Here is a 72,089-nt window from a genome sequence, read left to right on the forward strand (position 1 = left end):
AGCTGGGCATGTTTAGCCTGGAGAAGAGGAGGTTAAGGGGTGATATGATAGCCATGTTCAAATATATAAAAGGATGTCACATAGAGGAGGGAGAAAGGTTGTTTTCTGCTGCTCCAGAGAAGCGGACACGGAGCAATGGATCCAAACTACAAGAAAGAAGATTCCACCTAAACATTAGGAAGAACTTCCTGACAGTAAGAGCTGTTTGACAGTGGAATTTGCTGCCAAGGAGTGTGGTGGAGTCTCCTACTTTGGAGGTCTTTAAGCAGAGGCTTGACAACCATATGTCAGGAGTGCTCTGATGGTGTTTCCTGCTTGGCGGGGGGTTGGACTCGATGGCCCTTGTGGTCTCTTCCAACTCTATGATTCTATGATTCTATTCTATGATACCTTGCCAAGGCCTAAAAACCACCAAAGTTGTGACAAAATGCTACGGGGAAGGCGAAACCTGCCAATGCAGGGAAAATTCCTTCCCGGTTCTGAATACAGCAACCATCTTAAGACCTCAGCAGTGCCTGCTGACCTGGAAGGCAAAATATTAGCCTGTGAGGAAAGAATCATCAAATTGAAGATTGCTGACCTAGAATGAAATTATGGAGGCAAGAAATTATTAATTTGAGGGAGGGTGGGTGGGTGATCCTGGAAGGAAGAACAGCAAAAGAGGCTTGAGCAACAGAGTCATCCTCTTTTCTTTTGGCCTTAGGCCCACCCCTGGCCGGCCATTGTCCTTCCTGGCCAAGGGTGGGTCAAAGGCCGGCTCAAGCAGGTGGGTGGCACCTGCCCAGGTGAGCCCTGCTCGGTGCCACAAACCCCGCCCACCTGTGGGGAAGGAAGGGTGAATATTGTTGCCTTTTCTTGATCTTCACAGGCTTCATTTGCCCTTTGTGACAAATGACGCCCCCCCCCCTCCAGGAGTTCAGGGGCGCTCTCCCTTCAGAGATATCCTCCAATCCACGTAGAAAATTGACAAGGTGGCAAAACTAGGATACTCATCTCCGTGGACAGTTATGGTGCAGGGCATTGTGTTCTAGATTGCTCCAGTTTGGTATGTGATTCCTTGCATAATCCAGTCTGGAGTTGGATTCTATATGTGGCTCATTGCTCCCCCATAACAGCAACCCTTGTGGTTAATTTAATTTAAAAAATACCCGCTTACAAGACATTTGTACTGACAGTAAACACAGAACAAAAGTAATATATTTAAGCATTTAATGTGCCTTGTTTTTATCAACGTAGGTGAGAGATTGTGTGTGTACAACTGCTGTACAACTACTGTTTACCGTATTTTTCGCCCTATAGGACGCACCTTCCCATAAGGCGCACCTAGTTTTTTTTTTGGGGGGGGAAATAAAGGGGGGAAATTATTTTTCCCCCAGGCGCGGGGCTGGGGTGGGGGAGGCCCGAGCTTCCCCCGACCCCAGCCCCGAAACAGGCAGCTTTCTGCAAGCCGTGGGAGCCCAGCGCTGGCTCCCGCTGCTTGCAGAGAGGTCCGCGAAGCCTGGACGCACTGATCTCAGCGCGCGCAGGCTTCGGCATGCAGGCAACTCTCCGCAAGCAGCGGGAGCGAGTTTGCCTTTGCCTGCCCTAAATTAAGGATAGCTATTGTGATGCTGGCCAGATGTATTTGAACTCCAAGTCCCATCAGTCCCAGCCACATGGCCAACTCTCAGGAATTATGGGAACTGTAGTCCCATGTAGTCTGGACATGACCCATGTTGGCCACTTCTGCCCCCTAAATGATCGGGGACCAGAATATGTCAAATGTTACCTTCTCTCACATGTGCTTACCTGGACAGCTGGAAGTTCATCTAAGGATCTTCTGAAGAGGACAGGGCTTTTGCTAGAGCAGTGCCAAAACATTCTCAGCAATGTCTACACTGGTTTGGTCACGTCCAAAGAATGGAAGATGGCAAGATCCCCACAGACACGCTCTATAAGAAGTTAGCTTCAGGCACCAGGCCCTTTGGCAGACCAACTCTGCATTACATTAACCCTGCTGTGTGGGAATCCCTTGCAGACGACTGCAATGCCTGGAGACAGACACAGACAGGTCGTGCAGCCATAGCCGTGACCAGAGGAGGAATCACTGCTGGGAGGAATTCAGAGAGAAGAAATCCCATGGTGCATCTGCAGCAGCACAACTGGACGCCTTCACCTGCCCCCAAACACATCTCACCTGTATCAGTCTCTAGAGCCACAGCCGGCACTGCAAGCTTCTAACAGTTTGACTTTGCCCCAGAAGGTGCTGTCCTCTATTGTCTCCTGAGACAGACAGATGCCAACAGCCACGATGTTCTGAACAAGATCAAGTTCAACCCTCCTCTGCTGGCTTCATGACATGAAGCTTACAAGTGGTTTTAGGGGATACTTGGTTCTGCCAAATATTTATACTGTTTATCTTAAAACATAGGTAAAGGTAAAGGGACCCCTGACAGTTAAGTCCAGTCGGAACGACTCTGGGGCTGTGGTGCTCATCTCGCTTTACTGGCCGTGGGAGCCGACGTTTGTCCGCAGACCGTTTTTCCGGGTCATGTGGCCAGCATGACTAAGCCACTTCTAGTGAAACCAGAGCAGCGCACGGAAACGCCGTTTACCTTCCCGCTGGAGCGGTACCTATTTATCTACTTGCACTTGCTAGGTTGGCAGAAGCTGGGACCGGACAACGGGAGCTCACCCCGTCGTGGGGATTCGAACCGCCGACCTTCTGATCGGCAAGTCCTAGGCTCTGTGTTTTAGACCACAGCGCCACCCACGTCCCATCTTGAAGCATACCACTCCCGAAGATGTTATACGATTGCAATAAAATATCTTCTTTCAGTTTGTCCTCCTGACCCCAACTTTTTTCTTTTTTGCCTACTTGGCATTAGCATAATAAATAAGTACCTTCATTGATCAGTACATCAGTATTTCCAGGAGAGAACTTACGCAGGAATGTCATCAGGTACTCCTTCCCCTTTTAAAATCTTGCAAGGTTTTCCTCTACCACAACTATGTTCAGAGAGTGACATCCAGTGGCTGCCAGCTTCTATGACACTTAAACATAGATCTAATTTATTGAGTTCCATCTTAATGCATCCATTTTCATCTCAAGGCAACCTAGCTAAATGTTTGTCATCATTAATATCGCATGTAATTGCAACATATAGGACTTGCCAGGGGGAATAGTACCTTCATTCTGTCATTTAGTTATTATTTAGTGTTTTACACTTTTATATCTTACCTGTCAAGCCATCTATATCCCAGACCGTTGGAATAAAGCAATAAAACCAAACAGCAAAATAATAACTAGACAACAGAGAATAAAACAGCAGATAGCAGCATAAAAACACAATAGGGGTTAAAATTGTTTTAAAAATAGGAGGAAGAAAGTTCTTCATCTGGTGTTTGTGCAAGCACGACCTCATAGAATCATAGAATTGTAGAAGGGACTCTGAGTGCCATCTAGTCCAACCCCCTGCGATGCTGGAATCTCAATAAATGGGTCCCCCTCCAGTTTGAAACCATACTGGACCCTGCTTAGCTTTGCAAATATGCTAGCCATTTTTACTGCTGCACCTGGCACCAGGTAAGTTTCCCTGAGCAGGGTATTCATAAACCAGCATGACAGCCAAGAAACTACACCCTGCAGTTGTTACCTGCTTCACCACAGATGATGAGGGCACCTGGAGAAGGCATGCCAAAACTCACCTGAACTGACATTGGAATGGAAATAGGCATTCCTTCAGGTGCCCAGGTGCCCAGCCATAAAGAGTTATGAAGGTAGCAGATGTTCCTGGTGACTGGTCCCAGTTAACAGCCTGCTAGCTGTAGTTTGAGCTAGATGTAGTTTTTGTCCTTTTTATTATATATATATATATATATATATATATATATATATATATATATATATGCAGGTTTTGGTGTCTTCGGGTGTCTTCCCGTGTAAGAGTCGGGGTGTCTGGGCGACGTTTCGACGAGGTCTCACTCGTCATCTTCAGGCTGGTGCTTTCGGCTTCTTGTTACTGGAACAGTAACAAGAAGCCGAAAGCACCAGCCTGAAGATGACGAGTGAGACCTCGTCGAAACGTCGCCCAGACACCCCGACTCTTACACGGGAAGACACCCGAAGACACCAAAACCTGCATTCCTGTACCCGTGAAAATCTACGAAAGCATATATATATATATATATATATATATATATATATATATATATATACATACAACAAAAAACAATTCAAGATTCAAATAGCAAGCGTCTCCCATTTTTGGGAGACGCGAGGTAGTCAGGAAACTAAGTTAATCCAAGAGGAGAAATTAAGAAAGAAGGAATTTTTGTCTTTTTATATGTGTTTTTCTTTTCTTTTTTGTGTTTAATGTTTGTATTTCTGTATTTTGTAACTTTGTATCTTTTTTGTATCTTTTTTGTAACTTTGTATCTTTTTTGTTCTTTGTATTTTTCTAAACTTTTTTATGGATAAAACCTAATAAAATATTATATATATAAAAAAATCAAATAGCAAGATTACTCTGAATCTCCTGACTTTCCCTCATCCCTTCCATGGGTCCTACTGATAATATTTACAACTGCATACAGTGGTACCTCGGGTTACAGACGCTTCAGGTTACAGACAATTCAGGTTACAGACTCAGCTAGCCCAGAAATAGTACCTCATGTTAAGAACTTTGCTTCAGGATGAGAACAGCAATTGTGGAGCGGCAGCAGCGGGAGGCCCCATTAGCTAAAGTGGTACCTCAGGTTAAAAACAGTTTCAGTTTAAGAACAGACCTCCAGAATGAATTAAGTTCTTAACCCGTGGTACCACTGCATCAATGTTTATCCAAATTTTATCCTTCCAAATTATCCATACTTTCCATTACTTTACAAGTGTGATTAAAATCCTGCTGTTGTTTTAATCTTACAATGGTCTCATAATGGTCTCAATGTTTACAATGGTCTCATAAATAAATTATAAACTTTTCCCATTCTTTTTTTAAAGTTCTTGTCTTCTTGATTTCTGAGCTTCCATGTTAATTTTGCCATTTCAGCACATACCATCAACCTGATTTGCAATTCTTCTTTGGCTGGGGTTATTTCTTCCTTCTGTCTCTGGGCTAATAGCATCCGTGCAGCTGTTGTCACATACATAAACAATCTTTTCTGGTCCTTTGGTATCTTAGTACCTGTAATTCCTAATAGAAAGTCTTCTGTTTTTTAAAAACAAAATTGTTAATATAGTTTTCGAACAGTGTCCAAAGGTTACCCAATATGCAACATAGCCTAAGTAAATGTTTCCAAAGTGAAAATAGGCCACTCCATAGGAACATCATGAGTCTATAATCACTCCTGCTATATGAAAAAAGCTATATCAGCAGTGGAGCAAGCTGATTGGGCGCCTGGGGCAGCATATGTGCCCTGTGCCCAGGGGCGGGGCCAGCTGCCCACAGGGGCAGGGCCGGTCGCTGGTGGGGTGGGGCAAGCCGGAGCAGGATGCTTCACAGGGCTTCTGAGGAGTCTGCCTGCCTTCTCCCACTCAGCCGCCCTATAGCTGGGGAGGGGGGAGGCAGCAGGCAGATCGTTTGGGGCAGCGTGGAGCCTGTGAGTGCCCAAGCCACCGTGTCAATCCCAGGAGAGACGTGTGGCTCAGAAGAAGAAGAAGAGTTTGGATTTGATATCCCACTTTATCACTACCCGAAGGAGTCTCAAAAAGGGACATGGGCGGCGCTGTGGGTTAAACCACAGAGCCTAGGACTTGCCGATCAGAAGGTCGACTGTTCGAATCCCCATGACGGGGTGAGCTCCCGTTGCTCGGTCCCTGCTCCTGCCAACCTAGCAGTTCGAAAGCACGTCAAAGTGCAAGTAGATAAAGAGGTACCACTCCGGCAGGAAGGTAAACGGCATTTCCGTACGCTGCTCTGGTTCTCCAGAAGTGGCTTAGTCATGCTGGCCACATGATCCGGAAGCTGTACGCCGGCTCCCTCGGGCAATAAAGTGAGATGAGCGCCACAACCCCAGAGTCGGCCATGACTGGACCTAATGGTCAGGTGTCCCTTTACCTTTAAGGAGTCTCAAAGCGCCTAACATTCTCCTTTCCCTTCCTCCCCCCAATAAACACTCTGTGAGATGAGTGAGGCTGAGAGACTTCAGAGAAGTGTGACTAGCCCAAGGTCACCCAGCAGCTGCATGTGGAGGAGCGGGGAAGCGAACCCAGTTCACCAGATTACGAGTCCACGGCTCTTAACCACTACACCACACTCCCCTCAGTGGTGACACCCAGGGTGGCCCGCCCCCACCGCACCCCCCTTCCTCTGCCCCTGGTCTACATGTGTATATCACTAGAAGGAGAGAGTTGGGTTGGGATCTTTAAACTAACTCACCCAGACTTGCGCTTCACAGGTCTGAGCGGTTTCCCGCTTGTCTCTCAATTTCTAGCCATGGGTCCAAGCAGTCTGGTCTTTGCCCCTCTGCTTTCCCTGGGAAAATCCGCTCTTCAGCGATAAATCAGAGCAAACATCAATCCAGAGAAAACCTGTCTGGCGTTTGCTCCGATTCAACGGTAAAGATTGGGTTTCCTCGGGGGAAAGAGGCAGGGCACTGGCAAGTCTGGATGACCCCCTTAGAGTCACTGACAGTATGGATGATAACAGAAGAGGAAAAGGAATATGGGGACAACAGGACGATGTCTGTGATATTTCAGTAAACATGGTTTATCACAAAGGTAGGCAGGGGAATCTTATGTAAACTGCTTTGTGGTGGTGTTGTTTTACATTCAAGCAGTGTGTTTATTTTATGAAATAGATGAATTTAATTAATTAATAAAGTGTGTGCTGCTGATCCAGTACAAATCCACCACTAACAGACTTATGTTATGTCAGATTGTATGCCATTTTATACTGGGAATATACAGGGCCTTTGGCACCGGTTTCAACTGGGCCCACAAGGCCGTTTTCCACAAACCATGCTTAGCTGCCCCCACACACCTGATGTCACAATGTAGTGTCAGGTGTGAGGCAGGTAGACAGACAGATTGGTGGATCAGTTGCAGTGTTATCTGTTCGTTTATTATTTATAAAAGCATATCAGTACTACTGTATTAGGGCGGTGTGCAATGTAATACAGATCTGTGTGGAATCACATTGTGCACAAGGTTGGGAAGGAATTAGTTTTTGTAAACAGATTTTGTTCCTCCTATCTATTGTAATAAATGTGTTTCTCTCTCTCTCTCTCTCTCTCTCTCTCTCTCTCTCTCTCTCTCTCTCTGTGTGTGTGTGTGTGTGTAGTGTAGTGTATAAAATTTAGCCCCTAGAGGGTGCTGTTAACTTACTTGTCTTTCAATTGAAATGGCAGTTAGTTATTTAGGTTTTTAAACTGTTGTTACTTTTCTTTCTTTCTTTCTTTCTTTCTTTCTTTCTTTCTTTCAAGGTGCAATAACAGCAGAACAGATTAAAATAATTAACTCAGACAGCAGGAGCATTTCTAGATCTCAGAAGGTCTGGGAACTGCATGATCTCTCCTGCCCTCCAACAGGATGATATAAGAGGCTTGCAGTCTGTTGTTCTCTTCATAGAGAACCGTTTGCCGCTGCTTTCGGGTGCTGAAAGCCAAACCTCTTGACTCGTATGACATCTCTCCATAACTACAATTGTTTTCTCAGCTACAGTGGTGCCCCACAAGACAAATGCCTCGCAAGACGGAAAACTCGCTAGACGAAAGAGTTTTCCGTTTTGGAGGTGCTTCGCAAAATGAATTTCCTATGGGCTTGCTTCGCAAGACGACAATGTCTTGCGAGTTCCTGCTGGTTTTTTTCCCTCCCCCCCCCTTTTCTAAGCCGCTAAGCCGCTTATCAGCTGATCTGATCAGCAGATAAGCCGCTAAAAGCCGCTAAAAGCGCTAATAGCGCTAATCCGCTAATCCGTCAATGGGCTTGCTTCGCAAGACGAAAAAACCGCTAGACGAAGAGAATCACAGAACGGATTCTTTTCATCTTGCGAGGCACCACTGTATTCAGTCTAGGAGGTCACTGTTTAGGGAAGTTTTTAATATTTAATGCTGTATTGTTTTTAACACTTGATTGGGAGCTGCTCAGAGTGGCTGGGGAACCTCAGCCAGATGGACAGGCTATAAATAATAAATTATTATTATTATTATTATTATTATTATTATTATTATTATTACTCTAGAAATAACATTTTCCAATAAGCAAGCACATTGACTTGTATCCAGTTGAAGTCATTTTGACAACTGGTCATGCGTAACAGTTTTGGGAGAGGAACACAGATACTGATGGATGTCTTCCATGCATGTCAAAATATGATGTTGCACACAGCTCTCAAAAAATAGCATTTTTTATTTAAAACTCCCGTACAATTTAAGGAATAGGTACTGTAGTAAAGAAAATAATGAATATGTTATTGGTACAATTGAACTATATTAGATCGAGTCTCGATACATTTGAAAATAAAAAGTTTTACCTAGTCTGCTAAGTTTAAACTAATTTAATCCATCTATTTCCTGCCATCTAATTCCATAATAACCTAGGAACAGAAGCATATTTAATCACAATTACCATTTAATTACTAATTCAGACAATGGCTTTTGTATCTGCTCATTCATTCAAGAGTTATCTAATCAGAAGAGGCAAATTAATTCCAAACCCCGAAAGAATAAGAAGTCTGTAATCCATTCAAGCAAGATTCTTATATGAACCTTGGCTTGTTTCTGGTGGACAGTAAACAAAATAATTGCATGGACGCATTGCCATGTTTAGAACATGAAAAAAAAAATGTATTTGCATCTGTGAAGCTCAGTGACTATGTATCCTGACCCAAAGCATGTTACAAATAAGTTCAAGAGAGTGCAATGGGATTTATCTCCTAATCAAGGTGATATCAAATTCTAGCCTTAGCTTTGTTGGTTTAAGCTGAAGAGTTATAACACTGGGTATCAAAAAGCCCTGTGCAGGCCTAGTGCCATGCACTACACAAGCGAACTAAAACCTGATTTTGTGTGTGTCATACAAATCTGCCTGTGTTCTTGGTTTATTTCTAGATTTGTGCCTGTGATTTATTTGAAAGAAGAAAAAAAAAACTAGAACCTGGTCTGCATGTGAGATTCTATCCACATAACACCGGACCTACATTGGCTCCCAGAACGTTTCCGAGCACAATTCAAAGTGTTGGTGTTGACCTTTAAAGCCATAAACGGCCTCGGTCCTGTATACCTGAAGGAGCATCTCCACCCCCATCGTTCAACCTGAGGTCACAGAGGTCCAGCTCTGAGGGCCTTCTGGCGGTTCCCTCCCTGTGAGAAGTGAAGCTACAGGGAACCAGGGAGAGGGCCTTCTTGGTAGTGGTGCCCACTCTGTGGAATGCCCTCCCAGCAGATATCAAGGAAATAAACAACTATCTGACTTTTAGAAGACATCTGAAGGCAGCCCTGTTTAAGAAAGTTTTTTATGTTTGATGTTTTATTCTGTTTTAATCTGTTGGGAGCTGCCCAGAGTGGCTGGAGAAACCCAGCCAAATGGGCAGGGTATATTATTATTATTATCATTATCATTATCATTATTATTATTAGTCCAACGTGGAGTTTGGATTTGATATCCCGCTTTATCACTACCCGAAGGAGTCTCAAAGCAGCTAACATTCTCCTTTCCCTTCCTCCCCCACAACAAACACTCTGTGAGGTGAGTGGGGCTGAGAGACTTCAGAGAAGTGTGACTAGCCCAAGGTCACCCAGCAGCTGCATGTGGAGGAGCAGAGACACGAACCCGGTTCACCAGATTACGAGACTACCGCTCTGAACCACTACACCACACTGGCTCTCAACATGCCACCTGCAGATTGGGGGGGGGGGGTCCACAGGGGGAACAGGGTCCTTTTTTTACAATTAATGTGACACACAAAGAATCCCACAGTGCCAGACCATTGGTACATTTTGTCCAGTGTTATAAATTCCTACTAACAGTGGCTCCAGGGGCAGAAACCGTCTAACCTGCTCCCGACAACTCTTTTGAGCTGGAGATGGCCAAGTCGAACCACGTGACATTTTGTATGTCTAGCACATGCTCTCTGTTAACTTAAAATAGTGCTTTGGATCCTGGGCTCGATATTTGCATTTCACTTAAACAAAAAACTTAGATGTAGGTGTGTCCGAAAGCATCCTATTCCATAACTAAACAAATCAAATTTCTGTTGTTGTTGTTTTACTTTTCATGCTGGATCTTCACAGGCCGTTTCTGCTTGCATTTACAGTATAAATGGAATCATGGCTCTTTTTCTCCACCTGTACGTAGCACACTTCTTCAGGTAAAGTTGATGCTTCTTTCGGGCCCATTGAGCCATCTGGATAGCCATTAGTAACGCAAAAACTCCAACTGAAGAGAGAGGGAAGAAAAAGACTACTGATCTCCAGGTATCGACAGTGGCATGTCAGAAGAATCATTTCCTACCTAACCACATAATGAAGAAGACACAAAACATAACATACTTGTTTTAAGCATATGACCAAGTCTTGCCCTTCTCTATCTGTGCAGGAATAGTTTCTGGAGGGGGTGTAAAATTTCTTCTTTTTTAAATTAAGTCCAGCAGCTGCAGCTTATCTTCCTTCTTCCTCATGAGTGAGGTTTAGAGATGAGAGGAAGACTCCTGCTGCCAGACATGATCTGCCTTGTTCTGTTTGGGATTCAGTTCAGGTCATATCCTACTTTGAGGGGAGTCCTTAACCACAACTTCCTGGTTGAGACATTAGAGGAAATGCTGAACTTGGGCATGTGAAGGAACAGCTTGGGTGAAGAAGACATCTGAAGGCAGCCCTGTATAGGGATTTTTTAAAAAAATGTTTAATGTTTTATTACACTTTTGAATTATGGTGCTGGAGGAGATTTTTGAGAGTCCCATGGACTGCAAGAAGATCCAACCCATCCATTCTGAAGGAAATCAGCTCTGAGTGCTCACTGGAAGGACAGGTCCTGAAGCTGAGGCTCCAAGACTTTGGCCACCTCATGAGAAGAAAAGACTCCTGGGGAAAGACCCTGATGTTGGGAAAGATGGAGGGCACAAGGAGAAGGGGACGACAGAGGATGAGATGGTTGGACAGTGTTCTTGAAGCTACCAGCATGAGTTTGACCAAACTGTGGGAGGCAGTGGAAGACAGGAGTGCCTGGTGTGCTCTGGTCCATGGGGTCATGAAGAGTCGGACACGACTAAACGACTAAACGACTAAACAACAACATCCCTTGCTTTTTCCTGTAGGACTAACTGCAGTCGGTAACAGTTGTCAGCAGGTTTACCATATCCATTGAGTCAATCACCCGTCTCCTACTACCCTTCTGAGAAAAACCCCACCCCACTCTCCCACTATATATAAGGATCTAGTGACTTCTGTTTCAGTGTATCTGAAGAAGTGTGCATGCACACAAAAGCTTATACCAAGAACAAACTTAGTTGGTCTCTAAAGTGCTACTGGACAATTTTTTTTAATTTTGAAATTTATTTCAGTTGCATCAGACCAACATGGCCCCTTCCTTGAACCTACCCTATCTGTGCAGGAATAGCTTCTGGTGGGAGTGTAAAACTTTTTTTAAAAAAAAAATTGAGTCCAGCAGCTGCAGCTTTTCCTCCTTCTTCCTCATGACTGAGGCTTAGAGATGGGAGAAAGACTCATGCTGCTAGTCATGATCTCCCTTGTTCTGTTTGGGATTCAGTTCAGGCTCAGGGCCACCTCAACTCCTTGGGGTTATAGCAGAATCTCTAGAGCCAGTCTTGGGTAGGGTATCTTCCAGGGAGGCACACTGGGGTGCCCACTAGGATATGCCAACTTTGCTTGCTCCTAAAAAATGTGCTGGGGTCAGCTATGGAGTTCTTCCAAGGAAATGTTCATCCTGTTCTATCCACCAAAAATGCGGCAGAACAAAACTTGTGGCTTCCACCCATCTCTAAAATTAATTTACACCAGAGGTAGCCACTGTAATGCCCTTCAATGCAATGTGGACTCCAATTCCCATCAGCCTCAGTCAACATGGCCCATGGCCAGGGAAGATGGGAAGGCAACACGTTGACTACCACTGATTTACATATGGATAGTGGGCATCATCCAAGCAAGATAAATATAATCCAGTCAAAGGTAAACATGTTCCTCTCCCACTTATTTCACTGGGAGAATGTTAAGTTCATTCCTAATTCTCTACAACTGAAGTTAATAAAGGTTATTAATCATCTGGATCAGGTACATTATCAGTGCTGCAAATGCAGTCTTAGCACAAGGAAACTAGAGGGGCATATTTTGAATTCCAGTGTTAGCAGGGGCAAGCAGAAATACACAGCGAAAAAAATGTATTTCATAAAAGGGGTATGGGCTTTTTTAATGAATTTGATAGGTTTATCAACAAAGATTTAGGTCTGGGGTCAGCAATTTTTTTTCAGCAGGAAGCCAGTCCACTGTCCCGCAGACCACAAATAACCCAGAGATGCATTTTAAACAAAAGGACACATTCTACTCATGTAAAAACATGCTGATTCCTGGACTGTCCGCGGGCTGGATTTAGAAGGCGATTGGGCCAGATCCGGCCCCTGGGCCTTAGCTTGCCTACCCATGGTTTAGCTGATTGGTTAGTGGTGCCTATTTTAATCAGCAGGGCTGAAAGTTTGTTTCTTTTGCTTTCTGGTTCACAATCATGGTAGGGGATAAAAAAAAAATATTACACATTTCCATTCCTTCATACAACATTTGAAAACATCTGTCCATTACAGTTCAAATTATGCTGCCTGATCTTCCTTCCAATGTCTCAAAGGTTAAACAGAGACATGCTTTTTTAAGCATGGTGGAAGTGAGGTGGACGCACACCAAGCCTGTTAGCAAATGTCCTTAAATGCAGTGCACTTCCATCACACTTAAATGTATATTGATAATATACAGGTATATTTAAAATCATTATTGAAAAGATGATCAACCACAAATACTTGACTCAGTTAAGATATGTAATAATTATAATTTCTACTTCAATTGCAGAAGTTAATTCTAAGCCATGCTGATCATTTTTCTCATCTAGAATGTTTTCTGGGTGATGGTGAACAAGTTTATTCAAAGATCCCAGCTGGAGACTATTTTTGCTCTTACCTGGAAGTGTTTGTGTCATCACCGTAAAGCTCATCCAAGAGCCAATCTGTTGCAAAGGAAAAAATAAATAAATCACAGTTCACTTAAAGATAAACAGCTGTCTGTCTTATACAAGGTCTTGCCAACCCTTGACACACTTCTCCAGCAGTGCCAGTCCATTCATTTTGAATACATAGGTAATTTCCCCAAGTAAAAAAAAAAAAAAAAAAAAGGTAAAAAGGTAAATGACCCCTGGATGGTTAAGTCCAGTCAAAGGCAACTATGGGGTTGCGGCATTCATCTCGCTTTCAGGCCGAGGGAGCCAGCGTTTGTCCACAGACAGTTTTCTAGGTCATGTGGCCAGCATGAATAAACTACTTCTGGCACAATGGAACATCGTGATGGAAACCAAGGCGCACAGAAATGCCGTTTACCTTCCCGCCGCAGCGGTACCTATTTATCTACTTGCACTGGTGTGCTTTTGAATTGCTAGGTTAGCAGGAGTTGGGCCAGAGCAACGGGAGCTCACCTTGTCATGGGGATTTGAATTGCCAACCTTCTGATCGGCAAGCCCAAGAGGCTCAGTGGTTTAGACCAGTGTTCCCCAACCTTGAGCCTCCAGCTGTTTTTGGACTACAATTCCCATCATCCTTGACCACTGGTCTTGCTAGCGAGGGATGATGGGAGTTGTAGTCCAAAAACAGCTGGAGGCCCAAGGTTGGGGAACACTGGTTTAGACCACTGTGCCACCCGCATCCCAAGTAGCAATTTCCCCAAGTAGCAAAGCACTGGTAGGTGAGTGGACACAAAGAGTGACAAAATACGCACCACAGATGGGAGGAGACTTGGAGTGGAGCTGAAGTGGATTCTACAAGAACTAGTGTTACAAAGGCAGACCCAGGAAGGTGAAGGGTCTGGTTTGTGAAAATGGAGTTCAAAGCTTCACTCAAGAAACCATGTTGCGGTTCTCCTTAGCACCCTTGCTGGGACCACAAATTAACTGTGGCCTTATGAAGGCAAACCATGCATGTTACCATGGTGTCCTGTGTGAGTGCCTGGAGGCAGTTGGAGGATGGATGGCGGCTAACAGATTGAGGTTGAATCCTGACAAGACAGAAGTACTGTTTTTGGGGGACAGGGAGCGGGTTTGGTGTGGGGGATTCCCTGGTCCTGAATGGGGTAACTGTGCCCCTGAAGGACCAGGTGCGCAGCCTGGGAGTCATTTTGGACTCACAGCTGTCCATGGAGGTGCAGGTTAACTCTGTGTCCAGGGCAGCTGTCTACCAGCTCCATCTGGTACGCAGGCTGAGACCCTACCTGCCCGCGGACTGTCTTCCCAGAGTGGTGCATGCTCTAGTTATCTTCTGCTTGGACTACTGCAACGCGCTCTACGTGGGGCTACCTTTGGAGGTGACCCAGAAACTGCAATTAATCCAGAATGCGGCAGCTAGACTGGTGACTGGGAGTGGCCGTCGGGACCACATAACACCGGTTCTGAGAGATCTGCATTGGCTCCCAGTACGTTTCCGAGCACGATTCAAAGTGTTGGTGCTGACCTTTAAAGCCCTAAATGGCCTCGGTCCTGTATACCTGAAGGAGCGTCTCCACCCCCATCGTTCTACCCGGACACTGAGATCCAGCACTGAGGGCCTTCTGGCGGTTCCCTCATTGCGAGAAGTGAGGCTACAGGGAACCAGACAGAGGGCCTTCTCGGTAGTGGCGCCCGCCCTGTGGAACGCCCTCCCATCAGATGTCAAAGAGATATTCAGAAGACATTGTGACATTCAGAAGACATCTTAAGGCAGCCCTGTTCAGGGAAGTTTTTAATATGTAATGCTGTACTGTTTTTAACACTGATTGGGAGCCGCCCAGAGTGGCTGGGGAAACTCAGCCAGATGGGTGGGGTATAAATAATAAATTATTATTATTATTATTACAAAAGAGCTTCAACAGAGCTTGCTAGACCAGGCCAATGACCCATCTAATACAGCATTGTGTTCTTACAGTAGCCAACCAAATGCTTGTGGGAAACCAAAACACAGGACCCAAACACAAGATCACTGTCCTGTCCTGTGGTTTAAAGCAAGTGGAATTCAGAAGCATTGCTGCCACCATCTGTGGAAGCAGAGTATAGAATTTTCCGCGGTGCTTTAGCAGAAATGCTCAGAGTTCCAGGTTCTTCAGTGCAGTATATTTATTGTGAGCTACAGTGGTGCCCCGCAAGATGAATGCCTCGCAAGACGGAAAACTCGCTAGACGAAAGGGTTTTCCGTTTTGGAGGTGCTTCGCAAAACGAATCTCCTATGGGCTTGCTTCGCAAGACGAAAATGTCTTGCGAGTTCCTGTGGGTTTTTTTCCTCCCCCCTTTTTCTAAGCCGCTAAGCCGCTTATCAGCTGATCCGATAAGCCAATAAGCCGCTAAAAGCCGCTAATGGCGCTAATAGCGCTAATCCGCTAATCCGTCAATGGGCTTGCTTCGCAAGACAAAAAAACCGCTAGACGAAGAGAATCACAGAACGGATTCTTTTCGTCTTGCGAGGCACCACTGTATATATACACATATCTACAGGCTATAATACACGAGCAGTTATACAGCAGCAAGAATACTCATCGCAAAGCATTGGAAGACTCAAGATCTACCCACCCTGGAAGAATGGCAGATGAAGGTGATAGACTATATGGGATTGGCAGAAATGACCGGCAGAATCCGTGATCAGGGGAAAGAGACGGCGGATAAAGAATGGAAGAAATTTAAAATCTATCTCAAGAAATACTACAAAATTGATGAATACTAAAATGTTGAGGTTTTTAGAAAAAAAAAGGAGATTACAGCGACAAAAGATTAAGTAAAAGAAAAGAATAAATAAGGAACAAATTTGATAAAATTAAGTTTAGGATTTGCTGAAATAATTTTGGAAATTGGGATGTAGAAAGGGGAGGCCTGGGGGAGTCGGAGAAGTGAGGTTTATGAAAAAAGGATATGAAATTATACATGTTTGTTTGTTTCTTTATGTGTTTGTATTGTTTATAAAAAAAATTTGTAAAACCAATAAAAAAAAATTATAAAAAATATATAATACACGAGCAGTTCATACAGTCAAAAACAGAGTACCTGGCTGCACCTTAAGGCAAATAGGAAGACCTCTAACTCTCTCTGGCCACACTCCTCTACACCACACCTTCACTTCTCGACAGATTTCCCTTTTAAACCGATGACAGCCAATCAACTGTCAGCACATTACTGCGGAGTCATTCTGACCCAGCACTTCCATAGAAAGTATTGCAGGCTGATTGCATCAGCCAGTTGCATCAGCTAGCAAACTCAAGCCTGCAGACTTACCATCTCACACAGCATTCTGTGAATCCCGACACCATCCTGGCTAGTAGCCATTGATAGCCTTCTCCTTCATGAATTTGTCTAATACTCATTAAAAGCCATCAAAGTTGGTGGCCATCCTTGGCCCCCTGGGGGAAGTGAGTTCCATAGTTTACCTATATGCTGTGTGAAGAAGTACTTTCCTTTATCTGTCCTGAATCATCCAACGGATTCAGGACAAAGCTTATAAACCTTTTTTTTATTTTTTGTGAAACAAGCTCATTTTATAAGCCAACACCTTTTTTGAAGACAGCTCCTCTGGAAACCGTGAGTGACCTGGATCAAAGCAGAACTCACTGTGAGATATCTGTAAGTGAATTAAAAGTACTTACAGTACTTGCTTAGCTAGCTGGCACAGATGCAAGGCAAGAAGGGGAAAATAATAATAATAATAATAATAATAATAATAATAATAATAATAATAATACCTCATATGTATAGTTTGGGCAGGAAACAAACAGAAACAACCATGTGAAAGGGTTGATTGATGGGCTTGGGAAAGAGCCTTTATTGCCTATAAGGAAAAGAAAAAAGACCAATATTTCATTATAACAGTTTGAGGAATGAGAAGTCAATTCCAACCTATGAATTTCTATCGTCTACTGACCACACTACAGGTAGAAATCAGCTTCAAACACATTTTAACTGTGACCGCTTCTGAACCAAGGATTCCTGAGAACAAGCGATGTGGAAAGGACTAACAAAAGGATTCTTCTCACATTCACAATCTTAGTTACCAGGATTTGAGTGGGTGGGGGGAAGGACTATTTAAAACAAATTGCAAAGTGTTTTAAATCGTATGGTGTAGATGCAGAATGTACAATAGTGTGGTGGTACTACCACCATAGGGAACTGGCCACAAAATAATTCTAGCATACCGTATTTCCTACTAAAGAGCAGCACACTGTATTGCTGCTGTAAGAGTTTGACAAATCTGACGTGGGAATTCTGGGTTTAGACATACTAAATCAGAGTAGACCCACTGAAATTAATAGACACTATTAACTTAGGTCCATTGATTTCAATGGGTCTGCTTTGAGCTGAACTTGGTTGAATACAGGGATCGAGGGACCTGTCAAATCTCTCACAGTTTCTCAGTTTCCCAATGTTAAATTCTGTGGTCAATATTTTGCAGCAATTTGCAATTAAAAAAAGAATCAATCAACATTTTTGCATGAATTTCTCCGAATAAACACATGTTAATATGCTGTTACTTTTTTAGCAAGCAATTTCCCCTAATTTAATGTTTTTTTGTAAACATTGCGTGGTTAAAGAACTTCAAAACAAAATTCAGACAGCTGCAAATTTCAAAGAATAGATGTGTTTTGGTTCACATACCATTTTGGAAAGTATGAATTTGACTGATTTTGTTTTAAATGAGTAGTGAATCACATTTCTCCTCGATTCATCTGTAATAAATTATGTTTCCAAGTATCCTACACGCTGGCTTGTCCGCTTGCTGCCTATTCCCTTTCCTGGAAATTTAATTTTCTACTGGGCCAAACTATGACTCTGGATTAAAGGCCATTGTATTGGGACATGTGTACTTTGAGTGTTCTTATATAATCATATACATATGTAGATAAGGAAACATGATGAGTGTTCACAGACTTGCCCCCAAATGAATTATTGTGAAAAATAGGAAATATTTGAAGGTAAAGGGTAAAGGGACCCCTGACCATTGGGTCCAGTCGTGACCGACTCTGGGGTTGCGGCGCTCATTTATTGGCTGAGGGAGCCGGCGTACAGCTTCCGGGTCATGTGGCCAGCATGACTAAGCCACTTCTGGTGAACCAGAGCAGCGCACGGAAACGCCGTTTACCTTCCCGCTGGAATGGTACCTATTTATTTACTTGCACTTTGATGTGCTTCCGAACTGCTAGGTTGGCAGGAGCAGGGACTGTGCAACGGGAGCTCACCCCGTCGCGGGGATTCGAACTACCAACCTTCTGATCGGCAAGTCCTAGGCTCTGTGGTTTAACCCACAGCGCCACCCGCGTCCCTTTTAGGAAATATTTAGGGGGCGCCAAATTTTGTCCTTGCTCGGGATACCAAATTACCTAAGTTCACCCCTGAATATGGTCACTTGAATTTCTAACCCAGACATACGGAATGTTAGGAGGATTATCATAGGTAAGCAATTATAATCAAACTACAGACCTGATTGGTTTTGATGGACTAATGCAACATTGATAAAATGATTCCCAGCTTCACACAACTGGAAAAAAATTGCAAAAATAAAAAAGCATTAGATTTTCAGGCTTTAACTGTAGAATCATAAATTTAGCTTGTCCCCACAATGATGGGGAAGATGAAGGTGCTTTATGCACCACTCTGAGATCCCTCGAGAAGAAAGGCAGTCTAGAGGAATGGCTAAATACAGTGGTGCCCCGCAAGACGAAAAACTCGCTAGACGAAAGGGTTTTGTGGTTTTTGAGCTGCTTCGCAAGACGAATTTCCCTATGGGCTTGCTTCGCAAGACGAAAACGTCTTGCGTTTTTTGCAAGTTTGTTTCCTTTTTCTTAACACCCTTAATACAGTTGCGACTTGACTTCGAGGAGTAACTCATAGAACGCGGTGTGGTAGCCTTTTTTGAGGTTTTTGGCGATTTTTGAAGCTTTTCCAAAACTTTTCCGACACCGTGCTTCGCAAGACGAAAAATTCACTAGACGAAAAAACTTGCGGAGCGAATTAATTTCGTCTTGCGAGGCACCACTGTATAAAATAAGATCAGCCAGGGAGAATCGCAACAAATTTTCCATTCACACCCACTGGGAGAGATAGGGGGACCCACACAGAGCTTTCACGATTTGAAAGAACATGGGCATCAAGAAAGGAAAATTTACTGCTCACACATCGCAGAGCCCTGGTAACATCAACAACAAGGTGACTTGCGCAAATGACCTCATCCATTTCTTGAATCGATGTTCCAGTCCTCAGAGAATTTACTTTGAAGCATAACCCTTAGATATCAGTGGCATTTACTTTCAAGAATGTGTGACTACCCAGCCTACGTACAAGCCACCAGCCAATATTTGTTCCCTGCCAGATGCTTCACACACATACACAATTTTTACAGTCCTAGGCAGGCAGCAGAGCCAAGAGATTTACGAAGTCTTGAATACACTGCTATCCATCACTAGCGAACTATATTTGGCTTTGATGGTCATACATTGTGCAGGCCTGATCCAGAGAGGAATCATAGAAGATGTATTTTAATAGTGAAGGTACGGAGAGCTTTGTCATCTTTTTGCAGGCAGACTTGCTGCCCATGTTCACAATTGTCTCATTTGGAATGTACCCTTGTGTACATAAAATATTAAGAAATAAAGGAAAATCGGTACGCTAGGTTGTAAGAAAGTATTAGAAAGTATATTAAATGTAAGGTAATAATTATAAGTACATTCAAAATCACAAATGTCAACTATATCAGGAAATGATGGGAAGTCTATATTTATTTTACTTCAGTTTGTTGTTGTTTTGTTTTATTTTATGTACCATTATATGATTTTAGCTTAGCTGAAATCTAAGTGGAATTAGGTCAAAATTACATTCTAAGTTAAACTAATTTAAGAATATAATACACACACACACACACACACACACACACACACAAATATATATAATATTCTTAAATTAGTTTAACTTAGAATGTAAATTTGACCTAATTCCACTTAGATTTCAGCTATACACACACACACACACACACACACACACACACACATGTGTGTGTGTGTGTGTGTGTGTGTGCATGTGTGAAGTTAAATCTGTAATGACATTAATGAAAGTGTCTCCCTTCTTAGTTCGCCTGTCTTGGGAGAGTATATGCAAAAGTGTGTGTGTGTGTGTGTGTGTGTGTGTGTGTGTGTGTGTGTGTGCGCGCCACATTCAATTTTTTTACCCTCCCTCACTTCCTGCCCATACATACCAGAAACACAAGGGCAGAAATAGTAACTTGCTTGTTCCCAAATGCTAGAAAACAGAATGAAAACATAATTAGGACTCAGCTATACAGCTGCAATTCAAACATTTCAAGTGTGTTGTAAGGTGCGTTATACAAATGTGGCACTAGCTGGCGATGGTGACCTATGGCAAGTTCAATATCTTTTTCAAAATGTTTTCTAAAAAAGCATTCTCACAACGTTTTTTTACATGTGTCTAGATTCCACTTTAGTCTTACATATAATGTGAAGTCTACTTAAGCCTTTTTTGTTGCTGTTATATATTGAATAGGCCTTGTTATCTTTAGAAGCCTCATCTTTAGACATCTCTGGGGGTTTTTTATGTGTGCCTCTCCTTATGAATCAATGCCTCGCAAACTCAGGCAGGCACCAACTTCATTTTATGTGTTGCCTAACTAGGAGACTTCTATTGCTACATCACCTTATAGAGAAGACTATTATACTGCCACAGGTTTCCAAAAGCAGATTGCATGTTTCAGAAAAACTATTTTGGAGCAAAAATATTAATTTGTTAGAAATCTGACAGTCACCCCAGAATTTAAATTAGACTCCAGATTGGATCGAGTCCCTCAGACCCTGAATCATAGTGATGGCATCCCTATAGCATCCCATAGTGATGGCATCGGTCCAGTATACCTGAAGGAGTGACTCCACCTCCATCGTTCTGCCCGGACACTGAGGTACAGCGCCGAGGGCCTTGTGGCGGTTCCCTCGCTGCGAGAAGCCAAGTTGCAGGCAACCAGGCAGAGGGCCTTCTTGGTGGTGGCACCCGCCCTGTGGAACACCCTCCCACCAGATGTCAAAGAGAACAACTACCAGACTTTTAGAAGACACCTGAAGGCAGCCCTGTTTAGGGAAGCTTTTAATGCTTAATAAGTTATTGTATTTTAGTGTTTTGTCGGAAGCCGCCCAGTGGCTGGGGAAACCCAGCCAGATGGGTGAGGTATAAATAATAAATTATGATGATGATGATGATGATGATGATGATTATTAACATGCCAGGGCCTGGGGGTGCCTTTGAACCCTCACCAAAACTGCCCTTCCTCAATCATGCAACTTAAGAAATGGAGAGGGGTCCAAGCAATTCCATGACAGAGACTGAAGTCTGAGATGCTACAACAAAACTCTGAATGCAATGGTATACACTCAATGCAGTTTTTAGCAGAGCTGAGTTCTCTTCATTTCTAGTTTCCTCAGAAGCTGTGGTGAAATACTGTCTTTAGTACATCTTAGGAGGGTCTACTCTGGATCTGACTGAGAATCTGATTACAGTGGTGCCTCGCAAGATGAAAAGAATCCGTTCTGTGATTCTCTTCGTCTAGCGGTTTTTTCGTCTTGCGAAGCAAGCCCATTGACGGATTAGCGCTATTAGCGGCTTTTAGCGGCTTATCTGCTGATCGGATCAGCTGATAAGCGGCTTAGCGGCTTAGAAAAAGGGGGGGAGGAAAAACCCCCGCAGGAACTCGCAAGACATTTTCGTCTTGCGAAGCAAGCCCATAGGAAATTCGTTTTGCGAAGCACCTCCAAAACGGAAAACCCTTTCGTCTAGCGAGTTTTCCTTCTTGCGAGGCATTCGTCTTGTGGGGCACCACTGTAGTTTTAAAACTAGAATGGCAGAAAGGGGCCTAGCTTAAGCCCCCCCCCCGTGTATTAGTTTATTATAATATGCAAGACATATGAACAGCCTCCCACTTTTATAATAAAGTGGTACAATCCAGAATTTGTGGGACATCAGTGCAATCCCTCTCCATGTCTCTGCAGGGCTCCTGCATATTTTGCTCCAAGGGACAGAAAGCGCTGTCAGCATCTTATGAAAATATATTGATTTCCATGTATAAGGTCTCCTAATTCACAACTAATTTTACCCTTGGGGGCTTGTTGGGATGAGGGAAAGTTACACCCCAACTACAATATGGTCTGAAATCATCCTCTGTCAATGTTCTAGAGTGGGGAATTTTATCCACTCCGATTCTCTCCTCAGCACGGGGACAGTATTTTTTACCCATCCTTCACTGGGTTGGATTCTAAAGCTAGACTTCTGCATTCCTTTCCTGTCTAATATCTGAAATGTTGCTAGAAATTTCCATCCTGTTTTGGTGTGGAATTCTCAAATCCTGACTTTAAAAAAGGAAAAACAGCCCCTGATAATAATAAAATAAAAATAAAAATAAAAATTATTTATACCCCACTCTTCCTGGTTTAAAAACTGAACTCAGTGTGGCTAACAGCAAATATAAAACACTGATTAAAATGCGACTTAAAAAGAGCATAAAACAGCATAAAATATAACATAGAATGCAGCATCAATATCAATAAAATTTGCAAATTCAGGGGGGTCATTTTTTTTGGGGGGGGAGAACCCAGTCAGTAGACATCAAATGATCACCAGGGCTAACTGGCCAAGTCCTACTAGGGCCAGCAAGGAGACCAGGGAAGAATTTAAATGCGGGGTCCTCTTCTTCATAGAAGAGGAAAGGGAAAAGGCAATAGAGGATCAGGCTAATTCAAACTGAAGGCCAGGTGGAATAGCTCTGTCTTACAGGCCCTGCGGAAGGAGATCAAATCCTGCAAGGCCCTAGTCTCATGGGACAGAGCATTCCACCAGGTTGGAGCCGTCACTGAAAAAGCCCTGGCCCTGGTACAGTGGTACCTCGCAAGACGAATGCCTCGCAAGACAAAAAAATCACTAGACGAAAGGGTTTTTTGTTTTTTGAGCTGCTTCGCAAGACGATTTCCCCTATGGGCTTGCTTCGCAAGACGGAAACGTCTTGCAAGTTTGTTTCCTTTTTCTTAACACCGTTAATACAGTTGCGACTTGACTTCGAGGAGCAACTCACAGAACGCGGTGTACACAGTAGCCTTTTTTGAGGTTTTTAAAGACTTTGGTGATTTTTGAAGCTTTTCCAAAACTTTCCCAACACCACGCTTCGCAAGACGAAAAAAATCGCAAGACGACAAAACTCGCGGAACGAATTAATTTCGTCTTGCGAGGCACCACTGCAGAGGATAGTCTGGCTTCCTTAGAGCCCAGGACCTTTAAGCTATTATTATTCATGGGCCTTAGGGTCCTCTGCACGACATACCAGGAGAGGCGGTCCCGTAAGTACAAGGGTCCTAGGCCGCAAACTCTATAGGCCAATTCTTGTAGCATGAGGCAAGTTTCTAGTGCAACACGTGCCCTTTGCATTACTTACATGGAGGAGTGTACTGTGGGTGATTGATGTAGTAAGCAAGCCAAGATGTGAACCCCCAGTAAAAAGTGCAACCCTGTAATGAGAACATAGAGATAATGAAAGGATATACCAAAATGAACTACTGTCTCTACAGTAGTTGGCACAATGGGGACAACAGATCCCGACCAGATACACACATCTGTTTATTGGATGCTGCTGCTCTGGTAACTGGTTGTCAGGGACTGGACATCAGAGGAGGAATTGTGGAGACCGCCCCCCCCAATCTTCCTGAGAAGAGGAGGACAGTATAGATCAGGCTTCCTCAACCACAGCCCTCCAGATGTTTTTGGCCTACAACTCTCATGATCCCTAGCTAGCAGGACCAGTGGTCAGGGTTGATGGGAATTGTAGTCTCAAAATATCTGGAGGGCCGAGGTTGAGGAAGCCTGGTATAGATTTACAATGGTGGTTTGCTGAGGGTCACAGAGATAGAAGAGGGGCAAACTGGGAAATAATGGGAGAAGCAGAGCAGGAACAGCTGGCTGACACGTTATCACTAGAGAGCATTCCAGACCTCCCTTCTCCCAGAACCAGGTGGTCAATGAAAGTAGCAGAGCAGAGAGCCCAGAGGCAATTGTCCCTAAGCAGACACCGTTGTTGACGACTGAGAAGGGAAGGGGGGAGGGGATTACTCGGAGTAATGCCATTACCCAAGAGATGACATTTCTACGTCTCTCTGTGTGAATATGGAATAAAAGACCTTGGTAAGAGCTTCTTGTCTTTCCGTTACTGCCAGCCTGCCATGAGGGAGGGGGAGCAGATTTCCTGAAGCCTGACACTGGTAGTTCCTCCTCACTCTGCTGCCCTGACTTTGTAACAAGTCCTTTCCAGTAGAGAGGGCTTCTCCTGGTTCCTTGTTGTTGTTTAGTCATTTAGTTGTGTCCGAATCTTTGTGACCCCATGGACCAGAGCATGCCAGGCACTCCTGTCTTCCACTGCCTCCCACAGTTTGGTCAAACTCATATTAGTAGCTTCGAGAACACCGTCCAGCCATCTTGTGCTCTGTCGTCCCCTTCTCCTTGTGCCCTCCATATCTTTCCCAACGTCAGAGTTTTCTCCAGAGAGTCTTCTCTCCTCATGAGGTGGCCAAAGTATTAGAGCCTCAGCTTCAGGATCTGTCCTTCCAGGGAGCACTCCTAGCACCTGCCTATTCACTAGTTCAGTCCTCCCTAACCTACAGTGCTCCAAACGTTTTGGACAGCAAATCTCATCAGCACCACCCAGCATGGCCAATTGGGAGCTGTAGCCCAACAACACCAGGTTGGGTAAACCTGCCTTGTTCTTACTCAACCCAAGTCTCCCTGAATTTTTCCTCTACTCCGTCACGTTGCTGCTGAGATTTCCCTCAGGTTTTCCTGTTCTTCTTTGGCTCCCTCAAGCAATATCAGACATAAACCCCTGGAGTTTTCTCCAGTATGGGCTGCTCTCTGAACTCTCAGATTCCAGACTCTGTCCCATAATTTCCATTAAGCTGCATACCCCATATATGCTCACTTGACCACTTTGATCCCCAGAACTTTCCTTGTTACATGTGCCACATAATACTTGTTCTGCGCTTGTAAGAAATCAATATTTTAGTATGGCAGCACCTACACTTTTGGTTTAGTAAAAGGCTGCCCAGGCACGTCGAAGGTTGGCATGTGTTTTAATCTTTTTAGGCTTTTTAGTTTAGGTGAAAGAGGGCCTTCTCTGTGGATGCTCTCAGACTTTGAAACTCAGTCACTAGAGAAGTTAGACTGCTGTCTTTCTGATGGAAGCTGAAGACTTCCTTGTTCCACCAGGATTTTGAGAACTCACTGCTTTTAATGAAGGGGCAGGCGCCATGCTGTTTTTATTATAATTACAGTGGTGCCCCGCAAGACGAATGCCTCGCAAGACGGAAAACTCGCTAGACGAAAGAGTTTTCCGTTTTGGAGGTGCTTCGCAAAACGAATTTCCTATGGGCTTGCTTCGCAAGACGACAATGTCTTGCAAGTTCCTGCTGGTTCCCCCCCCTTTTTCTAAGCCGCTAAGCCGCTTATCAGCTGATCCGATCAGCAGATAAGCCGCTAAAAGCCACTAATAGCGCTAATAGCGCTAATCCGCTAATCCGTCAATGGGCTTGCTTTGCAAGACGAAAAAACCGCTAGACGAAGAGAACGGATTCTTTTCGTCTTGCGAGGCACCACTGTATTTGTATGGTCTTAATATATATATTATGTGCATATATACAGTTTTAATTGTATCCATGTTTAATTGTTTTTTAGTCATTGGTTTCCCCCCTAAGTTTTTAGCTGTTTTTGTTTTAATATTTAAACTGCCTTGAGTCCCTGTCAGGGGAAAAGGTGGGGTATAATAATAATAATAATAATAATAATAATAATAATAATAATAATAATATACTGTTGGTTTTAATTATCTTTTTAATGTTTTTACATGTTTTTAATGGTCATATTGATAATTTTAATGTTGTGCTTTTGTAAACCACTCAGGAGTTTTATTATAATCTGGTAGTATTTAAATTTTGCCAAGTAGATAAAATACTCAACAGAGGAGCACGAATTGTCGTAACTATTCTCCTTTTCAAGAAAATGCACTTTTAAAGTTTGCCTAGCAACAGCAGAGGCTGAGAAACAGTCCCTATTGTGATGTCATAATGCTTTGCAGCCAACTCAGTCTCTGCTGATCCCAGCTATTCAGTCGGATGTGCAATCTCTTTGGTAACGCTGCTGTCACCTGTTGTGCCACGAAACCCCGCCAGGCTCTTAAAGTGAACAAGATGACGCCTTTTACAGATGAGAGGAAAACGAAGACTCTCTTTCTCCTACCACTTTTACTGAGCTGGGCTTTCACTATATCACTCCTTATCAAGTCACCCGTCACTTTTCTGCAAGCCATAACAACCTTGCTATGACAGCTGGCACAGCAGACCTTTTGAGGGTGAGAAGCTTGCAGTCCTCGTTTTGGTGGGGAATGGAGACGGCATCTTTCTCCATCTCCCAGGCCGCCTCAAAAGGGGATGAAGTGGTGGACAGCAGAGCACAGCATCCAAGGAGAGGGGTCCCTAGATCTGAGTGAAAGGAGAGGCCTTGGAAGGTACGTAGTCTAGAGTGCATCCTATATTGTAGGAGGAAATTCCCTGGGCTGGAAGGCAAGGATATACAGGAGGAGGACATGAAGGCATCTATGTACTCCCCAGGGTATGGATTGAAGCTCCTTTCATTTGCTGGCTCAACCCTAATGGGAGAAAACATCCTCTCGGAGGGCACTTCAGCTGGGACCCAAGAAGGTACCAGACAAGCCTCAAGCACTGCATCAATTTAGCTAGTGAAATATTTTTAAGGATAACTATACAATAAAGAAAAAAATTGAGGTGTGGGGAAGGATGAACTATCATTATTGGGAAGGATATCGGTAATTAAAATTAATGTATTGCCAAAAATGTTGTTTTTGTTCCAATCTGTACCCTTGATCAGCAATGCAGGTCACTTCAGAGAATGGCAAAAAGATATTACCAGATTTATCTGGCAGGGAAAGAAGCCAAAAATAAAATATAAATTGCTGATAGACTCTAAAGACAGAGGCAGATTCTCCTTACTGGATTTAAGATTATATTATGAGGCATCCTGTCTATGCTGGCTAAGGGAATGGATATTATTAAAAAATACTGATGTTTTAGATCTTGAAGGTCATGATAATAGATGTCGTTAGCATGCATATTTGTGGTATGAGAAAGTTAAAGTACATAGAGCTTTTTAAAATCATGTACTAAGAAAATTGGTTTATGAAGTATGGGGAAAATATAAAAGTCTATTAGAACAAAAAACACCATGGTGGCTCTCCCCACTGGAAGTGATATCTCTTAAAAAAAACAATATGAGAAATGACTGGGGAACGTATAAAGAATTGTTAATGGAAGTAGAACACCAGGTGAAATTGAAGAGGTATGAGGATATAAGAGAATTATTAACGGACTGGTTACAATACCATAATTTAAATGATATATTTAAGATGGACAAAAATAATTGTTTTGTATGAAACCTCTAAATTTGAAAAAGAGCTGTTAGAGAACAAAACAAAATTGCTTTCAAAAATGTACAAATTAATATTAGAATGACATAAAAAAGAGGAACTGGTTAAATCAGTAATGATACAATGAGCAAGAGATTTTGGGTATAATATACAATTCACAGCAAGGGAGAAGCTATGGGATCGAGATTTGAAATTTACAGCATGCTGTATGTTGAAAGAAATTTATATAAAAATATTGTATTGTTGGTATTTCTAGTAAATTAGCAAAAATGTACAAAACAGGGTCAAATACATGCTGGAAATGTAAAGAAAAGGAAGGCACCTTTTATCATATGTGGTGGGCATGTAAGGTAGTAAAAAAAATTGGGAAATGATATACAATGAACTGAAAAAAAATGTTTAAAATAACCTTTTCTCCCCCCCCTTTTTTAAAAAAAAGTCCAAAGCTTTTCTTTTAGGAATTCTAGGTGCTGAAATCCCAAGGGAGCAGAAAAAACTATTTATGTATGCGACCACAGCTGCATGGATATTATTGGCCCAGAGATGGGAAGAAGATAAAGTCCCTACCAAAGAAGAATGGCAGATTGAGTTGATGGATTATGCCCAAATGGCAAAAATGACCGGAAGAATCAGAAACCTGGAAGTTCAAAATTTTAATAAGGAATGGGGAAAATACATAATTTACCTTAAAAACCATTGTAAATAACTAAAATCATTGGTAGGATTGGAATAACACTTGTAATGTTGAATTTTGGATATAATGGAGATGTAGAAGATTTGGATTGATATAAAAGATGCAGGAGGAAAGGGTTAATATAAGGACCCACAAAGGGGAGGAGGGAAGTTAGGAGATTCTTTGGAAGCATGTTTTTATGTTGGTTGTTGGATAATTGATTGTAAAATTTTAAAACCTGAAAAACTATTTTTTTAAAAAATTAAAAATTAAAGGTGCCCAGCACAAAAGATATTGAATTTACCCAAAAAAGGGAAAAAGCTAGTGATTCTCACCCCCCACCCCCCAAAAAGGAAAAACATCTCCCAACATGGAATCCCTGCTCTTATAAGTGTCTGGAGACTGGTTGCAGTTACTGGTGACGGAAAGGCAACTTTTTCAGACACATCTCTCCCAACCGTAATATGGGAATAGGAGTATCACCGAGATAATGTTCCTAAAGCAATGGAGGGGCAGCAGACTGATTGAGAAAGAAGAGAGAGGCCTGAGGGCATCAACACCAGGCAGGTGAGTTGCGTGGCAAGGCCCCGGGCCCCGCAGTTTCCCCAGAAACAAACGCACAGACACGAATATGTTGGGTTAATGGGATAAATTAGGCCACAACTTTGTCGGTTATAGATGTGAGCGGTTTGGCTTAGGCAACTGGGTGAAGCAAGACTATATCCTGTCTGCAGGAAGTCTCGAGGGTGAAACACGATAGGGGGAGCCCTATGATATACATCAATTAAGAGCACCCCCAGAATCACCGCTGGGGTTGTGGCATGGCCCTAGCCCACACCCAGCCTTCAGACAGGAAACACACCCCCGGATCCCTTTAACAGGATACCCCTCCCATGACAAGGCTTACCCAATGCCTAACCTTACAAAGTTGTGACAATTGCTGCTAGGTTGGTGAAAACCAAATGGCTGGTGTCAATTTGCCATGCGGAAAAATTCCTACCCGGCCCCAGCAACCAGGTGACTGACATTAGTCGTAGCACATATTCACTTATTCATTCATTCATTTGTCTGCAATATTTACTGTATAGGCTGCTCTGCAACAAAGTTCTCAGAGTGGCTTTTCTCAATCAGTTCTACGGTACAATATGTTTACAGATGAAAATCACCTTGATCATATTTTTCAGGGGAGTGTGCCCTTCCGAAATCTTATGCACAAAGAGTGTCTCCAGTAGATGTCTGGTATAGTGTAAACAATGACAGAAGCAGGCCAGGCTGCAGAAATTAGAAAGAGAAGGAAGTAAAAGTTTAAAAAAGCCAACCAAAAAATTCATTGCAATGTTTGATGTAGCCATCTTTAAATCTCACCTACTACCCAGAACTGGTTAAGAGGCTTGCTTCTCCCATTAACTCAATAGGTTATCTTAGGGAAGCCATCCACAATCTGCATTGTATAGGTCAAGCACATCCAACTCCCAAGAGACAGCAATCTACTCAAAGTATTAAATACTGGCGGTGATCTACCAATTGTCATTGCCAGCAAAAGTTGTTGAGCTTTTTTTTAAGGGGAGGCAAAACAAGGGTGGCAGGACTTTTGCAAACAGTCCAACGATCGACCATAATCTACCAGTGTGCCAGTGTGGTGTAGTGGTTAAGAGTGGTGGACTCATAATCTGGTGAACCAGGTTTGCTTCCCTGCTCCTCCACATGCAGCTGCTGGGTGACCTTGGGCTAGTCACACTTCTCTGAAGTCTCTCAGCCCCACTCACCTCACAGAGTGTTTGTTGTGGGGGAGGAAGGGAAAGGAGAATGTTAGCCGCTTTGAGATTCCTTAGGGGAGTGATAAAGTGGGATATCAAATCCAAACTCTTCTTCTTCTACCACTGACACCCCACGATCGACCGGTAGATGGTGATCGACCTGTTGGACATGCCTGGTACAGTCATACCTCTTGTTACGTTTGCTTCATGATACGTTTTTTCAGGTTGCGTCCCACCCGCGCATGTGCAGACATGCAAAATGACATCACGCGCATGCGCAGAAGTGGCGAATCGTGCCCCGCACGTGTGCAGGTGCACAGATGTGGGTTGCATTCCTTTCAGGTTGTGAACGGACCTCCAGAACGGATCCCGTTCGCAACTAGAGGTACCACTGTATAGGTTAAATATTCCTCCAGATCTAAAAAGCCCACTAATCAAGACCTCACCCTCCTTGAATCTTTCTAAAAGGGAAAGAGTATGCACTAGAAACCTCATATCGTAAAGTCTGGTTCCCCCTTACGGTGTTAGGGTTGTGAGGCATGTACAAGGAACATATTGGCTCATGTGATCCTTCCAGGGTAGAAGGCTGCATCATGTTATTCTGTAGATCCATAGAAAGTCATGTTCATTGCCCTTTCCAAAAAACTGATTCATACATGTTGCCATGGGTGATGGGGACCCCTCAGACTCTACTACTGCTTGGGGGACATTTATGATTTATATGACTCAACAATCTCATCGTTGGCACATTCCCACTAAATATGCGTTCATTTGCCAACATTCATCATTATTTGATATGCTTGGTATAAATGTGAACCTTGTTTTCCACCATGGAATATACTTTCATTATCTTGTAGTTTTTTATTCTTCTTGCTTTTATGACTGCTTTTGTGATTGCTTTTAGCTTGATTTTTGTTTGCAATTATATGCCTATGTTTAAAAGAGGGGGTCTAAAAAGCTTGCATAAGCTTATGGGCTCACGTTTTTCTTTTAGACATATTACCCAGCATAAAATTCATAAATAAATACAGATTTGAAGGGTGCGTGTGTTTGTAAATGACATGGCTAACCCATTCATGAATCCAGTGCTTTTTTCTTTTTTTAAAAAAATGTTTAGGGGTACTCTCATTCCGTCTGAGACTCAGGAAACACCTGACAGGAAATGAGGCTGCCATCGGGGGTTGCAGCAATGGAATTGATGAATCATCATGCTCTTCAACACAACTGATGATTCACCATGCTAGAGAAGAAATTAAAATTTATTTATTTATTAGTTTCTTCTCCCATTAGATTCACAAAATGTTGAGGAGTATGCATACCCCCATGTCCCCCCAGGAAAAAAGCACTGGATGAATCAGACTGAGGCAACCATGGTAGACCACCTCCACTAAACTTAATTCACTCACATTTTTGTCTGCCTTTCCTCTAAGAGGGCATCATCACATCATATCATCCTTGAGCACAGACCATTCTTACTCACTGAACTACAGGATGGCGTAGACTTCTTGCGCTCTCCTTTGCATCGTAAATACTTGAGAGGCGAAGGTAAAAGAGCAGATAGATTAGAAGAGGCCCAGTATATTCGGTTAGGAAAACCTGGAAGAGGAAAGAAAAAAGGGCATCTGAAGCTAATGGGAGCATAGAGTGATATTTCCCTGTGCAGCCTTAATATCATCTGGCAAACGCCAAATGGCTAGGGTATAAATAATAACATTATTATTATTATGGAATGGGACGTCCTTATTTTCATTGGAAGGTATGCCTGCATGCAAAGTCAACAAGTCTTTTTAAGTTCACCTTTAGTTTTCATGGGGAATAGTTGGGTAAATTCAAGATGTTGCTCTTAGTATATAAAGCCCTTGAACCAGTTTACTATAATAATAATAATAATAATAATAATAATAATAATAATAATAATACATTTTATTTATATCCCGGCCTCCCCAGCCAAAGCCGGGCTCAGAGCGACTAACATCATGCAAGTAAGACAATGCATAAAAACAAGCAATCAATAAATTAAGATACATTCCACAATTAATTCAAACAAATTAAAATTAAAACTGGACAAGTAGCAATCTTCAGGTTAAAATTAAAGGCGGTTACCAACTGTTTCCACTGACATTATAAGCACCTGTGAGTGGGCCTTACTCCTTACTCATTGCCTTACTCCTTATGTACCCAATCAACCGCTTCAGTTTGTGCTGACATTATTCAGAATGAATAGTGTCCCTTCCATTCCATATTTACAAGGAGTCAGCCCTCTGCTTTCACTCTTTGAAATTCTCCAGTTTCTAGGGCCTGCTAACAACCTTTTTTTGTTTAGCCAAGCCTACCCAGATACATAGTCTTAACATGGAATTTTAACAGAGAATTATATAGAATCACAAGACTGTAAAGTTGGAAGGGACAATGAGGGTCATCTCGTCCAAACCCTTGCAATGCCGGAATTTTTTGCCTAATGTGGGACTCAAACCCACAACCCTGAGAGTTTCATGCTCTACTGACTGAGCTATCCCACGGATTGACATACAGTGGTGCCCCGCAAGACGAATGCCTCGCAAGACGGAAAACTCGCTAGACGAAAGAGTTTTCCGTTTTGGAGGTGCTTCGCAAAACGAATCTCCTATGGGCTTGCTTCGCAAGACGACAATGTCTTGTGAGTTCCTGCTGGTTTTTTTTCCTCCCCCCCTTTTTCTAAGCCGCTAAGCCGCTTATCAGCTGATCCGACCAGCAGATAAGCCGCTAAAAGCCACTAAAAGCCGCTAATAGCGCTAATCCGCTAATCCGTCAATGGGCTTGCTTCGCAAGACAAAAAAACCGCTAGACGAAGAGAATCACAGAACGTATATCTGTTTTAAAACTGCATTTATTTCTATTTTCATGTCAATTAGTTTGAAACAGTTTATTTTATTGCTATTTTAATTAATATTATGTGGTGTTATATATAAATTGCTTACAGGGTCTTGCTGATTAAGTCGTAATTGAATTTTGTCAAATATATAAATAAAAATAAATACTGTAGTAAGAACATGTTTGTTTATTCATGCATTTTACATAACAATATATCCATTATACAGTTATCCTTTATCCTACACTCTTTGGCTTCTCCACCCATTCCTCCGTGAGATCTTATTTAACCCTTGTTCAGCTGCATCTCCTTGATCGCCCCCACACCCTTCTGATTGTTTTTCACTGCTGTTCATGTATCTGGCCCTACTTGGAAATTTATATGGTTATTTCCTTCTTTAAGTAGTCTCCAAAGTATTCCCACTCCTCTTCTATAGCAGACTCATCCTGATTTCTTTATCTATGCAGTCAACATGGTTCATTCCACACAGTGGCGTAGCGTGGGGGGTGCAGGTGGGGCCGGCCGCACTGGGCGCAACATCTGGGGGTTAGGGGGCGCAAATCCACGGGTTAGGGGGCGCAAATTACTTGTCTTGCCCCGGGTGCTGACAACCCATGCTACGCCACTGATTCCACATATTCTATTAGCTTATTCTGCCAGTCTACTTTTGTGGGACTATTTTGGTCCTTCCCAGCACAGTCTTTAGCATATGCACTGCCGGGGTGCAAAGATCTGCCCAGCCCCCCCAAATTTAGTTTAGCCCCCAAATTAACTTTTATTATGCTTATGTCGGGACGCGGGTGGCGCTGTGGGTAAAACTGCAGCGCCTAGGACTTGCCGATCACATGGTCGGCAGTTCGAATCCCTGCAGCGGGGTGCGCTCCCGTCGTTCGGTCCCAGCGCCTGCCAACCTAGCAGTTCGAAAGCACCCCCGGGTGCAAGTAGATAAATAGGGACCGCTTACCAGCGGGAAGGTAAACGGCGTTCCGTGTGCTGCGCTGGCTCACCAGATGCAGCTTGTCACGCTGGCCACGTGACCCGGAAGTGTCTGCGGACAGCGCTGGCTCCTGGCATATAGAGTGAGATGAGCGCACAACCCTAGAGTCTGGCAAGACTGGCCCGTACGGGCAGGGGTACCTTTACCTTTACCTTATGCTTATGTCAGACACCACGCTTACGCCTTATCTCTTGTTTATGAAAGAAGGGAGGGAAAAGAAACATTTTTTTTTTAATTTGCTCATTTATTTACAATACACTTCTACTTAAGTATACAACACCACCACACTTAAAGTTATAAGTATTGTTTAGGCACCTACTTAGGAGAAACATCAGCCGTGTCAAAGGTGCCGCTGACCCAGCTGCCGCATAGCACCTCAATACAATACGTAACATAATATTTTGATGTAAGAGTTAATTCTGCGTGCACAGTGCCATTGAGAATGACAAGCGCTGCCGTTGTGAATGACAAGTCTTAGGTAAATCAGCACACAATGTTGAAAGTCGTTTAGTGAAACAGTAGGTATACATTTAGTTAATACCTAGGTGTATATATGTATTTTGTTTTTCTAGCTTGATCAAAATTATTATTTCATAACAGGTAGATATTTAAGAGCTTAGGTGGCTTCAGCGGTGGGCGCCCCCCAGAATTCGGCGCCCGGGTGCCTCGCACCCCTTGCACCCCCGGGTTAAGATGGCCCTAGTCCTTCCACCTTTGAGCATAAATTATTCTGGCCGGTGCCGTTGCGTAGAGAAAGACACTGAGTGCTTTCTTGGGTATTTCACCCTCTATTATACTCAATAAGAACATACTGTTGCAGTTGGCATTTGTCTATCTTGGAATACAATGGGAGAGTACACCTTTGGGGGGGGTGAAGTCGAACTCTTGTAATTGCTGCCTCCTGTGTTGTTTTTGCTGCACTAGAAGCACCAAAGTGACCTTTCTGGGGCACAAGCCTGGGCGGTGTGTGTGGAAGTCCTGGGCTACCCAGACAACAAGAACCCCTTCTCAGCCTTTCTGGTGTGGTCCAAAGAAAAGCAGAGCCATACATTTGGCACCAGGCTGGCTGCAGGAGTTGCCAGAAGGAGACGTACAAGATACCATCCAACCTTCTTAGGGACTTGTGTGGGGTTTATTCCTTAGCTTTTTCTAAGAAAGCATGAATTAGTCGAACTTGGCAATGTCACTGGGCATCTTTGTCATCAGTCAGCTGGCACAGTTGAGGCACTGTGATGTCAAGAACAGAAAACTATTAAAGTTGCTTATTGACTTTGGGCGAGGAGGAGAGTACATTGAGGGGAGAAATTAGTAGCAACAGTGATAAAAGCAGCTGCACTATAGATTATCTAAAGCGCTGGCTTTAGTTTCTTGCCTGCTGAAATTGGAGCAGGATGTGTATTCACAAAAGATTCCAGACCAAGTGATACAAAATGTACTGAATGCTTAGTATGCTTCTGTGTGTCATCTATTTATATGTGGCAGAAGAAGAGAAGGGGTGGATGTTTCCGTTAATGCCTGATTCCATGAATGCCAGAGAGAATTTTAAATTCAGACCATAAGCATCATCTGCCTAGATCATTAATTTGAGAAACTCACCTTACAGTGATGGTGGTGACACAGCGTTTCTGAGTCACCACCGTATATTAAAGGCACATCCTGTGTTCTGTTTAACTAACTGACAATAGCTCTTTCGTCACCTTTCTTATAGAATCTCTTCTCTTGCTACTTGGTGATGCACATGCTACTTGGTGATACTGTTGGTGATAAAAAAATTGATCAACTGGTCTGGGTGACCTGACTAGGAAGCATTTGCAAACCGTTCTTTTTTCATTTCCTTCCAGGCTATTGAGCCACATAGATACACGAAACAAATGGGCCAGTAATTTTTTTCACAGGCTAGTAATATCTATGCACGTTAGCAAGGCTAATGTGGCTTCTTCCATTTGTCAGTTTAAGCATGAAAGCTCTGCATTCAAACCAACAAATACCTTTTCAGCATGGTACAGCTCAACATGGTAGGAGCAATGTTGGAAAGCTTCTTACCATGTGTGTCATATACCAATTCTTACATCCTGGGTGGTAGCTAAAGAAGTTGTAGGGTGTACTTTGATCTGTGTTTTCCCATGAACTGACCAAATTTACATTTCTCCGATTAGGGATGTCAGAGAATTCCAATAAAAATGGCAGCAGAAAATTGCTGGTGCTCACTTATTTGTTCCATGTTTGGAACGGGAATTCATCCAGCAAATACAATTGGCATTTGCTGTTGTTTTCAGTCTGAGAACGATGTGCAATGATACATAATGTAAGACGTTCTTTTTCCAATTTGCATTATGTTTCCTCTGCACTGAAATGGTGTGGAATAAAAATTAATTACATAATGTTTCACCATGGTGGACAGAGATGAATCATGTAGCTTTTTGCAGCGGCTGAGCTGCAGCGGACCAGGGACTGTGCTGCATGCACTGAATACGAGGGGGAACAAGTTGTATTTATATAACACTTTTGTATACAGTGGTACCTCGGGTTACATACGCTTCAGGTTACATACGCTTCAGGTTACAGACTCCGCTAACCCAGAAATAGTACCTCAGGTTAAGAACTTTGCTTCAGGATGAGAACAGAAATTGTGCTCTGGCAGCACGGTAGCAGCAGGAGGCCCCATTAGCTAAAGTGGTGCTTCAGGTTAAGAACAGTTTCAGGTTAAGAACGGACCTCCGGAACGAATTAAGTACATAATCAGAGGTACCACTGTATTCACAAGGCAGCACGAAACAGAGTATTGGTGTAATCCTCACAACAACCTTATAAGGGAGAGCAGTCGAATTCTCCCCATATTGCTGAGGGAAAGTAAGTTGCCTAGTAAGGCCATTGCAGAGTTGAAATTTGGAACAGGTGCTTCTTGACTTTTAGCCAGGCTTTTAGCTATTATGGGTTCTTTTGATAAGCTAGTTCCAATCTACCGGAACCTCTGTCCAAAGGAGCTCCAGGAATGTACAATAAGGCCTAGCATGGTGGAAGCACTTGTGGAAGTTTCATTAGAAAATGATAACGACGGGTTATAGAAGGAAGGTATTAATTTTACTGCATGCAGTGCACTTAAAGAAAATGTTATGAAAATGATGTAAAAGGTAAAGGTAAAGGTACCCCTGCCCGTACGGGCCAGTCTTGACAGACTCTAGGGTTGTGCGCTCATCTCACTCTAGAGGCCGGGAGCCAGCGCTGCCCACAGACACTTCTGGGTCATGTGGCCAGCGTGACAAAGCTGCTCTGGCAAGCCAGCGCAGCACATACGGAAACGCCGTTTACCTTCCCGCTAGTAAGCAGTCCCTATTTATCTACTTGCACCTGGGGGTGCTTTCGAACTGCTAGGTTGGGAGGCACTGGGACTGAGCAGCGGGAGTGCACCCCACCACGGGGATTCGAACCGCCGACCGTGCGATCGGCAAGTCCTAGGCGCTGAGGTTTTACCCACAGCGCCACCCGCATCCCTAGAAAATGATGTACAGATGGTATTTAACACCAGCTAAATTGGTTAAAATGTACAAGACAAGAACCAATGAGTGCTGGAAATGTAAAGAAAGGGAATGTGGTGGACTTGTAAACAGGTAAAGGCTTTATGGGAAATGGTATATAATGAGTTAAAGAAGTTTTTTAAAAAAATACTTTTATTAAAAAACCAGAAGATTTTTTACTGGGTATAGTGGGTGACGAGATACCAAGGGAAGTTAAAAGACTGTTTATGTGTGTAACAACCGCAACAAGAATTCCTTTAGCCCCCAAATGGAAACAACAAGAAGTACCAATGAAAGAAGAGTGGCAGATGAAGATGATGGACTTTGCAGAACTGGCGAAGCTGACAGGAAAAACCCAAAACCAGCACGATCAAGTATTCCAAAAGGATTGGAGTAAATTTATATGATATTTGAAAAATTATTGTAAGCAATTAACATCACTAGCAGGGTTGTCCAATGACTTGTAATGAGAAATTTTCTGCCTATATTTATTTAATTTTTGAGACATTCTGTAACAAGTCTAATTAGAATTGGAAAATGTATAAATTGCAATGATATAAAAATTAATTTCAAAAGCCATGAGGTGGGAGGGAAGGAAGTCGATAGGCGCCAAAGAGCCAGGGTGGTATAGTGGACAATGATGATGTGAATGTATAGCATTAAATGGAAAATAAATAAAAATTATATTAAAAAAGAAAATGATAAAGTGTGTTCTCCCTAACAGAGAGCACGTGTTGTGGTTGGGGGAACAAGCCACCCTGCCGTTACTGTGCAGATTTGGTGAGGAACCCAAGCCTTTAAGTGGTTAAAACTGGGTTGCTGGGGAGTTTTGATTGATGCCAATTTGGAGGAGGGGTCAGAGTCTTTAAATACAGGGGCCAGACATTGGACGTCCTCTTGGCCGTTTTGCACTGGATCACCCTCCCTCCCTCCCTTTAATAGGGTGGTTTTTTCTTGATCGCTTGACCTTGCTATGCCTGTCATGGGGTCGTCCGCCTTGGAGCGGGGGCCTGGTAGGAATTTTGCCATCTGGCTGATTGGCTGGTGCCATTTGGTTTTTGCCTACTGCGTAGCAAATTGTCACAACTTGTAAGGTTGGCGGTTAGGCATTGGTTAAATTGGTGCTTGCAGGGGTAAGTGCCTACCCCTCCAAATGATGCGGAAAGGGAATTCCGTTAAAGGAATCCAGGGGCTTGCCATTCTTTTCGTCCTTGTCCCCGGAGTCGGACTTGGGCCGTGCAAGCCCCACAAGAACATGAGGGTGAGAAGTGAGGGACTGATGCCCAGCTTCATTTTCTCACCCAATACTTGTTTCCCACTCTGGCTTCCGTTGGTGTCCGGAAGGCCAGCTCTGTCCCTGAGGGCATGGACAGATAGTCATAACCAATGCCTAAGCAACCACTCACATTTTTTGTATTTTGAATAAAGTTGTGGCCAAAATTATGCCAAAAACCTTAATCAAAAAATTGATGTGTGAAGTGTGAATTTTTTGGGGGGTGGCATTGTGGGACTCAACACACAAAAACCAACAAAGCAAGAAGCACCTCTCAAGTTAATGCACAACTCTACCGTGTGAATTTTACCAAAAGTTAAACTTACTGTTGTCCAGGTGACTTGCTGACCCATGTCCGTGAAATACAGCGTAATGATAGAAGAAGCTGCAAGGGCCTTTATGTTGACGGAGTCTCTCAAGTAAGACCCATCTATGATAACAAAGAAACAGAAGGAGGTGACATGCAGTCTGAACTGAAACACTGCTTATGTGTTACATGCTCAGCCCAATTCCATGAGATATCCGACTAACACATAGCCACTGAAATGCCAAATCTGTTCAGGTAGCGTTCAAATGGCCTCATACCACATTTGCTTCCTGCCAGTCCACAAATCACTTTTGAATGGGAGCACAAGATTACACCAAGTCTGCAGCAGCTGCAGGACAAGTCACTGGAGTATATACCACAGTGACCAAACATTATGTGGTCAGCATTTGATGCAATACCTTCACAGAGAAATCACCTGACACTGATTTAAGGATGCAGCATGAGAACATTGTCCCAGGTCTTATTTATTTGCCCAAGTTGCTCAAATGGTGGACTTGCAAAGGGTGAGTTCCTCATGGCTCAAATTCACGCTTCCAGCCCAGGAGTCAGCAAACTTACCACACCTCAGGCCTCTGTCTCCAGTGCCGATCACATGGCAGGCCAGAGGGTGGGGGAGCGCGTGCCCATACGCGTGCACATTTGTTATTTCCTGCGCACTTCCGGGTTGGAGGAACACCGGAAATAGCTTGTGTGCATGTGCACGGGCCTCCTCCAACCCGGAGGTGCACAGGAAATAACACTTGTGCATGTGCAAATAATGCTTGTGCATGTGTACAAACTATTTCTGGTGCTCCTCTGACCCAGAAGTGGGCAGCCGCGCAGTGCAGCACCGGTAAGAGCAAGCGTCGGCAGCAGGTGTTGCTGCGGGCTGGATAAACGAGTCCCTCGGGCCTTATCCAGCTCGTGGGCCTTAGTTTGGGAACCCCTGTTCTAGCCGGTAAGGAGGACACGCAAGCAATCTCCTTTCTTGCCAGCATGAAAGAAACAGGACAACAAAGATGGTTCAGTGCTATCAACACACACCATGTTCACGCTGGTCAGAGAGGAAGTTGACCTTTGGGGCTACCACCCCTTCTTCACTTCCCAAAGATCTTCTGGCAAGACTAGCAACTGAAGACGGCAATGCATACATAAAATATAAGACAATCTTCACATTTGCAAATCTGTGAAAATATTGGGGAAAATCTAAACTGGCACAGTCAGTATAGCAAAACATTTATTTCTTGGTTTGTCTATCCATATTATAAACATTGGGAAGCTCATTCTCATGTACAAAAGTTAATGTGGAAATTCATTCAGAAAACAAGCTCTAGAGCAGGGCTTCTCAAACTTGGGCTTATAGCTGTTTGAGGACTACAATCCCCATCATCCATGACCACTGGTTCTGCTAGCTATGGATGTTGGGAGTTGTAGTCCAAAAGCAGCTGGAGACCCGAGTTTGGAAAACCCAGCTGGGGAGTACCTTGGCAGAAAAACGAGTACTTACTGCGTTCAAGTCGCAGGCCTATGCGAGATGGCGACCACTGGGGACCTGCATTCGAATAAGTGGAAAATGTACCTTTCACTCCGAAACATTTTTTAAAAAAGAAAAAGAAGGTTGCTCTTAGAAAGAACAGTCTGGCAACAAATGAGAGCACAGTGCAAAAGCAGAGTAGAGATTTAAAGACCTCAGCTAACCTAATAGAAAGATATTTAAATCCCCTGCTTTATGTGTCTTTCATATCAACCAGGGCACATATTTTCTGTGAACATGAAATGCATCAATTTTGATGTCTAGGTTGTCCAGGCCTTAAATAGCAAAGGTCATCATAAATGTCATTTAAGGTGAATGGGAATCAAGTGTCTGAGAATTCTCAAGAACACTTCGATGTAACTGCAGAGAGATAACGGTATCATTTTGACAACCCTGTGTTTCATTCTCCCCCAGACTGGGAAATGCTCCTGGGAAGGAGCTATACCACCTAGAAGACTTTCTGTCTGAAAATAAATATACATATCGGGAACTTGCTTCACTTTGCCTGGACAGTCCTGTTAAAATTTGTGCTGCTTGTGGTAGAGGAACTGAAATACTGTCACTGTTAAAAGTTTATAAAATATGAAAAAAATTGAACAAGACACCAGGGAGTTCAGATGTGAATGCAAAAGGAAAACATATTTGTTTTCTCCCCAGAAATTATCCAGCCCCGCTGCAAAGGAATACAATGGATTTATTTAGTATTTTAATAGCTAGGAGTGCTAGCTTATAAATTGGTAGATTAACCAACTAAAAATTTAGTTGATTGACCTCAACCAATTTTAACTGATGGGGTAAGAATGAAATACACACCTATTTATATAATGAGGCTACTTTGGTTTGGCTATGTGAGAGGATGCTGAAAATTACAGGCTGGTTAGCTTAACAGCTGTCCCATGGAACCTGGTGGAAAGCTTTGTTAAATATGTAATTACCAAGCATATAGAAAAACAAGTCTTGTTGAAGCAGAACCAGCATAGCTTCTGCAAGGGTAAGTACTGTCTCCCACAAGATTTAGAGTTCTTTGAGAATGTCAACAAGTATATAAACAGAGAAGATCCAACTGACATTGTGTTCTCAGCAGGCTGGAGGAAAATCTCAGGTTTGCATAAATACAAAGAGAGAGAGAGAGATTGAGCGAGAGCGCTTTAGCACTTTAGCAATAATAATAATAAACACCTGTCCAAAGGGAAGTCCCCCTTCCAACTAAGCATGCTCATTTAAGAAGGAATTCAGGCAGGGAATCTGGGATAGGGCTGTGTGGATATAGTGGCTAGCTGAATCCCTGAACAGAAGAAGCTCCTTACTGTAACATTTTGTTGCAGGCCCCATGTATAATCCTAATTGTGGCATCGGTTCTCTGAGTGTTAATCCTTACATAGCCAAAACACAAGGTGAGATGTCAACAGGCTTGAGGAAACCCAAATATTTAAAGAAGTACAAATATATATTCCATCTCCTCAGAGTATTGCGAAAGAACGATGTCAATCAACATTTGATGATCTCCTTCTACCGGTCAACAACAGAAAGTGTCCTTTCATACTGCATCACAGTGTGGTACGCTGGTTTGATATCAACTGATAGGAAGTGCCTACAGAGGCTAGTGAATACAGCAGAAGATATTATGGGCTATTCCGTGAATCCGCTGGATGAAATAGCGGAAGAACGTTGCCTCAGGAGAGTGAGTAAAATTCTCAGGGATGATTCACACCCTGGCTGGCACTTTCTTGATCTCCTGCCCTTGGGCAGAAGATATAGAAGCATGATTAGTCGCACCAACAGGGTAAAGAACAGCTTCTATCCATGGGCTGTTAGGCTGCTGAATGAAAAGATAATAGCAGGGCAACTGACTTTTGGGTTTGGTGGGTATGCGTCAGTAAACGAGGGGAATTAAGACTAAGAGAGCAGAGTGGGGGGTGCTCATGTAATCTCACTGTATACAAGTTGTACAAGTGACAATAAAGTATTTCAATTCTCTCTCTTTCTCTCTCTAATAAATATATATACAGTGGTACCTCAAGTTACAAACGCCTCAGGTTACAAACGCTTCAGGTTACAAACTCCGCTAACCTGGAAGAGTTATCTCGAGTTGAGAACTTTGCCCCAGGATGAGAATGGAAATTGTGTGCCGGCGGTGCAGCGGCAGCAAGAGGCCCCAGTAGCGAAAGCACATCTCTAGTTAAGAACAGTTTCAGGTTAAGAACTAGAGGTACCGCTGTAAAGGAATACATTTTCTAAGCGAAAGAAAAGCAACCCAAAACCACACACCCCAGACTAATGCAGACTAAGCATGCTCAGTATGCGCAGAATAATGTTGGGTGTCTGTTATGGGGGTGGGGGGAATGAAAACCAGGAATCATAGAATCATAGAATCATAGAGTTGGAAGAGACCACAAGGGCCATCGAGTCCAACCCCCTGCCAAGCAGGAAACACCATCAGAGCACTCCTGACATATGGTTGTCAAGCCTCTGTTTAAAGACCTCCAAAAAAGGAGACTCCACCACACTCCTTGGCAGCAAATTCCACTGTCAAACAGCTCTTACTGTCAGGAAGTTCTTCCTAATGTTTAGGTGGAATCTTCTTTCTTGTAGTTTGGATCCATTGCTCCGTGTCCACTTCTCTGGAGCAGCAGAAAACAACCTTTCTCCCTCCTCTATGTGACATCCTTTTATATATTTGAACATGGCTATCATATCACCCCTTAACCTCCTCTTCTCCAGGCTAAACATGCCCAGCTCCCTTAACCGTTCCTCATAAGGCATCGTTTCCAGGCCTTTGACCATTTTGGTTGCCCTCCTCTGGACACGTTCCAGTTTGTCAGTGTCCTTCTTGAATTGTGGTGCCCAGAACTGGACACAGTACTCCAGGTGAGGTCTGACCAGAGCAGAATACAGTGGCACTATTACTTCCCTTGATCTAGATGCTATACTCCTATTGATGCAGCCCAGAATTGCATTGGCGTTTTTAGCTGCCGCATCACACTGTTGGCTCATGTCAAGTTTATGGTCAACCAAGACTCCTAGATCCTTTTCACATGTACTGCTCTCAAGCCAGGTGTCACCCATCTTGTATTTGTGCCTCTCATTTTTTTTGCCCAAGTGCAATACTTTACATTTCTCCCTGTTAAAATTCATCTTGTTTGGTTTTGCCCAATTCTCTAATCTGTCAAGGTCGTTTTGAAGTGTGATCCTGTCCTCTGGGGTGTTAGCAATGAGTACTGTAGGATAGGGGCAGTGACGTAGCTAGCTGCTCCAGCACCCGGAGCGGCAGGGGCAGGGCAATCTGCCCACGGGGGCGGGGCAGCAATCTGCGCACGGGGACGTCGCGGTGATCCGCGCATGGAGTCCATCTGGGGAACGCAAGCCCCACACAGCTGTTTCAGACAGCGTGGGGTCCCAAGTCACCGTGTCACTCCCAGGAGAAATGTGTGGCTTGGGTGCACTGCAGGCCAGGCCCCACGGTAAGTGTCGCCCCCCCCCCCCCGCGCGATGTGCCATTTTGTCACCCCCCCTCCAGGATGGCACCCGGGGCGGACTGCACCCCCCCTTCCTACACCCCTGGGCAGGGGAATGGCGCTTCCTGAAAGGTGGCTTGGCTGGTTGGCTGTAACACTGAAGAGGACCACTTTCCACAGCATTGTGGTGGCTTATTTTTAGCTCCCTCTTAGTTCTCAACCAAATCAGGAATCAATCAAGGCTGAGCTTTATGTATGAAAGAGTGGTGATTAAAGCTATTTTATCTGCACCGCCTCCATAATATTGGGATAGCAGCTGCACACATTTCTATTTCAACATTGCATATCGCTGATTAAGCCACATTTTCTCTGATTAATAAAACGTGTGACACTGGATTATGCTGATGCAAGTATATCACCGCTGATGGGGAGAATGGACTAACATGTCCTTATGTTTCAATATTTGCACATTCTGCCTAAAGTGCTCACGCAATATGCCAATGCGTTTCTCCCATGCTGCTGTCGCAGGGAGTCTGCACTGCTGCTACTCCCCTCTCCCCAGTGGTGAACCTCAAGCAGAAAGCTTGCAGTCTTAAAGTAAATAAAGGAAAGATTCCTACAGAAAGCCTTGGATTCACTTTTACAAGTTTTAAAGAACAGCCATGATCAGGGTGGATTTTCCTACACCTTTTTAATCAAATTAAACAAGTCTGCATCAAATACATAGACGAGAGGCTTGCAGGGAAACCTAGCCCAAGCTTCCTTTGAATAAAGGCCTGTTAAAGTTTAGCAAATACAATAGACCCACAATTTACAAGAATTTAACATTCAGCTTTATGTGCTTGGCTTTTTTAAAAAAAGGGGGGGGCAGAAAGTGGGGTGGGTCTCCCGACCTGATTCAGGTGTGCTGCTGATGGTACAGTGGTACCTCAGGTTAAGAATTTGATTCATTCTGGAGGTCCATTCTTAACCTGAAACTGTTCTTAACCTGAAGACCACTTTAGCTAATGGGGCCTCCTGCTGCTGCCGCGCCGCCGGAGCACGATTTCTGTTTTCCTCCTGAAGCAAAGTTCTTAACCAGAGGTACTATGCTATTTCTGGGTTAGCGTAGTCTGTAACCTGAAGCATATGTAACCTGAAGCGTCTGTAACCTGAGGTACCACTGTATTAACTTTTTCCAAAAAAGCAAACAGAAGATCTCCAGTTCCACTTCTCATTTGGCCCTAGATGTAAAACTTTTAAAAGTCTGTTCCTTTCAGTTCCAGAATTAAACTGACAGCTATATAATTAAACACTTAAATTAAAAAAGAGATATTTTTAAGGCAATTGCATTAAGCACTAAATCCCTAAATGCAATACTTTTACAACTGGGATTTCTCTAAAAACTTGCCAGTCTAATAGTATTTGTGACTGATTGCCCTGTGGTGGGAGGAAAGATAAACACTTTCTGATTCAGAAAATAAACATTCTGCATCTTCATAAGTCACATGAGGGTTTTTTTGTCTCTGAATTCCCATGTGGATGAACTCTAGATAGAATGAACACCAGCACTAGAAGACACTCAGCGGTCTCTAAATATCTATGGGCTTGTGGGAAACTTGTTGCTCATGAGGCAGAATTTATCTCCTACAGGTATGTGTCTGCTTGACACATACATATAATAAATTGCAGCAAATTTCAACAGTTCATATAACTTGCGTTGAGATTGCGCTCAATGCATCAAAGCAAGACTATGCACCATATTACAGTCCATTCCCCACCCCCACACAAAAAGAGGAGACAAATGCCTCCGTTACTAACTCCATCCACCTGGCAGTAAGCTCCATTGAATTTAATAAGGCGTACTTCTGAGTAAGGGACGTGGGTGGTGTTGTGGGTTAAACCACAGAGCCTAGAACATGCCGATCAGAAGGTTGGCGGTTCGAATCCCCGTGACGGGGTGAGCTCCCGTTGCTCAGTCCCTCCTCCTGCCAACCTAGCAGTTCGAAAGCACATCAAAGTATAAGTAGATAAATAGGTACCACTCCAGCGGAAAGGTAAATGGCATTTCTGTGCACTGCTCTGGTTCGCCAGAAGCAGCTTAGTCATGCTGGCCACATGATCCGGAAGCTGTACACCGGCTCCCTCGGCCAATAAAGGGAGATGAGCGCTGCAACCCCAGAGTCAGTCATGACTGGACCTAAGGTCAGGGGTCCCCTTACCTTTACATTTTACTTCTGAGTAGACCTGCTTACGATGGCAGGCTTTTTCAACCAGTTCCAACCCAGTTACCTTGCTGCTTGCTCTTCCTTTCGCTGTTCTCCCCTACCATTTTCTCCCTCACTACCCATCTCTTCTCCCATGCCTTCATATCCCAAATGGCTGTTTCCATCCCCACCAGTGGAGAACAAACTCTGTAAATAAGCCCATTCCAAAAGGGCTTGCTCCTGCATTGCTTCAGGCTGTGGCAAGTATGAAAAATTACCGTATTTTTCGTCTATAAGATGCACCCCATGTATAAGATGCCCCCCATTTGGGGGGACTCAGATTTAAGATAATGGGGGGGAGATGACCCCGTGTATAAGACGCCCCCTAATTTTTGACATTATTTTTTAGGGAAACAAACCTAGTCTTATACAGTGGTGCCTCGCAAGACGAAAAGAATCTGTTCTGTGATTCTCTTCGTCTAGCGGTTTTTTTCGTCTTGCGAAGCAAGCCCATTGACGGATTAGCGGATTAGCGGATTAGCGCTATTAGCGGCTTAGCGGATCAGCTGATAAGCGGTTTAGCGGCTTAGAAAAAGGGGGAAGGGGGGGAAAACAGCAGGAACTCGCAAGACATTGTCATCTTGCGAAGCAAGCCCATAGGAAATTCGTTTTGCGAAGCACCTCCAAAACGGAAAACTCTTTCGTCTAGAGAGTTTTCCGTCTTGCGAGGCATTCGGCCTGCGGGGCACCACTGTACACGGAAAAATACAGTATGTTGTTTGCTGCCTCTTGGTCTGCCACCTAGGACACAAGCCCCCTTTTGCCTACCCCTTCGATCTGGGCCTGTCTCTCTCTCACACACACATACAGTTTATTCTGAGTTCTTGGTGATAGATGACAGCTTTTTCCCTATGCAAAAGGCCCCGCCAGGTACTTACATACTTTGTGAAACTTATGTTTTACATCAAGAAGCGTTGATGATGGTGGTATCTGAAAATTGGAGAGGAAGAAAATATGTTGTCTCGTCTGTTTTTTTGTCTCGTCTTTTTTTTGTTTTTTACTCTGCTTTGCTTTTGTATTTCTAACAGACCCCAAAGAAGTATTTAAGAAGATTAAAACATTTCCCTCTCAATCTGAACTGTGCCATACTCCCTGGGCACAACTGAACCAAAGTCAAGCACTTTAAGTTCCATTGTTCTCATTATTATTATTTTTTAAAAAGGACACACATCTCACAAATGCAGGCTCATGTAAATGATGTAACAACATGCACATTAAGGCATGCATGTAGATAGATGTTCAGTTCCTATGAACCCATGAGCTGGTGTCAGAGCGGCTGAATGACTGAGCTATGAGTCAGTAAGTTCAAATTTCACCTCTATTATGCAGGCACAAGATTCCTTTAGGCCAGCAATTCTGTCAATCCTTTATAACATATGAGCTGCAATACGGGGTTGTTCTAAGGATTATAGGTGAAGGACTTTTGCACCTTCTAAAGTGCAATGCAAATACGTTATTATTACCCTTCTACCACAAAAATGGCCTGAGTGCATCCAAGAAACACTGGTTTCAAATGAGAATGTAAAACACAGACTATTGTGGAAACTGAATACCTCCTATCAAATTAAAGTAGTAAATCTAGATGATATATAACAAATATAGATAGATATAGATGTATGCAGGCTTATCTGGGACTAAGTCCTACTGATTTACTTTCTGAGTAAATATGCATAGGATTGCACATCCTGAAAATCAAACATTAAAATACCATCACATGTCAAATATAATCTGCTACCATAATATCCAATGTTAAATATCATCAGATATCAAACACTGGCACTGAACAGCAAGACTCTGAATATTCAGCATTATTTTAATGTTGAAATCTGCAGTAAAGGACATTACGAGTGCAAACTTGTTCTGTCTTCCTGCAGAAGAATCTATAGCCGTTGCTAAATAGGAGTCAAATACTGTGAAAAAATCTAGCCTAGAATATTAAAACAGCCTTCATTTATAGTGGAGGGTGGGAGGAATAGGCAGAAAAGCAGAATTTGAGATTTACAGATAAATGCATCCATCTTCCAAAGCCTACTTCTGCACTTAGGTCTGTTTGATTCACTGCCCTGTTTGAAAGTTACAGGGTTTCATCAGTGCCACAGCGTAAAAAAATAAAAGGCAAATCTGTCCTTTCCTATGGAAAGTTAAATATAAGCTGCAATATGAACATCACAGAAAAATAACACAATTTGATTCTTCCTATCAAGCTGTAGAATGAGTTAAATGCATTTACAATTTGGCCAGAAAGGAGGTTAAAAATTATTGCATGTAGCCATATATAGAGGCAGGAAAGCAAGACTCAGAATACTCCTAATCATGTCTACTCAGACGTAAGTCCTATTGAATTCAGTGGGGCTTACTCCCAAGTCAGTGGAGTTTGGCTTGCAGGGCAAGTCATGCATTTAAGATCACACATCCCACAGCGTGCTGGAGTAGGTAGTGTGTGATAAAAAACATACAAACCACATCGACTCACCTTGTCCACTACACAAATCTGTTTTTTGCTGTGGGCATCAAGGATCTCCACTTCAAAGTAAGTTGTTTTGGAGTGCCTTAAGACTGGAGGCGGTTTCAGGTGGCCGGCCGAGAGGACAAGCTGAGACAAGCTGAAGAAACTTCTCGTGTCATTATGTGGCAGTGCAGGTCCATGGATAGCAAGGTCTCTCTTGTGCTCCGAAGAGCTGGGCTTATGTCTCCTGAACATGGTGGGGACAAAACACTAAGGCCTGTCATGTCAACGCTGGACACCTCTGAGGAGAAATCTGTTGTCCCGGCATCAGTTAAATACAAGCACAGGCCAGTGGAACACGAAAGGTCAAGTGACATTCCATTTGGAGAGTCTTAGTTTTATATAGCAGGATTGGAAACAATGGGTCTCTAATCCGTGACTATATTTAGCGGGCTATTGTAATGTGCTGTGTTACCTTTTTTTTATTTTAAACACAATGTTTGAAACAACATGTCCTGTTCCGTTCCTTATCTTCATTTGCTAATAATTACAAGCCAGTCCGTTTTTTTTTAAAAAAAGAAAAAAGAAAAAAAGCCAGAGCTATAAAGGAACCAGAAGTGATATGCAATGGAATGTCATCATTATCTATAGAAGCCGGGTGTGTAAACAGGTCCATTTATGAAAATGCAAGTCAAATGTCATCCGCGTGGGAGATGTTTCTTAATGCAGAGCACGTCTATACTAAGCTTGGCATGCCGATCAATTAACCGGTCAAATATTGTCAAACAACTGCCAAACGTTCCATGAGGGATTGTGTAGGTGGTGGCTTTCCATTTTTAATTGTGCCGTGCTGTCATCCGATAGCAAAAGCGAAGGAGCGAAGGCTTCCTGATTCCCAGCCTTGCAGGAAGCAAGATGCAGACATGCACACAGACTCCTGCATGCTCTCACACATTTCACCTAGGATTAGGCACCCCAGTTCAGACATCAGGCTAGAGGCTGTCACATTCCTGGCCTTGGGTAACGACCTGGTCGTGACCCAGAGAATGTGGCGTTGTGGCTTCTTGCTGCTGGCATCAGTGCCCTGAAATGACACATGGTTCAGAGAAGAGTTCCCCGAGCCAAAGCACAGTACAAACCTGAGCACCTTAGTAGTATTAAGAACACATTCAAATAAATGAAAGCTCCATTGCTGGACTGGCTGGTTCCCAGACACCAGCCAGGGAATTCCCTAGGGAATCCTCCCCCACCCCCCGGAAGAAGACTCAGGGCCAGGGGATTGGTGGTGGGACAACGGTGAGTGGTCAGAGGGAGAAGAAGGAGCAGAATGAAATTAATGAATGTTAGAATGATGTCAGAATGAAGTTAAGTGGTTTAAGCAGCAATGCTATAAAGGTGTATGTAAAAAAAGGGATTGTTAACAGGTGAGAATCCGAAGTTATAATATATTATGTTAAAGGACTAAGATAAAAACAAAGAGGGAAGGAAATCGCTGAACTAACTAATTGAATTGGAATACAAAAAAGGGAGGTGTGAGGAGGTCAGGGAAACAAGGAAATGAATGTAAGGTATGGAAAGACTGATGTATTTTTTTTAAGTGTTTTTTTGTATTTTGTATTTTTTCTTTTATTTTTACTTTTGTCTTTCTTTTTCTTCTTCTTTTTAAATTCATGTAATTCTTTTCTTTGAAACCTTAATAAATATCATTTTTTTAAAAATGAGAGGAGGAGGTATCGAAAGCCAAAGAGGTAAAGGGGTTTAGTGAACAGGAAGAGGTTGCGGCAGAGCACAGTTCAGACGCTGAGGCAGAAATCGTGTCCTCCCTAAAAGAGGGCACGTGTTGCAGTGAGACCTGGAGACTGACCTCCTGGTTGTGGGTGGTTTATTGGAAAGCCACAACACCCGATTGGTAGGTCCCTCGTTGCTGGGTTTAATCTGGCCAATGGGGTACAGTCCAAATGGATCAAGGGACCTATATAAACCCATGCACGTGTCCCAGAGCTTCCTCTTTCATCTCGTGCCCACCCACCCACCTCTCCCTAATTTTAGGGCATTTTGCGCTTGACCTTGCTATGCCGTCGTGTGTCGTCTGTCGTTGGGACAGGGGCACGGCAGGAATTTTCCCCACATGGCTGATTGGCTGTTGCCATTTGGGTTTCGCTTGCCGTGTAGCAATTCGTCACAACTCGTAAGGTTGTGGATAGTCTCTGGTTCATGGGTGTCAGGGAACTGACATCAGAGGGAAAGGAGGTGATAGGGCTCCCAGAGACTGGGAGAGACTCAACAGCCAAGGCAGGGACCAGCAGGGGGAGCGCGGGGTCTCTGGAGGAGGATCTCAGGGATACTGAGAGAGATGCAGCAGCGCAGGCAGGAAGCAGGGGGGAGAAAGGGGTGAGAGACACGTCCAGTGAAAATAGTGGGGAGGTGTCAGAAGCAATTGCAGGGGAGACCCATGCTTCGTCGGAAGCTGTCACGTCGTGAGTCCAGGAGACGTGTTTCCGTTAAGGAACTTCTTTGTTGGAGGCGTTTCCGCAAACAGCCACTGTCGGACTCTAACAGTGACTAGAGCAGACATGTCTGAGGAGCTCTGTCACACACAGAGGTTTGTGGGGCCGCACAAACTCTGAAGGGGCACCATTTTAAGCACAAGCAGCTAATCATCCCCTAATAGCAGTCCGACAGTCTCTGTACGCTGCCTGTGCAGGAGAAAGCATCATGAGCGACCCAGCCGGAGCAGGGGGAGGAGCTGATCCAAGCTTGGAAGAAAGATGCCGAGCATTGGAGGTCCAACTGGCGCTGCAGACGGCGAGGCTCGAGGAGAGGAGGGCTCAAGATGCAGACAAGAAGGGGAGAACCACTCAGTTCCCCAGAAAGGTACCAGGATTGGTGCAGAAGTTTGGGGGGGACCCCAAGGATTACCATGCCTTTAGGACTGAAATGCAATATGCCCTGAATGTCCAGTTTGATGAGTTCCCTGATGAGGAATCTCGAGTTGCTTTTGTAATTGGGCATCTTGAGAAGGGCGCGCGAGACTGGGTTCGACCCCTGATGGCAACGCACAACGATATCCTAAAGGACACTATGAAATTTTTTCGTGCAATGGATATCATGTTTTCCAGCGACGTTGAGGAAGGGGCGGTGCGCAGACAGTTAATGGCTTGCAAGCAGGGAAGCAGATCTGTCCGTGAGTACTGGACTGAATTTACCATGCTGATTCACAGATTGGGGTGGGATTTATCGGCAGCACCCATTCAGATGCTATTTGAAGAAGGTCTTTCTTCAGCTGTGAAAGACGAGCTGGCCAGGAGCCCCAGGGCGGTGTCTATGGATCAGCTGACCAAATCTGCGCTGACCATTGGAGCGCGCCAGGAGGCAAGAGCCTTGGAGAGGCGGGAAGGGAGAGGGGAACGTTGGAAGGAGTTACGCATTCCAGACATTCCTGAGCCAGCTTTCCCGCCGGCAGAGCCGATGGAAATCGGAACAGCCCGCGCGCGCGCAGTTTCAAAGCCCAGTGAGGGGGCGAAGAAGGAGGGAAAGGGAGCCCGGAAATGCTATCTCTGCCAACAGCCAGGCCACTTTGCCAGAGTCTGCCCCCAGAGGAAGGAATGGCAAGGGATGGTGGGAACTGTTGAGGGGGAAGAGCAGGGAGAAACGGAGCAGGTAAAAGCCAACGCCTGGTTGCCATCAGGGCACTGCAGCCAGGCCAAAGAGCAGTGAAAGTGCCCCTTCCCCAAGTGCCAGTACCAGAAGCTCCTCGACCGGCTCTAGTGATTGAAGTGTCGCTAGAGCTGCAAAATGGACACCCCCTAAAAATAAAGGCACTGTTGGACTCAGGCAGCTCCTGCAATTTTATGAGCAAGGAGTTTGCTGCTGAACACCAGATACAGACTATCCCTTTAAGCAACCCCCTGCAGGTGACCACGATCGATGGCAGGGAACTGTTGGGAGGAGGAGTCAGCTTGCAGACCATCCCAATGATAATGAGGGTGGCAAGGCACACAGAACTGATAGCGTTTAATGTGGCCACCTTGGGAGGTGCTCCCATTATTTTGGGAATGAGCTGGCTAGCCCTACATGATCCGCTGGTGGGCTGGCATCAAAGAGTGGTTTCCTTCGGTTCCGCACATTGCTTAGAACACTGCAGGGGGGAAAAGGGGTCAGCAGGGGCCCAAGCCACCCTGGCAGGGACTGAAGTAGTGGAGAAGGGGAAGGTGCCACCACAGTATGCTGATCTCAGCGACGTGTTCAGCGAGAAGGAAGCTGACCAACTACCTCCGCATAGACCCTTTGATTGCCAGATCAATTTACTCCCTGGAGCACAGCTTCCTGTAGGCAAGTTGTATGCCATGTCAGACAGGGAAATGCAGGAGTTGCGAGCGTTCATTGACAAGAACCTGAAGAGGGGCTTCATCAGAGAGTCCAAGGCAGCGGGGGGTAGCCCAGTGTTTTTTGTGGACAAAAAAAACACGGACAAGCCGAGGCTGGTATGTGACTTTCGGGCCTTAAATGCAGTGACAGAGCCGGCGGCTTTTCCCATGCCCAGGATTGATGATATTTTGACCAGGGTGCGGAAGGGAAAGATTTTTACAAAGCTGGACCTAAGGGGGGCGTACAACCTGATACGTATAAGGAAAGGGGATGAATGGAAGACCACCATGTTCACCCCTTTGGGGGCATTTGAATACTTAGTTATGCCTTTTGGATTACAAACAGGCTCCGCGTGTTTTCAAGCTTTCATGAACCACGTACTGGGGCCTTTGCTCTACAAGAATTGCGTGGCCTTCTTAGATGACGTGTTGGTGTATTCGGAGAATGAGGAGCAACATGTGAGAGACGTCAGAGAAGTGTTGAGCAGGCTGCAAGCCAACCGACTGTGGGTGAAACTGGAGAAGTGTCAGTTTCATACCAAGGAGGTGGAATTCCTGGGGTACCGCTTGTCAGACAAAGGGTTGGCCATGGACCCCGGCAAGGTTCAAGCGGTGCTGGAATGGAAAACACCCAAGACCAAGAAGGATGTGCAGAGGTTCCTAGGGTTTGGAAACTTTTATCGTAAGTTCATCCGCAACTTCGCCCACCTGACGGCGCCCATCACGGACTGTCTCAGCAGCAAAAAGAAGTTTGTTTGGACGGGGGAGGCGGAGCGAGCGTTTGAGGAACTGAAAAGGGCCTTCGCCTCTGGCGAACAACTTCTACATGTGGATTTACAAAAAAAGCTGAGGGTCGAAACAGACGCGTCGGACCGAGCCATAGGGGCGGTGCTTCTTCTGCAGCCGGGGAAGGAGGGGTCGGAGTGGCGACCGTGTGCCTTCTTTTCGCGGAAGCTGAACAAGTCTGAGAGGAACTACACGGTGTACGACCGGGAACTTCTTGCAATTTATGAGGCCTTCCGGAGATGGAGGCACCTACTAATTGGTGCACAACAGAAGGTGCAAGTGTGCACGGACCATAAGAATCTAGAGTATTGGAGAACTGCGCGAGTGCTCAACCAACGGCAGTTGAGATGGGCCCAGGAGTTCTCCAAATTTAACTTTGAGATTTGTTACGTACCAGGCCCGGAGAACGTTAGGGCGGACGCTCTCTCACGCAAACCTGAATATTTGGAGGGAGAGGGTGTACCCGAAGAGACCCATGTCATTCCCGAGGACCGCTGGGTGTGTGGAGCGGCGGCGGGGCGGCTCTGCGGATAGCGGGTCTCCCCGTCCCTCAGCCGCGCCTGCGGTGAGCGGCCATGGCGGCGGCTGCCGAGCTGCAAGGGAAGTACCAGAAGCTGGCTCAGGAGTATTCCAAGCTTCGAGCTCAGAACCATGTACTGAAAAAGGGTGTGGTGGATGAGCAAGCAAATTCAGCATCACTGAAGGAACAACTGAAAATGAAGGACCAGTCGCTCAGAAAGCTGCAGCAGGAAATGGACAGTCTGACCTTTCGAAACCAACAGCTGGCAAAGAGGGTAGAGCTGCTTCAGGATGAACTTGTCCTAAGTGAATCTAAAGGCAAGAAGAACAAGAAGACCGGCGAACCCGCATCCCAGTTAAGCCAAGAACAGAAAAACGTATTTGATGAAGACCTTCAGAAGAAAATAGAAGAGAATGAGCGGCTGCATATTCAGTTCTTTGAAGCCAATGAGAAACACAATCTTTTGGAAACAGAGCAGAGGATGTAGATGACGAGGTTCTAATTGAAACTTTTCATCAGAGATTCCCTCGAAAACCCCAGCCAGTGGCGAGGTTCCGGAGGGAATACTTCGCCACCACAGACGAAGAAGAGGAGTTGGAGGGGTTCTCTGATTCCGAGGTGGAGGAGGATTCAGCGAGTCGGAACAAAGACCGATGGAGGGAGATGTTCGAGACGTCGGAAGATGAAGAGGATTCGTTTCGGGGTTTCAGCTCCTCACCGCCCAGAGGAGAGGGAGGGGGCGGGGGGGAAGGGGGCCCTGGAGGGGAGGTGGATGTCAGGGAACTGACATCAGAGGGAAAGGAGGTGATAGGGCTCCCAGAGACTGGGAGAGACTCAACAGCCAAGGCAGGGACCAGCAGGGGGAGCGCGGGGTCTCTGGAGGAGGATCTCAGGGATACTGAGAGAGATGCAGCAGCGCAGGCAGGAAGCAGGGGGGAGAAAGGGGTGAGAGACACGTCCAGTGAAAATAGTGGGGAGGTGTCAGAAGCAATTGCAGGGAGACCCATGCTTCGTCGGAAGCTGTCACGTCGTGAGTCCAGGAGACGCGTTTCCGTTAAGGAACTTCTTTGTTGGAGGCGTTTCCGCAAACAGCCACTGTCGGACTCTAACAGTGACTAGAGCAGACATGTCTGAGGAGCTCTGTCACACACAGAGGTTTGTGGGGCCGCACAAACTCTGAAGGGGCACCATTTTAAGCACAAGCAGCTAATCATCCCCTAATAATGGGATAGGGATGGGAGAGTGGTCTCACCATCCCTATGTGAAGGGTATTCCAATAATAATAATAATAATAATAATAATAATAATAATAATAATAATAATTAATAATAAATTTTATTTATATCCCGCCCTCCCCAGCCGAAGCCGGGTTCAGGGCGGCTAACAACACTAAAATAGTGCAACATTATAAAAAGATCATCATAAGAATTAATTAAAATCAAAATTGATGGCAACCATAAACTAAAGTATTGTAAAGATTGCCAAAGGAGGGAGTCAGGCTGTGCCCTAACCAAAGGCCTGGTGGAACAGCTCTGTCTTGCAGGCCCTGCAGAAAGATGTCAAGTCCCACAGGGCCCTAGTCTCTTGTGACAGAGCGTTCCACCAGGTTGGAGCCGCAGCCGAAAAAGCCCTGGCTCTAGTTTAGGCCAGCCTAAACTCTCTGTGGCCTGGGACCTTCAAGATGTTTTTATTTGAGGACCGTAAGTTCCTCTGTGGGAGAGGCGGTCCCGTAGATACGAGGGTCCTAGGCCGTATAGGGCTTTAAAGGTTAAAACCAGCACCTTAAATCTGATCCTGTACTCCACCGGGAGCCAGTGCAGCTGGTATAGCACCGGATGAATGTGATCCCGCAGCGAAGACCCCGTAAGGAGTCTCGCCGCGGCATTCTGCACCCGCTGGAGTTTCTGGGTCAGTCTCAAGGGCAGCCCCACGTAGAGCGAGTTACAATAATCCAGTCTGGAGGTGACCGTCGCGTGGATCACAGTGGCTAGGTCAGGGCAAGAGAGGTAAGGGGCCAACTGCTTAGCTTGGCGGAGATGAAAAAATGCCGCCTTTGTTATAGCTGCAATCTGCGCCTCCATGGAGAGGGAGGTATCGAAGATTAAAGGAATCCAGGGACTCAACTTGGTTTGGTCAACCCCCAAAAGAATGTTGTGCCCGTGCCTGAGTCCAGGGGAGTGAACAGAGTCTGTTCCTGGGCTTTTAACCTTCCTCAGGTGTTCACCTTTCTCTGACCTATGATAGAGCTCTGGGTCAGCGCTACCTGCAAGGGTGCAGGGAGCTAGTCGAACCAGAGCCTACGCAACCACTCACTTTTTGTAATCAATAAAGTTGTGGCCTAAATTCTGCCAAGAACCAAAACTAAAATTTGAGTCAAATGTGTCTTTATTTAGGGGGGAGGTCTCTGGGTCTGAACACACAAATGGGGATGGAGAGGAGTGGGGCCAGGAGACAGAGAGGCTGGCTGCTGAAGAATCCAGGGAGTCTCCCCCTCCTCCTGTGACCAGCTCCCCTCCCTCCAGTCTCCTAGAACACAACAAGACATGAACAGGCAGTGCACAGGGTGGTTATACACAGACACATGCAAAGTGGGGCTACGTGGGAAAGACCCTGGGGATGAGGAGTCCTAATGAGCACAGGAAGGCAGGAGTCATGTCAGGGAACTGCCATCGGAGGGACAGGTGGTGGAAGGGCTCACGGAGTTTGGGAGAGACCCAGCAGCTGAAGCAGGAACCAGCAGGGGGAGAGGTGGGTCTCTGAGGGAAAGCGAGCAAGAGGGAGGGCTCAGGGAAATGTCCAGCGAGAACAGTGGGGAGGTTTCTGGACCTCCCATAGGGAGACCCACTCCTCGCCGGAAACTGTCACGCCACGAGTCCAGAAGACGTGTTTCCGTTAAGGAGCTTTTATGCTGGAAGCGATTCCGAAAGCAACCACTGTCGGAATCTGCCAGTGACTAGAGCAGCCATGTCTGAGGGGCTCCGTCACAGACAGAGGTTTGTGGACTTGAACAAACTCTGAGGGACTACGATTTTACGCACAAGCAGCTCATCATCCCTTCACAAGTCACAACCACTTCATTGGGTCAAGACCTCCTAAAAAGATTTGTTGAGACCACTAGGCCTGAGCTGTGGATTGTTTCCTTGAATAAAGAGTTAACTTCACTGGCCTTGGGTGATTCATTGTTTTGTTGCTGACCCAAGCCCGACTCCAACTCTGACATCAATGCAGTTGCAGCAAATAGGAATGAATTCGTTTATTTCACTATTAATTGACCCCAAAGAAATTATTATTATTATGCTGTATTGTTTTTAACACTCGATTGGGAGCTGCCCAGAGTGGCTGGGGATGGGCAGGGTATAAATAATAAATTATTATTATTAGTAGAAATGGTAAATAATAATAATAATACCTTTATTGCCATTGTACAACCTGTGTACAATGAAATTAACCAAGCCTCCCCCCCAACACTCAATCTCTTATCAAACAACACACCACCTCACAAGTCAATTTCACTATGTTATTTTTCATTCAACAGCTTAACAGCCCATGGATAGAAGCTATTTTTTAGCCTGTTGGTATCGCTGATTATACTTCTATATCTTCTGCCCGAGGGTAGAAGATTAAAGAGGTGGTGGCCGGGGTGTGAGTCATCCCTGAGAATTTTTCTTGCTCTCCTAAGGCAACGATCCCTTGTGATGTCATCTAGTGGACTCAAGGGACAGCCCATGATATCATGTGTTGCATTCACCACCCTCTGTAGAGACTTTTTGTCCGTGGCTGTCAGGCCAGCATACCATACTGTGATACAATATGAAAGGACACTTTCTATTGTGGACCGGTAAAAGGAGTTCATCAGTTGTTGTTTAACATTATTCTGCCGCAAGACCTTGAGGAAATGGAGTCTCTGTTGGGCCTTTCTGACCACCTGAGTTATGTTGATTTTATGGTAATTTTTCTCCCCTTCCCTTAAGAATTTTTTTCCACACACCCCACTCAAGAATAGTCAGCAAAATCCTTCCACTCCATCACTTCCCATTTTGCTAACCAGGAATACAGATGGATAGTTTTGAGAGGCCATTTTCACTCCACCCTAGAAAATACATTAAAAAGTTTAGTGCTATGTGAAAATGAGTTCCGAACACCTCTTTGTATAGCAATCTCAGGGTGGATAGCAATCAGCACTGTCTCCTTTTGCCTACTGCTGTGTAGCGTAGCATAGCGTAAATTCCTTTCTCTCTTTCCTTTTTTAGGAGAAATGTGTGTTCTGCTTTTGATCCGTGGCACTTTGGACTTGCCTTGTCATTCACTGCTCCTGTCAATGGTACATCACCCATCACTATGTATCCCACACATTCCAAGCTCCTTCTTGGAAACAGATTGCTTCCTACTGTGCAGAAGCTCTGATAGAGGAAATCACTGAATGAATGCTGCCTTCTCATGCTGGGAAATAGATCTATTATGACTGATCCAGGGTTTAAGTGTGGATTAGTCCACAGTTAAGTCCACATATTTAGGCACCTGAGTAGGTGTCCAGTTTCAGAGGTGGTGAGTCCAAGCAGCTGCTGTAGATCATGGGACGAATCATTTGCTATAGAAATTGTGCCTATGGAAAAAGAAAGACATGAGCAGGATTCAGTTAACAACACAACTAGTTCCATGTGCCCCAAGGGCGATTTGTGTTTTCCCCCCAAACAATAGCTCTCCATGGTATATGTATAGCATCGGGAAGATTTTCACTAGAAGGGGGAAAGTCAAAATTCACACAAGGCATGCCCAAGCCCCCTGTTTGTCCTCAAGGGTAGCTCTAATGTGTAAATAATTTGGAGAAATTAATTTACTTCTTGCATTTGAATAGCTGGGTCATGCACTTGTCCTCAGATCTGTTTTTTGGCATGAGTAGGAGTAAGCTTACTGAAGCATTTCCTTTCCCCCCAAAAAAAGATATTTATTAAAGTTTTTAAAAATATAACAATGAAAAAAATAAAAAATAAAAAGAAACAAAATACAAAATTCAACATAAAAACAGGTAAAAAACAAATAATTTTCCATAACATATCTTCCTTACGCTTATTTCCCCAGACCTCCTCATACCTCCCTTCTTTGTATTCCACTTCAATTTGTTAGTTCAGCAAATCCTTACCATTAAACTTTTACCCATTTATAAACCTTTTTTTCCCATATCTCCTAAAGCATTACAGCTGGAAACCCCTTAGTTTCTATCCAACATCCTTCTAACATTCATTAATTTTACAATATTTCTGTAAATAGTCTTTAAATTTCTTCCAGTCTTCTTTCACCAACTCTTCTCCCTGGTCTCGGATTCTGCCAGTCATTTCTGCCAATTCCATGTAGTCGATCACCTTCATCTGCCATTCTTCCAGAGTGGGGCTTACTGAAGCATTTCCATTGATCTTTAAATAATGTGCTGATATAGCTATCATTGTGGCTTGCTAAAAGTGAGTGTCTTGGTTGATTATTAAGAGCAATAAATTCTGGCATGTCTTAATCACAAGGCATGAAGATGTTGATTGGAAGCTCCAGTTCTCACTGAAGTGATAAACTTCTGCCCGGGCTGTAACCACTTCTGCTTGCAGGAACAAGCAAACATATCTGAATGCTCCTCCATATAAGAAAAAAAAAGTGACGCGGGTGGCGCTGTGGTCTAAACCACAAAGCCTAGGGTTTGCCAATCAGAAGGTCGCGGTTCGAATCCCCACGACGGGGTGAGCTCCCATTGTTCGGTCCCAGCTCCTGCCCACCTAGCAGTTCGAAAGCATGGCAAAGTGCAAGTGGATAAATCAGTACCGCTCCAGCAGGAAGGTAAACGACATTTCCATGAACTGCTCTGGTTTGCCAGAAGCGGCTTAGTCATGCTGGCCACATGACCCAGAAGCTTCATAGACAGCTTCCGGATCATGTGGAAAAACCAGAGCAGTGCACGGAAACCTATTTATCTACTTGCACTGGTGTGCTTTCGGACTGCTAGGTCAGCAGGAGCTGGGACAGAGCAACGGGAGCTCACCCCGTCGTGTGGATTCGAACCACCGACCTTCCAATCAGCAAGCCCTAGGCTCAGTGGTTTAGACCACAGTGCCACCCGAGTCCTTTATACTTTATTTAGATGCATTGAAAAAAATTGGAAAAGCATGAATTTCAAAGGATGGCTGTGCTTTGGTTTTCTGTTTCAGAAAGCATGAATTAGGTGATTTGCTTTTAAATGCAAACTTAAGTGAATTTCTCTTGCACCCCTACTCTGAAGTTAAATTTCATTGCCTAAGAAAGTGTGCATAGGGATGCAACCTTTGCCCCCAGAGTTTGGAGGCAAGATTTTCTGTGGCTATGTTTGGGAATAATCCAGGTCAATGTAATTGCATAATTTCAAAAGAGTCAGAAATTTGAATGCCCCTCCCCCCCTCACTGTAATCTTATGACTGAGAAACATGTGGGAAGTGGAAAGGCATTAAGTGATTCCTGAACATTCAAAAAGTTAGCGTCAGCCTCCAGCAATGTCTATGTTACATTTGATGATAATATTACACCAGGCCTGAAACCTTTGGATCCACCAACTTTGCTGTATCCCATTAGCCGTTGTAGTGTGGGTTGCCAATACCTTGACAACATTCCTGTTTTTGCAGTTTTCCTTACAAACAGCGACCACAGCCTCTTTATGACTGTAGGGCTGCCTTTGGTCTGGCGGGTCACACAAGTTGCACGGAGTTTGTGTTGCACTCTTCAATCCTTCTTAATTGAGAGATGTTGTGTCACTTTGCATCACTTCTTCAGTACAACATTGTGAGAAGCATGTGTCGAATCACAGGATCATATAATTCTAGAGTGGAAGGGATCGCAAGTGTTATCTAGGCAATGCAGGGATCTTTTGCCCAATGTGGGGCTTGAAGCCATGACCCTAACAGTCTCAAGCTTTACAGACTGAGCTATCCAGCTTGGCTAGTAGAGGGCAATTGAGGCCAAATGTTGCAATCTCACTGTGAAGTGGCATGCTCACTGTCAGGGAACTGACATCGGAGCGAGAGGCGAAGGGGAGGCTCCCAGATGATGCTGGCGAAGGACCCAGCAGCAGGGGGAGAAACAGCTCAGTGGAGGGGGAAGCCAATCAGCGCAACACCAGGGAGAAAGGGGGGCAGATGGGGGAACCGGAGGGAGGGCTCCAGGACTCTTCACTGGACATCAGTGAGGAGAGCCCAGGTCCTCCGCTACCCACGCCTTCCCTGCGCAGAAGACTCCCGCGCAGTTAGAGGAGGAGGAGACTGGTTGTCAAACAACTTTTATGTTCCAGTTACAGATAGGTAGCCGTGTTGGTCTGCCATAGTCAAAATAAAAAAATTCCTTCCTGTAGCACCTTAAAGACCAACTAAGTTAGTTCTTGGTATAAGCTTTTGTGTGCATGCACACTTCTTCAGATATCTGAAGAAGTGTGCATGCAAACGAAAGCTTATACCAAAAACTAGCTTTTATGTTGGAAGAGGTTCAAGAAACGACCACTGACGGATTCTGCCAGTGACTGAGGCAGCCGCGATGAGAAGGGGCTGTGCAGTCAGAAAGGTTTAACAAGACAAATTAACCGAGAAAGGCACCATTTTACGCACGAGTAACTCATACCCATTACACTCACCTTTCAAAAACCCAAGCAGATGACTTTGTAATCATTTCACCCACATTATATACAGAGATAGGTGAAGATATGTAGCATATATGTCTCTGAGCAACAACTTCTATCCAGTTAGTCATACTGCTGTTATATCTATTTAAGCATAAGCTCTATACAGTGGTACCTCGGTTTTTTAAAAATAATCTGTTCTGGAAGACCATTTGACTTCCGAAACATTTGAAAACCAAAGCATTTACTTCCGGAAAACTCAATATGGAAACCGTATGGCATGTTTGACTTCCGGAAAGCGTTCAAAAACCGAAGCAGTAATTTCCAGGTTTTCGGCACTCGAAAACCGAAATGTTCAACTTTCGAGACGTTCGAAAACCAAGGTATCACTGTATACTGCAATTTTTAAAGATATAGAAATTATACTACAACCAGGGCAGCACGATATAAAATCTGGCCTTTATTAATGTCTGTTTGCCAACCACCCGCTTCCTTGATCTGTTTACAGGATGCAGAACAATTATGATACAAAGATTTGATCTGGAAACAATTTGTGTTATAAAAAGAGTGAGGAAGCATCTAGCAAAGAAGATGGCCATTCACATAAAGGAGAAGGGAGTCTCCTGGTTCAGGCATGTCCAATCAATAGATTGCAATCTACCAGTAGATCTCCAGCTGATCCTGGTATATCGCGGGACCCTTATCGATCGTGGGATTAAATAAAGTTTACCGAAAGTTAACAAGTAAAAGTTGAAGAACTCTGGGCAATCCTACCCCCAAAAAACTCAACAACTCTGGGCAATCCACCCAACCTACACACCCTCCTCCTCTCTCCAATGACAATGGGTAGATCACTGCCAGTTTTTTTTATATTGGGAGTAGATTGCAATCTCTTGGGAGTTGGACGCGCCTCTCTTAGTTGATTCAAGTGAGCACGTGGCAAGGCAAACCACAGCTGCAGGAGAGACTGAAAACTTGGCAGGACATGGATGCAATCTCACACTGGCAATAGAGACTACTCATCACTCTAAACATTTGGGTGGCTGACTATCACTCACTCACCACCTCCAGAGCTCAAAACTGAAACTGAAGAACTCCCCGCAATGCTCATGACTTTCAAAGGGATTTGAGACGGCCATGTGATTTGCACAAACTCGCTGCATGACAACCCTAGAAAAGAAAGAGAGAAAGCAAAACAGATTTTGGATTACAAGGGCTGGCAGATCCATTGCACGACATGGGACACGGGTGGCACTGTGGTCTAAACCACAGAGCCTAGGGCCTGCCAATCGGAAGGTTAGCGGTTCGAAACCCCACGACGGGGTGAGCTCCCATTGTTCGGTCCCAGCTCTTGCCCATCTAGCAGTTCGAAAGCACATCAAGTGCAAGTAGATAAATAGGTACCGCTCCAGCCGGAAGGTAAACGGCGTTTCCGTGTGCTGCTCTGGTTTGCCAGAAGCGGCTTACTCATGCTGGCCACATGACCCGGAAGCTGTTCCCAGTAAAGCGAGATGAGCGCCGTAACCCCAGAGTCGTCCACGACTGGACCTAACAGTCAGGGATACCTTTACCTTTAAAGCATGACTTATTTGTTTCCTTTATTATTTGTGCTTCTAGCCCACCCTTCACCAAATGGTCTCAGTGTATGTTACAAGAATGTCACAATTCGAACAAGTACAATTTGCATTAAAATATGTGTCAAAATCGTGAAATAAAACCGCTAAACAAACAAGGCCAATAGAACAGCCATGCACAGCAATATAGCACTGCCATGGGGGGGGGGTTCATTGGTTTCTTCATTCAAATGACAGTGATGTCATGCTCCCATCATTTTATAGCATTTTTGTGATAATTGTTGAATCAAAATATTTTATGGTCCACATTAACTTGTGTTTATCACGCGCAGAAAATTACTGTACAGCGCTGACAGTTTGAATATTGAACCATTTTGGAAGTCATATGGTTCTTCTTCTTTTCTTTGCATGAATGATCTCGGCAGCCTCAAAGCAACACAAATGCTTAATGGTTGGTTCCATTTCCCCAAATAAATAGGGCTCGAAAAAGGAAGGCTGTGTGATTATGCTCTCATAGAGCTCAAACCCACCCAGTAACTTTGCATTTCTGAAAGAAGATGGCTTTTGCGAGAAAAGCTGCTATTTTATGCAAGCAGAATCGATAAACTAGGAGCACAGAGCTGTCTGTTTCTTCGTCAATACACTACCAAGAGTAAGGCAGCAGTAACCCTCCACTGAACATGGAAGAATTTGTTTATTATGTCTTTTGAATCTGCAAAGAGATTCAGCAAAGGCCAAAAGTCTGCAGTTGGCCAGTGGGGATCATAGATGCGTGTCGAGGTCCCCAGGGCCACCCAAAATAACTCACACAACACAGAGAATTTTTGTTTAAGGTTTTTGGCATAATTTTGGCCACAACTTTATTAAAATGCAAAAAATGTGAGTGGTTGCTTAGGCATTGGTTGCGACTAACTGCCCCCACCATGGGGGACAGACTGATATTTCGCAAGCCTGTGAAAGTCAGAAAAGGGGAATACATTTGGGGGGTAGCGATGGAGCAGGGAACCTGCCCTCAGCCTTCCCCAAATGCAACCAGGGGCTCTTGCGTGGCCCTAGCCCCTTGACAGGGTTCGGACAAAAGCAAAAGTGAGCCCCGTATTCCTTTAACGGAATCCCTTGCAGCAGCAGCATTACAGGGGCAGGCACAGCCAATCCATGCCCCTCAACCAACCAAACCATAAACCAATGCCTAACCGCAACCTTACAAGTTGTGACGATTTGCTACGCAGTAGGCAAAAACCAAATGGCCCCAGCCAATCAGCCAGATGGACAAAATTCCTACCGGGCCCCTGCCCCAAAGCAGACGACCCCATGACAGGCATAGCCAGGTCAAAGCGAACAACCCTAAATATAGGAGGGTGGGACGGGCAATCTGATGCACGGAGCAAAAAGAGGAAGTGCTACGCCTCATGCAGGGAGTTTTAACATTTCTGGCTGTCAATCATCAAATGGCAACATTAACATCTTCCCAACAACAAGGGAAGCCCAATCACAACAGTGGCCAATGATCAGTTAGCCCGGCCCACAACTTTGGAGCGTTCTGTCGGCCCTCACCGCAACACATGCTCTCCATGAAGGAGAACACGCTCTGTCAATGTTTCCATTTTTTAAAGGGAAATTCCCTTATTCCGAATAGGATTCCTTGCAAGAAAAGGGGAAAGTTGACAGCTATGGTGGGGATGGGGGAGCCCAGAGTGCTGCAGAGCTTGGAATCATCTAGAAAAGGGCAAATCTCACATAGTAATGTGAAATAACTTGAAACCTACCAAACCAATTCAGCCTACCAGACTCTAGATCGGTGGTTCTCAAATGTTTTTTTTATCTTTCAGAATAAAAACTCGTTCATGCCACACCAGTACACCAGTATCTTATTGATAAGAAATACACTGGAAAACAAAAACAGGCAACTCCTAGCAGTGCTTAATTTATACCATAGAACACAACTGCTTTATAATATGATCAGGAGACACCCAGAAAGTATAAAACAATGCAGCTACATAAGAACACGAATCTTTCCCAAAATATAATTATAAACAAGCTTCTTACATATGTACTTTAAGTATGTATGCAAACTCAACGAGAGGTGTGAGTTTGCTTTTGCTGGGTAGCCTAATTTATATGAGGTCCAATTTGCAGCAAACAAACTCTCATCTCATCAGCTTTTGGAACAGACCTCCAGAATGGATTAAATTTGAAAACAAGGTACCACTGTATCTGTATTAAACTTGGAAAATATTACAGAATATACAGAAATATTACTGATTTCATCCAGGGCTGCTCCTGTTCACATGCAGTTAACAAAGGCTCAGTATTAAGGGGTCTGCTAACCACATTCTACGCATAAACATGCACATACTGAGAAACAGAAACAAATTTTATTGCTGTGCAGCACTTAGTGCATTAGGAGGGTTTTATATGTAATAATATTTTGTGCTTTGGTCTTTGAAATGCTAATGCACTCGAGGCCATTTTCTTATTCCATGCAGGCTGTCAGACAGCAATTAAGCTGTTTGTGTGCCCCCTTTCCACTAAATTATCTGATTGCAAGATATCGCCGAATAGGCAGCTGATTGAATCTCTGAAGCCCATGACCTAAAGTCCTGGTTTACATTTAGAATGGACTGCATGAACTCATTCTCGTATCCACTGATGCAGATCTTTTTTTCTTTCTTTTTTTAAAGCTACATGATTTGGCATAACAAGGAATGAGGGACGCTCACACTCAGGGAACTGCCAAGGGTGAAACATGCGTGCAATTTGAACAAAAGCCAAATACAGGGACAAAATAGATTTTGACTCCTCAAAAATTGTTTTCCCTGGCCAAAGAGTTCTAATAATAGTTTCCCCCTCAGTACAAAAGCACTTTTGTTTTGAATGCACTTTTGATTTCCAGATTTACTCAGTCAACCCACTGTAGTAAGGTTCCATGCAGTACTACTGTGGATTTAGGAATTTTGACAGACTTTCAGGCACGTCCAAAGTCCATTTCGGGGGCCTAATCCGACCCGCTGGTCGGGATAATCTGGCCCCTGTGGTAGTTCATTTCCTGTTTATAAACTGTGGGGTAATATCCCCCCAAAAAGCTCAACAACGGCCCTTTGGTCGGCCCCCTCGGCCCTTCACTTCATGAAATCTGGCCCTCTTTGAAAAAAGTTTGGACACCACTGGATGAAAACGCTGCGATGTAGCCTCTGCCCAGGTTGGTATGGTGTTACTCCTAAAGAAACAACAGTGGTTTAGGCTAGCTCTTCAACAAATCCCCTGGCTTGTTTATCGACACTCAGTTTCTAAGGTTCTTTCCAGACTGTGAGGTTCTGTTCCCTCAAAACAGAGGGGGAACTTTGAGTATATGTTTACAATACATGATTCACATGAAATGTTACCTGGTGCACCCAGTGACGTAGCGTGGGGGGTGCCAGGGGTGCCGGCCGCACCGGGCGCAACATCTGGGGGGGGCATGAGTCCAGAGGGCCCAGCCCCATCGTGCCCTCAGCCCGCCCCTATTGTCAGAGCGGCCAGCCAGCCTCTGCCTGCTCCTACCTTGCCCACCCGAGGACTGCAGCAGCGTCCGCCCCCGTGGCCACCTACCCCCGCCTCGCCCATTGGCTTGCCTTCCTCGGCCCCGCCTCTCTCCGATGGCCGCGGGTGTGTCCTGCTCGGCGCCGGCGCCTTTTTTCAGGAGGTAGGGAGGCTGGACGGGGAGGTGGGGTCGGAAGCGGGCAGAGAAGGAGGGGAGCTCGTAGCCAAAAGGGCTGCACCGGCCGGCAAAGGGCCGGGGAAAGTTTGGAGAGGAGAAACGCACCGTCATGATTTCCCGGTGGAAGCGGCAGGATTAGGGATGGCGAAGCGTAATTACGCACAAATTTCTCTGGGTGAGAGCTTCGGGGATCGATCGGCGGAAATGGGAATCAATTGGAATATAAGAAAGAGAGAGAGAGAGAGGGACCATCATTCATAGGCATAGATTTGTAGGGGTAGGGGGCGCAAATCCATGGGTTAGGGGGCGCAAATTACTTGCCTTGCCCCGGGTGCTGACAACCCACGCTACGCCGCTGGGTGCACCAGAGGGTAGGAAATTACCCAACATGATTTCAAAAGATCTGTGAGAAAACAATATTAAATTACAATGGTACCTCGGGTTAAGAACTTAATTCATTCCAGAGGTGCGTTCTTAACCTGAAACGGGTTAAGAACTTAATTCATTCCAGAGGTCCGTTCTTAACCTGAAACTGTTCTTAACCTGAGGTACCACTTTAGCTAATGGGGCCTCCCGCTGCCATCGTGCAATTTCTGTTCTCACCCTGAAGCAAAGTTCTTAACCCGAGGTACTATTTCTGGGTTAGCGGAGTCTGTAACCTGAAGCGTCTGTAACCCGAGGTACCACTGTACTGTCATAAATGTATAAATTGCTCTTGGAATGGCATACAAGAGATGAACAGGTTAAATCTGTAATGATACGCTGGCCAAAGGATCTGGGACATATTATCCAGGTGGCAGACTGGGAAAGGTTATGGAAAACAGATCTGAAATTCAAGGCGTGTTGTATGCTGAAAGAAAATTATACAAAAATGATATACCGGGGGTATTCGTTCTGGATAAGTTAGCAAAATCCTTTAAAAAAAAAAGATATTTATTAGAAGTTTAAGAATTACAGAAAAAAGAAGAAAAGAAAACAACAAAAAATTTGACAAGACATACATTACAATACATAAAAGGAAAAGCATAAAAAACAATACAATACAGCAAAAAAACAATAACATTAAAACACACATCCAATGTTCTATATCTTTATCTTTCATTTACTTGTTTCATCGACCTCCTCACACCTCCCTTTTTGTATTCTAATTTAATTAATTATTTCAGCAAATTCTTTCCATCTTTCTCAATTTTTGTTATATAATTTATCTTAACGATCTAACCTATTAATTAACTCAACAAATCCTTTCCATCTTTCACTATATTCTGTCATTCAATTTACCTTAAATTATTTAACCTTATCTTACCATAAAAAACCTTAAAACTTAAAACTTAATACTTACTTGTACATAACTCCTTATATCATTTCTACTAAAGCCAAATAGTTTCATTCCAACATTTTTCCTAATACTCGTTAATTTTACACTAATTCTCAAAATAATTTTTTAAAAAACTTTCTTCCAATCTTCATCCAACGTCTCTTCTTCCTGGTCTCGGGTTTTGTCAGTCCTTCTTGTCCATTCCATCTAGTCCATCAACCTGGTACTCTTATGTCCGAGGCTCTTAAATCTTTTCCATGTCCCTTCTGCAGATCTTCTTCTTGTTTATACCTGCACTCCATTTGTGTTACTTGAGGTTCAACAGCAACCTCCTCCATTATCTTCTGACTTGCACTTGCCCTGTCAAGACAGGTTCCTGGGTTGGTTCCTGAATGGTTTCTATGTGAATATTCGCCGTTTGTCCAAAGTTTTTACCTGCAACAGTCATCAAATCCATCTTCTCATGCATCTGCTCCAGCAAAGTGCTTGTCTTGCAAAAAGCAAGCACCAAAACTTCTTCTAAACACATTTTTATTCAAGGTCAGAGTCTGGTCTCACAATCCTAATCTTCACAGCTGTGAAATCCCCAGATCGACTCCAGCAACAATTTAACAAGCTCCCTCTAGAGGACACAATTTCTATTTGTATCCATCTTCTGAAAGCAGGACCAACAAAAGAAAATTACTTTCATTTTTCAAATATTTTGTTTCTTTTGAGTGCAAGAGACAACATTGGAATCAATTTGTTTCTCTTTTTTAACTATCTGTCAAAAGACGTTCCATTCACAGTCAATGAACTTCCCCATAAATTTCTGTCTCCAACACCCCGTTCCTAGGTTTGAGACGGTGGAAATTTATCTTTCTTTACTCTCTATCCTGCAGGCTTGAACAGTCAACCCCCCCCCTTTTCTCCTGCTTCCAAGAGGGGTTTTGGTGGTAATAACTGAAGGAAATTTAGACCTTTATATACGACTTTCCAGACTTTAGCTTGCAAAGTTTTTGCTTCAATCTATTTACAAAAACGGGAGGCGGACCTCCTGTTTAGAACCTTCCCACTTCAGTGCCAAATTAAAATGTTCCTTAATCCAATTTTCCGTTCTACTCACGGGTACTTGTTTAGAGTCCAATTGTCCTCAGGAAAAAGTCAGCGCTCTCTGGCAACGGCTGTGTGGCTTCAATCCGTAAAAGTAGCGGTTGATTCAAAACACCGCGCCACTCACCCCACGTCGCTTTGGACCCCCAAAAAAGGGTTTCCCTGCGAGTAGGGGAGGCGCTCTTGGTGTCAGCCGAATCCCACGTTCCCAGGCTTCCTCTGCCTGGGATTTTTAAAGGGTCTCTGCCTTCGCCGCGGTGGCAAGACCCAATTTTCACGGAGCGGGTTCCTCTCGGTCAGAGGAACTCCGCCATTGCCGATGGCGCTAACCCGGAAGTCCGATAAGTTAGCAAAATCCTGCCAACCTAGCAGTTCGAAAGCACGTCAAAGTGCAAGTAGATAAATAGGTACTGCTCTGGCGGGAAGGTAAACGGCATTTCCGTGCGCTGCTCTGGTTCACCAGAACCTTAGTTATGCTGGCCACATGACCTGGAAGCTGTACACCGGCTCCCTTGGCCAATAAAGCGAGATGAGCGTCGCAACCCCAGAGTCAGCTAAGACTGGACCTAATGGTCAGGGGTCCATTTACCTTTACCTTAAGTTAGCAAAAATGTATAGAACAAGTACAAATACCTGCTGGAAATGTAAAGAAAAAGAAGGTACCTTTTATCATATGTGGTGGTTGTGTAAGGTGATAAAAGCTCTCTGGGAGATGATATATAATGAAATGAAAAAAATGTTTAAGATAACTTTTGTTTTTTAAAAACAACCCAGAAGCTTTTCTGCTAGGAATTATAGGTAATGGCATTCCAAAGGAGCAGAAAGGACTTTTTATGTATGCGGCAACAGCAGCACGGATTCTACTAGCCCAGAGATGGAAAGAAGAAGGGGTCCCTACCAGAGAGGAACGGCTACGCTGAAATGGCAAAACTGACTGGAAAGCTCAGGAACCAAGAAGACAAAAACTTTTTTTTTAAAAAAAAGGGAAAATATTATAATTTATTTAAGAGATCACTGTAGGCAGATGAAAACATTAGCAGGATTTTAATTCCACTTGTAATGTAACAAAAACTATGGATAATATGTATCTATACAAAATATAGCTTATGGAATAATATGAAGTTGTAAATGTTTGACAATAGGACCTATGGAGGGGATGCGGGGAAAGTCTTGAGTTTCAGAGTAATCTCTATATATAGATATGTATTTGGATTGTTATAAATTTATATTTATCAAATAAGAATGATTTTTTTTTTTTTAAAAAGGAAATTGCCCAACATGGGGCTCAAACCCAATACCCTCAAATTAAGATTCTTGTGTTCTACTGACTGAGCTATCTAGTTGCATGAGCCAGGGAGAAGGGAACAGGTCAATGCTTTCTGAAAATCTGGCATTACTAAAAATGTAAGAAGAACATGAGATGAGTGGATAATAATAATAATAATAATAATAATAATAATAATAATAATAATAATAATTTATTATTTATACCCCGCCCATCTGGCTGAGTTTCCCCAGCCACTCTGGGCGGCTCCCAATCAGTGTTAAAAACAGTACAGCATTACATATTAAAAACTTCCCTGAACAGGGCTGCCTTAAGATGTCTTCTGAATGTCATGTAATTATTTATTTCTTTGACATCTGATGGGAGGGCGTTCCACAGGGTGGGCGCCACTACCGAGAAGGCCCTCTGTCTGGTTCCCTGTAGCCTCACTTCTTGCAATGAGGGAACCACCAGAAGGCCCTCAGAGCTGGACCTCAGTGTTCGGGCTGAACGATGGGGGTGGAGATGCTGCTTCAGGTATACTGGACCGAGGCCGTTTAGGGCTTTAAAGGTCAGCACCAACACTTTGAATCGTGCTCGGAAACGTACTGGGAGCCAATGCAGATCTCTCAGAACCGGTGTTATGTGGTCTCGGCAGCCGCTCCCAGTCACCAGTCTAGCTGCTGCATTCTGGATTAATTGCAGTTTCCAGGTCACCTTCAAAGGTAGCCCCACGTAGATCGCATTGCAGTAGTCCAAGCGTGAGATAACTAGAGCATGCACCACTCTGGCGAGACAGTTCATGGGCAGGTAGGGTCTCAGCTTGTGTACCAGGTGGAGCTGGTAGACAGCTGCCCTGGACACAGAGTTAAGCTGTGCCTCCATGGACAGCTGTGAGTCCAAAATGACTCCCAGGCTGCGCACCTGGTCCTTCAGGGGCACAGTTACCCCATTCAAGACCAGGGAATCCCCCACCCCAACCCGCTCCCTGTCCCCCAAAAACAGTACTTCTGTCTTGTCAGGATTCAACCTCAATCTGTTAGCCACCATCCATCCTCCAACCGCCTCCAGGATGAGGCTTGATTCTTATGCAAAGGCTGTGTGTGGAGAACAACTAGTAAGGGAGTACATCCTGCCTAACCCCCT

At 44.3% G+C, this 72,089-nt stretch overlaps 1 protein-coding gene across 1 annotated transcript; it reads right to left on the bottom strand.

Annotated features, from left to right (window-relative positions):
* Positions 1–9,831: 9,831 nt before the first annotated feature.
* Positions 9,832–49,080, bottom strand: TECRL (trans-2,3-enoyl-CoA reductase like). Its single transcript, XM_082195065.1, has 12 exons — positions 48,735–49,080; positions 47,140–47,191; positions 40,534–40,578; positions 39,046–39,149; positions 31,567–31,682; positions 29,496–29,601; positions 23,607–23,679; positions 20,379–20,422; positions 18,611–18,668; positions 16,879–16,964; positions 13,096–13,141; positions 9,832–10,354 (listed from the first exon to the last, which is right to left on the bottom strand). Exons 1-12 carry the CDS (start codon positions 48,960–48,962, stop codon positions 10,227–10,229), a joined length of 1,086 nt encoding a protein of 361 aa, XP_082051191.1. The 5' UTR covers positions 48,963–49,080; the 3' UTR covers positions 9,832–10,226.
* Between the last annotated feature and the right edge of the window lie 23,009 nt (positions 49,081–72,089).

The sequence above is a fragment of the Podarcis vaucheri genome (genome assembly GCF_965113315.1).
Source record: "Podarcis vaucheri genome assembly, chromosome: 13".
In the NCBI taxonomy this organism is placed as follows: Eukaryota; Metazoa; Chordata; class Lepidosauria; order Squamata; family Lacertidae; genus Podarcis; species Podarcis vaucheri.

What these genes read in the sequence shown, in the direction of transcription:
- TECRL (XM_082195065.1), bottom strand. Translation starts at nt 48,962, where the DNA reads ATGTTCAGGAGACATAAGCCCAGCTCTTCGGAGCACAAGAGAGACCTT. An exon ending in CCCTGAAAAATATGATCAAG is followed by an intron (nt 23,680 to 29,495) that starts GTGATTTTCATC and finishes TTCTCATTACAG; the next exon opens with GGTTGCACTTTTTACTGGGG. An exon ending in GCCCAAACTATACATATGAG is followed by an intron (nt 13,142 to 16,878) that starts GTATTATTATTA and finishes CCTTTGCAACAG; the next exon opens with ATTGGCTCTTGGATGAGCTT.